The following is a 72089-nucleotide window of genomic DNA, read 5'->3' as shown; positions in this document are numbered from 1 at the left end:
AAGATTTCAAATTGAATATTTTATAATTTCTATTATATTTCAACAAAAAGCTTACCTTTTCAATTCCTGTTAGGACTAGGCCAATATTCTTTATATTTACTTGATTTATGTTCAGATACGAAGAATTTAAAATCACTGATAAAGCAGAAACCCTTTAAAGCTGACATAAGAAAATACAAATAGTCCTCTCATATATGACCTAGAAAATGACGGCAAAAAATCTTTGTTCAAACTGATCTGACGTCTTGTCAGAAAATTACAGGACTTTATTTTTAGAAAAGCACTGTTTCAAAATTTGTCCCCATACAGTTTAATATCACATAAATTAGATAGTGTCTTCTATCGGAAAGATATGTGTACGGAATATTCTCAATGTTGTTTTTCTTTTTTAATAAACATTTGCTCGCTACTTCATCGGAATGCTACGTGTTCAAATCATGAATGCAAATAAACTGAGTCGATAAAATACCCGCTAGGTGGCAATGTTCCAAAATCTTGACACGGCACAAGGCCAAGGTCGTGGGAGAGATGGCAAGATGAGGAATCCTAACTGCCCAATAGCCCTAAGTGTCGTGTAACAGCCCCTTACCAATATATGAAGATGTCTCTATATGAGGGAATTTCTCAATGTGATATAAATAAACAAACAATCGATCAATAAATGCTGCTAACGAGGCTGAGTCTAATTCGAGTGCGCATGACTTTGCGCAGCTTTTTAATTTCATGCAGTAATTTGTGAGACAGTACACCTTTGCCAAATATTTTGATTTTAAAACAAAATTAGCATTATCTGTAACCCCTACTGGTGTGAAAATGTGATTTTACGACAATAATTAGGGGAAAAACGCTGATTGGTTCTGCCGACGTCACCATTTTCTTTGTAAGCAACGAATAACGCTGAAGATTGACGCATGAGACGCTGGTATGTTCAAGACGTCCCCTGATATTATACTGAAAACTGATGACAGAACAACTAAAGAAGCATACTAATCAATTCAAATATAGCTTACTTTTTTTTTAAAAAATTAGATGAGTAAATTCATCTGCATTGACATGTAGATATACCTTAATATCGCAATTTAAGAGGTATTGGGCTTGCAAAAATAAACTTAGTAATTAATTCCTAGACCAAAGCAGATGGTATTTTTTTCATTTCACAATTTGGTGACTTTTTACAATAACTTTCGTGTACATGACTGAATAAGAAATCTATAGGGCAGAAATGCAAAAAATGCAAAAATGCAAATGGAAAAATGTGATAAATTGGCGCTTTTCCAACAAATTCCCATATGGTCCTATAGTAAAATATGACGACTTTTGAGATGGTCCGCGAAAAAATCGGGGTGGTAAACATTCGATTTTTAAATCTTAAAACAATAATTATAACAGTAAAAATTGATTATAAAAAAAATATCAAAATCCCTAGGGCAGAAATAATTAGACTCGGCCTCGTTAATTACACATTGAATTGTCGACAGATTTTTCTGTTATTTTCCGATCATAACTAGGAACAAACGACAGGATCTGATTACTTCTCCATGACATTTGACCCAACCTCTAATGTTTTTGTTGACCTATGTATTGATCAAGTAAACGGAATTTTCGTAGTCGAAGCAAATACATTAATACCTTACATAAATCGACAGTTAGGTCTACGTCATAGTTGCATCAAACCAAACTATCTCCCATTTAACTTTTAATTACTAGTAAAAGTCTATTGTGAGTCTATTTGCAAAAAGTCCATTTTTGATTCCTCGACACCAGAATATAGACTAGGAAATGTAATTATGGATATTGCAAATCATAGGCTTTTCAATACCGAACATTTTACCTAGGAAAACTTCAATATACCAACAAAGGCAATATCCTTAATCATAAAAGGGTCCAGTCTTGCATACCACCATATTTCAAGTTAAAGTTTACACCTTGTGTTTCCTATAAATATACATCGTCTATTGCTTCCAAGGGGATTCTCACTCCTCCATGGCACCTAATCCCACCTCTGATGTTTCGGAGGTCCGTGTTTCCTCTGCTCTTATTTTGAATTGTCTTATGGACTTTGAGATTGAATACTGTACTTTATCTCAATATTCTTCTTCCAAAATCAAAAGAAATGCCTTGATATCGAATATAAAAACCGTAATCCTCGATCGTTTTCATGTTCTTCCCCCTATAACTATAGTCCTGTTGGACACGTTATTACATGTGACGTAAATATAGTGAATAATTAATTTTTTAAAAGTAATAAACTTAATATAGTTTCTAAATATAGGGAACACAAAATTTTTTCAACTGACGTCGGAATTTCATTAACATTATGAATTATGTGGAAGATTACACCAGGCGATAAGCCAAATATGAAAAAGAAGAGACGTGACACTTTGACAGAATTGATTAAATGCATGAGATCTATGAAAATGGAACTCGTTAATTTACTCTCTTGGTCATCGGTCATTGGCAAAAAAGTTTGGTAATAAAACCACCATGTTCTGGCTCTACACACAAGTATTCTATGTTGACATCAAAAAGATGCTTGAGTTTCTGATTCACAATATCTATGTGGTTTTTAGAGAACATGCCTTCCAACAATCTACATTGTATTTGAAATCCCATGAGTACTAATTGTGCTTCTTGTTAAGCAGAATTTGTGCAAAATTGTATGCCTGAAAAGAAGAAAACACTAGCTTGCTGTGGCCTTCCATTCAACATTTCGATATATCGACGATGTATTGTCAATAAACAATGGTTATTTCCATTCCTATTTCGATGCAATATATCCTGGTAAGCTTGAGATAAAAATGCCACAAGGCTTGACATATCAGTTTTAAATTTGGATATTTTACTTGAAAAAAAATAAATGCTAATCTAACAAACAAGCTCTATGATAGATGTAATGATTTAATCTTTTGTATCGTTAACTTCCCTTACGAATTCAGCAATTTACCTTCCTCACTTTCATACAGACATATACCTCATTCGATACGCAAGGGAATGTTCTACGTATGAACAATTTCTACATCGAGGTTAATTATTGACAAACAAATTGATAAAACAATGCGACCAAACAATTACAAATTTTATTTCATGTATTTAGTTAGGCTTATATCGTGCTCACTTTTGTAAACTAATTTCTTATTCAATTAATTGAATCAAGTGAGTATAATTGTAGCATTTTGTAAAAGAGCTCATAGGGACTTGTATTAAATTTTATTGCAAAATCTCAAATGCTTTCGAACTTTCTCCTGGAAACAAAAATGTTACACGGAAAGAATTTATAGTCTGGACCTATTGACCTTAAGGTAAGATTCTTCTCTGGTTTCTGACAAGGGACCTATTGACCTTAAGGTAAGATTCTTCTCTGGTTTCTGACAAGGGACCTATTGACCTTAAGGTAAGATTCTTCTCTGGTTTCTGACAAGATGAAACATTCAAAGTATATTTGCTTAATGTATTATATATTTGGCTGTAAGGGATTTAAAAGACCACATTTCTCTTTCCCTGTCACAATTGTACAACTATAAATAGAAATGGTAAACTGCGCCAAAATCCATAAAGATTATTTTTTCTCTCTTAAAAAATTATCAAAAGTTTTGTTTGTATATCATTTTGTACATTTAAAAGACGTTATTATATGTGAAAATAAGAAAAAGTTAAATATAGGAAGCATATGAAATAACTAATATATCCCCCCAAAAATAAGAAAAACAGAGAAAATTTGGGTTAGCCAATTTAATTAAATCATTTATGCTAAGAGGTAAAGCCACGAACCATCATATTTAGACCTATGTTTTACACAAAAATCGAGTTTCTGTTCATGGCCGGTATTATACGTTAATTATTAGAGAAGAATATACTTTCGTAAATCATTTTATACTGGGCACTTGCGATGGTTTGAAGATGCGACGGTTTCAAAAAAACGTTCAAAAATGCCGATTTTTCAACAGAATTTCCCCAAATTAAGTGTGGCCACAGTCAAGAACATCTTTCATACCTACCACATATATAAATAATGCTGCTACGAATCTACACTCTTAATATCATCGTTGTTTATAAGTGATATATAAGTGATGCCAATATGAAATTCGACTTTACATTTAAAATTTGATGTCGCAAAGATTCACCAGTTTTATTAAACATTCGGTTAAATAACAATTGTTGTACAAAAATTACACACAATAATCAATATATAACAAAAATAGTCAGTAGTTCGTTTGAAACAATATTTGTGGAGAGGCATGATCTTCAATTTATGTTATCCGAATTCAAAACTCAAAAAGATATGTTACATTTCTATTTGTCAGTCTTTGAACATGACTTAAAAGTAATACATATTTGAGCCTGCGAGGTCGCTATCATTTTCTGTGTCTGTGGTCAATATCAATCGCCTCGAATCCTTCTAACCACATATCGACCTACAGTGATGTCAATAATTGTATGAGATAAGTGAAAGGAAGTTTTGTTCAATAAATTTGAAATCATAATAAATGATAAGAAATGAATGTAATATTTTTCCTTTGATCGATGTATCAAAGAAAAAATTTGGAAAAAAATTTTTCATCAAAGCGCTACGCGCATTGATGAAGTTTTCCGTCCAAATTTTTTCTTTCATACAACGATAAAAGGAAAAAAGTATTACATCCATTTCTTAATTCAGTCCTTCTTTCCCAAAACTCAATTATTGTTATGCAGACGATGTAGTTTGTTTCACAAATAGGGATAAGCCAAAAAAGAAACGAAAGTAGAAAAAAGGCCAGAAACGTAACGGACGGGATTTAAGAAATGAATGTAATATTTTTTTTCTTTGATCGATGTATCAAAGAAAAATTTGGACGGAAAACTTTATCAATGCGCGTAGTGCATTGATGAAAAAGTTTTCCGTTCAAATTTTTCTTTGATACATCGATCAAAGGAAAAAATGTTACATTCATTTCTTATCATTTAATTATGATTTTGAATTAATAAAATGAAAATTTCTTTCACGTTTCCGTTAAAATCACGCATCAAAAACAGTGCGCACGAATACATCACCATAACGTTAACGTATGGCATGTCAAACGTTGCAATATTCGATAATCTTGTGATGTATATTCAAAATCTTGTGATGTATGTTCGAAATCTTGTGATGTATATTCAAAATCTTGTGATGTATGTTCGAAATCTTGTGATGTATATTCAAAATCTTGTGATGTATATTCAAAATCTTGTGATGTATGTTCGAAATCTTGTGATGTATATTCAAAATCTTGTGATGTATGTTCAAAATCTTGTGATGTATATTCAATATCTTGTGATGTATATTCTTAAACTTGTGATGTATATTCTATAATCTTGTGATGTATGTTCGAAATCTTGTGATGTATATTCGAAATCTTGTGATGTATGTTTGATAATCTTGTGATGTATATTCGAAATCTTGTGATGTATGTTCAAAATCTTGTGATGTATATTCAATATCTTGTGATGTATATTCGAAATCTTGTGATGTATATTCTATAATCTTGTGATGTATGTTCGAAATCTTGTGATGTATATTCGAAATCTTGTGATGTATGTTTGATAATCTTGTGATGTATATTCGAAATCTTGTGATGTATATTCGAAATCTTGTGATGTTTGTTTGATAATCTTGTGATGTGTGTTCTACAATTCAGTGATGCGTGCAATAAAATTGCATGACGCAACAGAAAAGTAAGGACAATTTTCATTGGTTAGAAATAACGAAAGTAGCTGAAGCGTCGGGAAAACCATGCAGGTGAGAAAAAACACATCAGTCACTAATTACGAGATGCATGAGTGTTGTTCCTGGTGACATGATGGAGATATTTCGGCCTGCTAGGGAAAAAACTCAGTATTAAAACGTAGATGTATTGACAAAATTTGTAGGTACTTGTAACGATATGTCACGATGCTGCATTGTCACTGTCAGATACAGTATTTATACATGCATGCTAAAAAGTAAAATCTCGTAGTAATCAATATAGCAGAAGAATAATGAAGAGTACATACTACAAAAACTGTGCAATTTGTAGCAAGATTAATTTTTGTTTAACAGCTGTTTTTATGACATTTTATTTCGTATTATTACTACCAACCCTTACCAAACTGATATGTTTGCTGCAGGCCTGCAGCAAGTCTGCTGCAAGCTTGCAGCAAACAAAATTGTTCGCAGGAAGAAAATTTTCTTGTTCGCAGATGATTGCCGCTAGCTGCGATCTTGCGGCAAACATTGCAGCAATTGCTGCAAGCTTGCAGCAAATTCTCAGGAACCCAACATGTTTGCAGGAACATTGCAAGAAACATACACGCCAATTTAATGTTCGCAGCAAGTTCGCAGGAAACTTTTAACTATTCAAATGTTTGCAGGAAGTTCGCAAGAACAGTAAACAAGTCAAATCAGCCAATGAAACGCAGATTGTACTGGGTCAACACAAAACTGGCCATTTTGAAATGTTGGAATTGAAGTTGTACACGTTTCAGTATTTTGTTAGGAATATATATCGTTTTGAATTATTAAAAGTGTCAAACTCTGGATGTAGGTGTTCGTTCTATGAATGATATCTAATTGGTAAGAAATGATTTTGATTTATTTTGATAAAATATTTCTTAAAAGCACGTTTGAGTAACTGGTGTAAATGCTAGGTCACCCTTATCAAAATGAAATCCATTTAGATACCATTTAAAAGCCATTTCTTTTCTGACCATTTAAAGACCATTTAGAAGCCATTTTATTTTGTCAAATCTTTCAAGAATTCTCAACAGAAAGGCTGATCATTTAATAACCATTTTTCATTTTATCTCCATTCAAACTCCATTCAAAGTCCATTCAAACACCATTCAAACACCATTTTTTTGGACCCTGTAACATGCAAATTAACCATTCCAAAACCATTTATGCAAATGAGATGAAAAATGAAAAATAAATGGTTTTTGTTTTAACCATTTAATATCCATTTTAAAACATTTTCTCCATAATTGAAAAATGAAAAATGTAGGTCAGGGTCCTTAATTGATATCCATATGTAAGGAATATTAAGCACTTTAAAAATCCATCTTCTTAGTTGCAGAGTCATTCACAAAATAGATGTCACTTGTTCAATTTTTTTCACAGATTTGGTTTTTGAATTCCTGGAAATTTTTATCAATTAAAATCCCAATTTGATCTGAATTGTGGTAGTCTTGCTCCATCTTTGAAAATTTATATTTTCCCATGCTCATTTTTGTGCTCCATGATGATCCATGTCCATATGGCAATTGTATGCAAGCAGTATTCTAAAAATAAAAGGAAATGCAAGAAAATATTTACAAAAATTTATTATAATTGATGTTATAATCAACTAGTGCTAATTGTAACGGGAACCAGTTCCTTGGATGTACAAACGCTTCCCATTTCCCTTTTAACTTGCCTTATTCCCTGTAAGTGTGTGTGTGTAAATAAGACTCTCGCGATACATTTAAGACTTTACAAAGTTTTACCAGAAGTATTCAATTTAAGCATTGCACGCATGCGCATTTGAATGCATGTGCGTAATGACCATATCATCTTGTCTACACTATTGATATATTTTAATATACTAAATATTACAGCATTTAATCCAAAAATATGTTGAATCTAGTGTATTTGGAATTTTACTCATTTCACGTGCACGCACGTGCATGCATGTGCATGATGACCATTCCCTGCTGTAGGAGTCTATAATATCTATCTATGTTCTGAATCCCATCCTGTTTGGTTGAAAATCAAGGGAGTTATAGCCATTTAAAGTTTCAGCCAATTCAGTTGCAGCGCACGTGCATGCGCGTGACTTGATTAAAATTACTATATATCATATTGTAGGATATCCTAAAGCATGCCTTTGTTTTAAATTTCAAAGCATTTCGTCAAAAAACAAAAAAGATATTCAGATTTTTGTTTCAGCCAATCAGAAAGCGCACGTTCATGCACGTGCAAGTATGTTCATGATGACTATACCTTCTTCTAGGAGTCCATTATGTTTGTCTACGTTCTAAATCCCATGCTGTTTGGTTGAAAAACACGGGAGTTATAGCCATTTAAAAATTGAGCCAATCAGATTGCAGCGCACGTGCATGCGCGTGATTTGATGAAAATTCTTATATACCATATTGTAGAATATCCTTAAGCATGCCTTTGTTTTAAATTTCAAAGCATTTCGTCAAAAAACAGAGAAGATATTGAGATTTTTGTTTCAGCCAATCAGAGCAAAGCGCACGTGCATGCGCGTGATTCGTAAAAAATTTGACAGTATCACATTATCTACACTACTAATCTATCCTTATATAATGAGTTTCAAATCATTTCATCAAAAACTAGTGCTAATTGTAACGTGTGTGTTTTTTTTAACGCTCCCCAACTCCCTTTTGGTGCCATATTCTCTATATATTATATTACATATTCTATGTAATCTCTATTAAGTAAGAAATTCTTTATGGAATTTAGACTTAATCAAGGTCTTCCCAGAAAAATACAAAATACATTTAAAAATAGGCATTGCACGCGTGTTCATGTTCATGACCATATTATCTTGTCTACACTATCTAAAATTTTAATATACTTAATATCAAGGCATTTTATCCAAAAGTATTAAAAAATACACTCATTCGAGTGTATTTTTAAATTTTACTCATTTCACGTGCAGGCACGTGCAAGCACGTGCATAATGCCTACACCTTCTTGTAGGAGTCCCTTATATTTATCTATGTTCTAAATCCCATCCTGTTTGGTTGAAAAACAAGGGAGTTGTAGCCATTTGAAGTTTCAGCCAATCAGATTGCAGCACACATGCATGCGCGTGATTTCATGATTTTTTATCTTTACCATATTGAAGGATATCTAAATGAATGACCATATTTTAAAATTCCAAACATTTCGTCAAAAAACAAAGGAGATAAAGCAATATAAAGTTTCAGCCAATCAGATTGCAGCATACGTGCATGCGCGTGATTTCATGATTTTTTTCCTATATCATATTTTAGGATATCCTAATGCATGACTATGTTTTAAATTTCAAAGCATTTCGTCAAAAAACAAAGGAGATATAGCCATTTAAAGTTTCAGCCAATCAGATCGCAGCACGCGCGCATGCGCATGCTTTCATGAAAATTTTTATATATCATGCTGTAGATCTTCATAATGTAGGACTATGTTCAAAATTTCAAAAGATTATGACAAGAAACAAGAAAGATATTGCGACTTTAGTTTCAGCCAATCAGAGCGAAGCGCACGTGCATGCGCGCGAGATCTTGCTATTTTGACCATGCCATCTTGTCTATACTACTAATGTATCCTTACCTTATGAGTTTCAAAAAAATTCATCAAAAAAAAGAAAAGTAACAGCAATATCCATTATATTGGTCATTTCACTTGTTGCACGTGCGCGCTCTTGCAAGCACGTGCGCGCAAAATGACCTTCGTTCGGCAAATCTACATAACATGTCTACTAACCCTAAAAACATTTTACCTTAGTCGGATGTGTAGTTTACAAGATCACTCGCGGACAAAATTTTCCCAGGAAGAAAAATAATAAGAATAATAATAACTAGTGCTAATTGTAACGGGGACCGTTACAGATGTTCCCCAAACGCTCCCCAACTCCCTTTTGGTGCCATATTCCCTGTAAGCTTCATTTATTAACACAAACTCTATGCATTTGAAATTTTAACAATGTTTACCCAGAAATGTACCATGCTCATTCAAATTTTAGCATTGCATGTGAAGGCATATACGTAATGACCATATGATCTTGTCTACACAATCTATATATTTTAATATACTAAATATTAAAGTATTTAATCCAAAAGTATTAAAAAATTCGCTCATTCAAGTGTATTTTTGATTTTACCCATTTCACGTGCACGCACGTGCATACATGAGCATGGTGACCATACCTTCTTGTAGAAGTTCATTAAATCTATCTATGTTCTAAATCCCATCCCGTTTGGTTGAAAACCAAGGAAGTTATAACTGTTTAAAGTTTCAGCCAATCCGATTGCAGCGTACGTACACGCACATGTATGCATGTGCATGGAGACCATACCTTCTTGTAGATGTCCATTATATATATCTATTTTCCAAATCCCATCCTGTTCGGTTGAAAACCAAGGAAATTATAACTGTTTAAAGTTTCAGCCAATCAGATTGCAGCTCACGTACACGCACGTGTATGCATGTGCATGGTGACCATACCTTATTGTAGAAGTCCATTTAATTTATCTATGTTCCAAATCCCATCCTGTTTGGTTGAAAACCAAGGGAGTTATAGCTTTTTAAAGTTTCAGCCAATCAGATTGCAGCTCACGTACACGAACGTGTATGCATGTGCATGGTGATCATACCTTTTTTTAAAAGTCCATTTTATATATCTATGTTCCAAATCCCATCCTGTTTGGTTGAAAATCATGGGAGTTATAGCTATTTAAAGTTTCAGCCAATCAGATTGCAGCGCACGTGCATGCACGTGTTTTCATGATAATTTCTATATATCATGTTGTAGGATATCCTAATGCATGGCTATGTTCAAAATTTCAAAGGATCTCCTCAAAAAACAAGAAAGATATTGAGACTTTAGTTTCAGCCAATCAGAGCAAAGCGCACGTGCACGCGCGTGAGATCTTGCTATTTTGACCATGTCTTATTGTCTATATTACTAATATATCCTTACATTATGAGTTTCAAAGCATTTCATCAAAAATTTAAAAAGTTACGCCTATATCAATTAAATTGGTCATTTTACATGTTGCACGTGCGCGCTCTTGCAAGCACGTGCGCGCAAAATGACCTTTGTTCGGCAAATCTACATAACATGTCTATTGACCCTAAAAACATTTTACCTTAGTCGGATGTGTAGTTTACAAGATCACTCGAGGACAACATTTTCCCAGGAATAATAATAATAATAATAATAATAATAAGAAACAGAGTAAAAACAATATGTTCCCCAACTTCGTTTGGGGAACATAATTTTTTTTCAGAGTAAAAACAATATGTTCCCCAACTTCGTTTGGGGAACATAATAAGAATTTACAAAAGTGTCCATCAGTCTGACAAATTTTCATTAACAAGATTGGTTTATAGATTATTGCATCAGTATGATTAATGGGCACTTGATCCTTTTGCATAAATTTCTTTGGGAAACATTTTTCTGTTACTGCATGAAATTAATAAAAATTATGTACATATTTATACTTACCACTCAAAAAGAATAGGGTCCTTTCAGTGTATGGAAAACGAATGTGTCGCATAATTTTCTTCTGCTGTAACGTACGTTTAAACTTCCCAATTGGGCAAATGTTTGAAACAATTGAAAACAGTCACAAATAATCATCTTCCAAGAAATACGTTATCTATTTCTGCTTTGACCATCAATATACAGTTTTGTCAGCTTCAAAAAACACTAAAAACCTATATATTCCTTGAAGAATAGTCCATCCATCTAAACTCACTACCAGCTAGGTCAAAGTGCTCTTGTCCAATATTCAAACTTAATTCAACTGGAAAAGGCGGTCACTACAGAGCTTGGGAAGAAATCTGATATCCAGTGCCCCATTATAAAAACCTGGCACATGGCATCAATTAACCACTGATAAATCTTTCTTAATAATAAAGGCTAAGACTAACCATTTTTTTCTTGTCTCCATTTCTCAGAAAATAAATGGGAGAAAAATGGTCCAGTCAAGGAAGGTGGATCACCAAACTGGCATTTCTTTTCCATTTACTCATATAAATGGAAAGAAAATGTTGGAACTTTACCATTTAAAATAAATTTTCTAACAGAAATGGTTCTTAAATGGTTCTGAGAAAATGTTTTATGAAAACTGAAAGATAGAGAAATGTAGGAAAAATGGTTTTGAAATGAAAAATGGCTAAAAAATGCTGAATGAATGGAAATAAAATGGAAAAATGCCATTTCTTTTTGCTATGGGCAAATCTAAATCTGTTTCTTATGAATTTTAGCCCTCTTTTTGATATCACATATGTATACTTCTTAAAAGTATTAATGGACCCAAATCAGTTAAATTTTATGACATTAATTAGTAAATGTGTAATCATAAAAATGTTCATTAAAAATTATATGTAAAGTTCTTAAAGTTCTGCTCATATAAAAAGCTATCATGCACTTTGATTTTAAAAAAGTATTTAAATACTGCTACCGTTTGTTAATGTTTAATCCGAGATTCCTCTGACTCTAACCCCCGCTTTTATATTGTGACTTGTGCGCACAAGTCACAATATAAAAGCGGGGGTTAGAGTCAGAGGAATCTCGGATTAGTTAATGTTATGCACATGGTTATCTTGTACTTGCAAGTAAATGTAACATTAAAAAAAAAATAATGAAAAAATAAGTCATTTAGGCTATTTGATAATAACATGCTAAATGAACATGTTTTGCTTTTTAATTCTCCTTCACTCAGTCTTTGTATAATATACATTTATTGACTGAGTTCGAGGGCAACATGCGTTTTGTCAGACCCAAGAACCAAACAGTCTGCCTGAGGCCGTTAGGCCGAAGGCAGACAGTTTGGTTCGAGGGTCCGACAAAACGCATTTTGCCCGAGAACTCTGTCAATAAATGTTTTGTTATACCTTTCATTTTATTATATATTTTTTGACATACATGTATTTTGTACTATATTAATGTAACATTAGATCTGTCACTTTTTAAAACCAAAGAATGAAAATGAGATTAAGCTCCGCCCATTCTGTGACGTAAGTGGTCCAACATTTCTCCGAGCGGTCCAACATCTCACTCAGCGGTCCAACATCGATTTTTTATGCCCGCTCAGCAAAACATTAAAAATGTTAGACTTTTTCTGTATAGATTTGTATAGGCACAATTTTTTAAAGGTATAACAATGTATATTTTTAGATGAGCTGATCGCCAACCAGGAGATCAGAATGATCGCATCTGCTCCTGCCACTTTAAGGATGGTAAGAAGGAGGGGGACCCTGCATATTTTGCATGGAATGAAGGAAAGGCCATGGATTTCTCTGATCCTGAATGTACAAAAAGGTGAAATTATTTTTCAAAATATGACCGACATCATATTTTGGATGGTGGGTGGGTGGAGTTTAATTGAGAATATTTTACTAAAAATCTTTAAAAGGGTACATGTAATTGTATAAACAGAGTAGCTTACAACTGAATAAAAAATAATTCAAGTTTAATTATTTTACAAAGGAGGAAAAAACTCAAAAGTGAGGAGTCCCTGTCATCTTCACAGATGGACCAGTTGCAGATTCCACAAGCACCAAAATGTCAATATCAAGAAAAAGTAAAGCTCATTTAAAACATCAATGATAACAAATGACCAACACTGAAACATTTTCAATAATTTTTAATAATATATAAAGTTCTTTTAACTGTACATGATTTACAATATATTTTCAGTTGATATCAGAGCACAACTACTCAGCATCCTGCACATTTAACTGTACTCAAGAAATGCAGCGCCTCTCAACAGAAATACAACTGGAAAAGGAATTGCTTGCCCTAAAAATAGAGTCTAGTAAAAGGAAGCCAATATCAATCCACGATATTAAATACAACGAAGAGAAGGTACATTTAAAGGAATTCCAATTGTGATTTCCTATTTCCTAAAAATTTCAGTTACTGTAATAAAAACTTGTTGCCATTGAGGGATGAACATCTTAGATTGACTGTTATGTTAACATATTTTGTTATTATTTGGGAGTTTAGGTCTCTGATCAGCAGGGGCATTTTCTCTATATATTAAGAAGAAAATGGAGACTCCCTACCCACCCGATGTATTTTGTCGGACAGTTTTCTGTACATTGCAGGTAAAAATTTTATTTATTAACTTTCCAGCCTCTTATTGTAAAGTACATTTTGGGTTCAGTTTTAGCTTTTCTTTAATTTTTAAAAAAAATTATTTAAATTCTCCTTTTCTTAGAATAAAATTCAATAAGTAGCTTCTGATTGTAATAAGACTACAGACATTGAACTTTGATTTGTTATCAAAAGGATTGATTTAAACTTGTCTAAATTAATTGTAAACAAAAATAAAAGGGGGCACCTGCTATTTCTTTAAGTGTTTTTCACTGGGGGGTGGGGAAACTTTTTTGTACATACTTAAGCAATAGGAGGGATTAGATAAGAATCAATTAGTATATCAGAGTCTTAAAAAATATACTTTGCATAAGCATAAAAAAATTCTATATCAGTCTTTTTAAAACCTTTGAATATTGCTTAATTAACTATGATTTATCCAATTTTGGAGCTTTTTACCTAATTCTGGGTAGAATCCACCCTTATGAAATTATTGACTCAATTTTGACTTAATATCACTTTATTAACATCAAAGCACAAAAACAATTCATTGTACAAATATTTTATTTATTACAGTCACCAATATATCCAAATATCATCACCGGCCCAGACGTCATTCACTCCTTTGAATTGTGCTGGTAGCAGTAAGGTGTCATCATTTGAGATGGTCACAGTATCCAATACACTGAAGTCACAGGACTCTAATTTCATACATGTTCACAGGTAGGTGTATAGTCTTTGAAATTACCACAATTGACTAATTCTGGGACAGGTAAGTATGTACATGTAAGTACAGGAATGAGAGCACCAAATCCCCGGATGCACACATGGCTTTGTTTGTTATGGAACATTAAACCGAATACTGAATGGGTAGGCGTTACGCCATTGGCTGAAATCAGGTATTTAATTGTTTTCATTTTAAAGTAAAATTAATGACCTTTGAAATAAATGATGGGATGAGGGAATATTACAGAAACTATAGAAATGCCAGGGAAGATTTTAGGAGTGGGGGTTAATTTTTTATGCCGCGTGTTATTTACTGCGAATCTCTATAAGTTGAAAATAACTGCAATTTTGACTTATAAACGCCATGGGACCATATATTTTTTTCAGTATTTTTTGTTAGGGCTTAGAACAAAGTTTGAAATGATGCTAAAGATTTATCTGAAATTGTCATAGTAAAGTACTGAGAGGGCCTAAGGTTTGTATGGAGTTCTATGGGAAAATAATTAGTGGTCTTTTCCCTATACAAGATGCTGTCTGATGGCGTAGTGTAGAATGTAGCGTAGAATGTTTTCCAAGTCGGCTTAAATGCAAAGGTTTGTTTTAAAATTTATCATAATGACTTGCAAAAATTTAATGCAGTTAAATTTATTGTATTCTTGAAAGATTGACTGTAACACAATTTTTTTTACACAATTACAAATAATCAAATTAATTTTTTTCCAACTTTTTTTCAGGGTCTCTGCCAAAATCTTTTGAGGATTTTTCCTCTGCTAGAGCATCCATGGATGCAAATGAAACAACCCAGGACATCCCAACACATATGGATAATCAGGCCATGGCCTACAGTATGTACAAAAGTTGCCATACTTTTAAAGCAGTAACTTGCGTGCCTCCAAATGGTGCACTTACATTTTGCTCCATGCTGTACCCAGGTTCTACTTCTGATGTAGCTATTGTACGTCACAGCCAAGTTTTACGAAAGTTCAAAGCTGGAGACCTTATTTTGGTGGTCAAAGGTTTCACCATTCATGACCAGTTGCCCCAGGGTGTCTGCTTAATTATAAAAGCTCTTTTATCGACACGAGGCCAGTTTACCATACAAGAAGCAGCACTGTGTTACAAGATTGCTAAAGCACTTATTCATGTGGAAAGAGCCAACGAGAGGATAAAGAATTACGAGATTCTCCGTCACATACCATCTACTTACAGACCAATCTCAACAAAAATATTTCAACTCTGTTCTTGTCTTGTAAACTTGCAAGCTCCACTTTTGAAAGAAATTACTTAAAGATACATGTACTTATTATAAATTTGCATTGGCGTGTGACAGTATACACTAAACAGTGAAGATATTCATACCAAAGTGCAAGGGATAAGCAAATTTTGATTTGTTATCAATGTCAATGGTTATATTTGTTAACTTTGTAGTATGTTGTAATACATGTACTTCAGAAAATGAAAATCCCTTTTGTTTAGCATGGATTTATTACAAGAATGGTTGGCAATTCGATTCTTCATTTGACAATATAATTTGGAAGAGGGTTTACTTATAATTTTAAATTTCTAGTTTAAAGTATATTTACCTTTAAAGCACAACTCAACAAATTCATGTTTTCAACAATTTATCTATTAAGAAAGACAAAAATGTTACATTTTCACTTTGAGAATAACATCTTCAATTCATTAATAAAATGATTCTAAATTTTGATATTCTTTTTTTATGTAGTACATAGATTTTATTAATCATCATTGCTATTTAAAATAGTCTTATAAGCCAGAAGTTTTATGATGGATTCATTGGATTGTGACATATCATATCATACATTTATGAGACTTGGGAACATTCAACAAATTTAACACGATTACCCATTTTCCATTGTTAGAAAATTCTAGAGGTACAAAACTAAGTGTCAAGAAGTTCAAACCAGAACTCAGTTTTCCATCAGTGCTGGAATGAAAATGTTAATGTAGAAATCTATCAGCTTTGGAACATTTGCTGTCCATTCAATGTCTTTTACTATTCTAATCACAATGCAGTCTACTCTTGTCCACACAATTAAGTCGCAGAATGTTTTGTTACATATGTGTAGCTGGCCTTGAATTTGATGATAGTATGGGTGACTGGTTTTCAGGCACAGGGTATCTTGTTTAAGATCTAAAAAAAAATCAAAAAACACTTAAGTTGTGTTATACCAGTACATATCCCCTCCTTTTTCAATATCTTCATACCATATTGAACAGCTGCACTTGTAAATTAATACATGTTTTGAAATCATTTACTCACCAAGATTTTTAATTTCAAAGTACTGGACAATACAGATTTTTATACGCCCGTCTTAAGACGGGACGTATTATGTTATAGGCTTCGTGTCCGTCCGTCTGTCCGTCTGTCTGTCTGTTAGCTTTTCGTTTCCGGCTCATAACTTTAATACTATTAGGCCTAGGATTATCAAACTTTGTCATCTGATGCATCTTGGGTAGAAGGTGTGTCGCGCACAAAAAGTAGGTCGCTCTGACCTTTAATTAAGAAGTTATAGCTAAATATTGAAAAATCCTTTCCGGCCCATAACTAGAAAACTATAAGACTTACAATCATCAAACTTGGCCAGTTTATGCATCTTAGTTAGAAGGTGTGTCGCGACCTATTTCAAGGTCACTGTGACCTTTGATTTAAATGAAATTTTTAAAAAAAATGTGTCTTTTTACTATTCATTTACACATCCCCAAATAATGTAAGAGTATTGCACTGCCCTTATTAAAAAAGTGTTAAATCAAGAAAATACTTATTTTTTTAAAGCATATACTTGACAGCAAATATTATGTATGTTAAAGAAATCCTACCTCTCCCATGAGTGTAATTATCAAGCACTGGTCAAGACTCAAGAAGAATTTTGATAACAGAAAATTGCATGTCAAATTAGAGAGAAATTAATGAGTTTTGATTGTGAGGAGTTCGCTAATAGCTAGAGCATGGTGTTATCTATATCCCTTGAGTATTGGGCAAATGTGCAAGCCTGTTGGATTTAAAATAGCTCTTGCTGGCTAGCCTAAGTTTTAAAATGAATTTAATGAAAAGCAATGAAAACTAATTTAATATTGCATAGTAGACTAATCTTATATTATATAAAATTGTTAATTTATAAAAACTAATTTTATGGGATTGGGGTGGAATCAGCATGTCCATATGAATTTTATATTAAAACCTATCGGACATTAAATGTCAACCAAAAAAAATCTTTGAGTATTTCATATGTTTTTAAAAAAGTTATGGTAGATAGTGCAGACCCATTCATCTATTGGTATTAATGAGTAGACAAGCATCCAGTTAAAGATTAATTAATGAGTTCAGGCAAGCTGTCTTAATCACTCTGATCAAGCTGTATGATGACCTTTGGGAATTAGACAGAACTGTTGGTTAGTTTATAGCATATGTCATTTGATGGCCAGTCTTTTCTTTTCAAAATTAATTTGGTATAGATTAATTTGTTAAGACTAATTTGATATTGTTTAATATGATGGGCATTTGACAAGGTCTAACACAACCAGCATAGAAATCTATCAGTGATGTAATATTTATTATAACTAATGCCTACATCACAGGGGATGGATAAATATTTTTAGGAATGGAATAATCATGGAAGTTTAGAATCAGGGTTGATGTGATTGCAAGCTTACCAGGTAGCTGTTGAAGAAAATTGTAATTTTTGACGGGCGTATCATGCTGTGGCGCGGCACTTTATTAATGTTATTTACCTATGAAAAATCCTTCAAATTTTGTGCCCCATCTGCTACTGTTGAAGACGATGCTGTATATGGACACTTCACCTGTACAATATCAGGAATGGCGTCTTTGGCTTCTGGAGTTTGATAAAATACACTGCATGTTGGTGGTCGAACAACTAAGCCATCAGGTGAAGCTCCCAACACTCCGGATTCATGCAACCATATCCTTTCCAGAAAAAATTATAATACTACTGAATGCAAACAAACCATAATACAATTGATTTTGTAATGCAAACAAAGTCTAAGTAGAGCTTTTATAATCCTTCTACTTCAAAAAGCAAAGAAGAAGTCTCAATAAGGCATTATCTGTGGTCCCCGGTTACTCGTCAAATTTTAAACTTTCATTAAAAAACTTAAAAAGTAAATTATATTATTCTCTCATGTCTGTAGTATTTGCGTCAACGTTAAAAAATGTCAAATAATTGAACTAGACAACACGCGAAGCAGTGTTTTGAAGGTGGGGTCCTTTGATTTTCATGAATAACAAAAGAAATTTGTGACAGGTACCTACTTCTCGGCTTTCGTAAACATCGAGCGCAGATTTGTTCAAAGTCGAGATTGAAATATAATATGTATATCATATTTATACAGATTGTGTGAAAATATCTTTGTTGAACAACGTTGCGCTCTATGTGTTTTACTTAAAAGTATCATGATTTTGAATCTGTTTGGTGAGTACATTTACATAAGATTAACCCCTTGTTGACCTGCTAAGAATAGATAATATGTCACGTGATTCCATTCCGCCACAGGTGAATATATACCTCCGGAAAGTGTGTTTTCTCTCGGAAGCGACACATGTAGCTCGTATTTGAGAAGTGCAGTCACCAGTTTTTATTTATTAAAATTCAAAACAAGTATTTATAGACATCGAAGAATATCACTCATGTTAAATTTCAAATGATGAGTTTCATGGACATATTTTTATTCTCATACATGTATTTATTTATAATTGCAGTTTTCCTGGGCATTGCCAACAACACAATAATATACGAGTATAAATACACATTTAATCAATTTCTTGCGAAAAAGACTATTCAAAGCAACCTTACTCTTTTGTTGTCACGTTTTGGGGTGCATATAAACTCAGAAAAACTTCAAATGTATTAATGCAACTAAGTAGATGAATATTGAGTTCGAATTTCATTTACCGATATTGTGATATCTATTATTAAGAATCCTTATGAAGCATAATGATTATGTTTCTATTTTTCAACAACCGTTTTTGAAAAGATTAAACACATGTATATTACGCGATTTGTACAGGCTGTGTATATGTTAAACATATCAAGTGAATCGGAATATTCATTGTGGAATTTAGAGCAAAATTAAGAAATAAAAATATACATACTAGGCATGTAGTATCAGTCGGAGGGAAGACCCCTTCTTTTCAGAGATAAATCTTGAGTTCTTCACCCCCCCCCCCATCCCCCACCCCCACCCCCCTCCCCCCCCCAAAAAAAACTTTCTTAAGCATTAAGGCTGGTGCGATATGAATAAACATACATTGAAATTGTTTTATTTTTCAAATTAAAATGGGTAATAGTTTGATTCCTACTCCTACATAATCGATTTTTTTTTCAAGTTTGTAAGAGCTTACCCCCTTTTTTTTTGCTTTAACAAACTTCTGTTCAGGATTATTGCTTTTTTTTCTCAGCCCCCCCCCCCCCCTTTACAAAGAAGTGTATTTCTGTGTGTATTTACCGTGTACTGTGTAATTTATTATTCGATCGCTTTTACTTTTTAAACTGTCATATGGAAGAAAATTAATGGTGATTAATATATTTGATAGATGCATTTATAGATTCAAGATAAAAAAAAAGTGATTAAGGGATTTTCAGGCCAAAAATACCCCAAAGAACATGCAAAAAGAAGGCCCCTCGCCAACGCCAAATTAAGAAGAAAACGAATAGTGCAAGTAAAATTCAAGCTCATTGAATGATATTCTAACCCGGTCATTGTTAATTATTTCTTATCTCATGCTACCGCTAGCTAACCCTTCTTATAGTACCAGATTTAAATGTCTCCGCCCACGTGTATGTAATAGAGAAACCGTACTCTTATCGAAAGAAAATGTTCCGGAATTTGTATGTGCGATAGGTGTTGAAAATTGGCTTTTATTTCTTGATACTCAAAGTCATTAATAATGATTGTAAAAAATTTTTAATCAGAAATACTTTGTTATACACCATGAAAATAAAAATAATACCATATCCTCAAGTATTTTCTGTAAAATACGGGCGAAAAAAGGGACCAAGCTACTATACTTAAGTGGAAAACTCCTTTTCTGGAATATGTTGGTAACTGAATATTTATGCCCCGCCATGAATATGGCCGGGGCATATAGTGTTTGTCATGTCCGTCTTCCGTCCTTCCGTCCCACTTTGTGTTTAGCTCTGTTCAAAGCTAAGTTTCAAAGAAACTATCCAAGATATTTTCATCAAACTTCATATGCTGATAGATATTGATGAGAGCTATGCAACTGCATCAACATTTTTTGACCTTGACCTTTCCTTTGACCTTGACCTGACTTTTCTTAAATAGTGTTTAGCTCTGTTTTAAACATACCATTCAAGATGGTGTTATCAAACTTTACATGTTGATACAAACTTGCATAGATGATGCATCTAGAGATGAACACTATCGGACTTGCTTCGGATGCTGGATCTGACCTAAATTTTCCAGATGAGTGACCAAATTAAAGTTTTTGGAGCAGGTCCGTTCTTAAGAAACTATAAGCCCTACTTAGACCAAACTTGCTTGGATGATGCATCTAAGGATGGACACTACCAGACTTGCTTCGGATGCTGGATCTGACCTACATTTTCCAGATGAGTGACCAGGTTGATGTTTTTGGAGCAGATTTATTCCTAAGGAACTATCAGCCCTACTTAGACCAAACTTGCATGGATGATGCATCTAGGGATGGACACTACCAGACTTGCTGCGGATGCTGGATCTGACTCACATTTTCATTCCCAAGTAACTATAAGCCCTACCTAAACCAAACTTGCATGGATGATGCAGCTAGGGATGGACACTACCAGACTTGCTTCGGATGCTGGATCTGACCTATATTTTCATTCCCAAGTAACTATAAACCCTACCTGAACCAAACTTGCATGGATGATGCATCTAGGGATGGACACTACCAGACTTGCTTTGGATGCTGGACCTACATTTTTATTCCCAACTAACTATAAGCCCTGCCTGAACCGAACTGATCAAATTTTATACATGTACAAATTTCATGTTGCTTTACTAATATATCCTCGGCGGGGCATTCATGTCCTATGGACATATTTCTAGTTTTTTTTTTACAATTAGACTTCAGTAATTGATTTCTGTTTTTTTACCAGGATAAGTCCTGTTATTTGTTTTGACACATTGAATGTTAACATGTCAGAGGTTGAATGAATGTTATTTTGTGCTGTATACCTGACTGCTCTACAGCTGCATCAAAGTCCTTTTCATACTTTCTCAAAGCATCATCTTCATGAGTGATACCCCATGCAACAGCCTTGATGGACTCCAGATTGTAAGCCGACATCAGCTGTTTCTTCAGTGACAATGTCAATCTGGAGAAGAAAATATGATTTTTGGTTATTAATCTTATATTTCCTGCATCTTTATGTACAAATATCTAGTCATTACAGTCGAACCTCATTATCTCAAACTCAATGAGACCAAGAAAAATATTGGAAATATCCGTGGATTCAAGAATAATACATAAAGAGTTATCAAGAATAAAATGTCCCAGTCTTTTATAAATGGTTTGGACTTCAAAATTACTTTGACATATCCATGAAATATGAGATAATGGGTTTGAGATAACAAAGTTTGACTGTAATTTTAAAAGTCTATTTCGCAAAAATTTAATCACACGTCTTACCGCCTTTGCTTAGAACTGAGAACTGCACCAAAGTTGGAAGGTGATATGCTATATTTCCTTACAATCGACCACATTGGGTTGTTTCATTGCCAATGCAGCTCTTTTAATGGATTCAGGGATAATGCATGCTGTAACCATACCATAGGGGTATCAGAATGAACATACTCTGGTGATGTTAACAGGTCTTCAATGAGAGGTACAGGTGGACCAGGTTCACATGGCTCTGGTTCAAGAATCCAATTCAATGCTGAAAAATTTCATTACTTGTGTCATTCTCAAAAATATCATCCATAATATCCATATCACATATACCAAGTATTTATATAAGAGTCCATACATTTCATTTTAGTGAACACTGTCATGGGTTTTTGTAATGTATGCATTACATATCAAATTTACAACTCACTTGCATATATTTGTTCAGAATTGTTCCTGTATATAATTTTGCACGTGGCATTCTTAGTGTGAAAATGCCATGTAAAAATTGGTGCAAATGTACAATTAATATTTACTTAATTATTAACAAGGTTTCATAATGACAGAGTATTTAAATAATTGAAGAATGATCTGATAATTCGCAAGAATATGAAACAAAATATTTTTTTTAATGCAATTGAATAATTTATTTTTCCTTTCAAAAATGTATGCTCATGTACAAAAATGCTATCATATTTATAATATTGTCTTTCCAATTATTCAAAGGTTGTTATTAATATTTATTACATAGTATGTTCAAAAATTGGGCATTATACAAAGCCAACTATATTATACTCCTCATCTTTGTACATTTGTTCACAATTAAAATTAACCATCGGTCAGTAACAAAATAACAGTTTCATAATACTCGTAATATAAAAATCAAATCAAACTTGAATAACAACAATAGTAACACCAAAATCATAACTTCCTTCTTATATTTTACCAATAAACCTTCCAAGGTGCAAAAAACACTAGTCACTTTCATCAGAGGGTCGGTTTAAGGCACTTCAAATGTGAAGCAAATTTTTTAACAACTGATTTATTTATATTTAATGATTGATTCAAATATGAAGCAAATTTTTTAACAACTGATTTATTTATATTTAATGATTGATCATTTTTAAAAAAAAAAAAAAAAAAGTTATAGCAAGAGGCCCATGGGCCAAATCGCTCACCTGAGCACTGTGGCTAGGAAAAAGTAAAAATTGGTTTTTTATTGAAAAGTTTAAATCCAAAAGTAGTCCCTTGACCAATCATGGCTTTGCTTTTCTTGAGAAGGTTATTTTTAAAGAATTTTCCTATATATTTCTATATAAAATTTGATCATCCTTTGTAGCCCTGTCCTACCCCCGAGGACATGATTTGAACAAACTTGAATCTACACTACCTAAGGATGCTTCCATATAAATATGATCAATCAGGGTTTTGCTGTTCTTGAGAAGAAGATTTTTAAAGATTTTTCCTTTATATTTCTATGTAAAACTTTGATCTTCCATTGTGGCCCCGCCCTACCCCGGGGGTTATGATTTGAACAAACTTGAATCGACACTACCTGAGGATGCTTCCATATAAATAGGATCAATTATGGCTTTGTCATTCTTGAGAAGAAGATTTTTAAAGAATTTTCCTATATATATTTTTATGTTAAACTTTGGTCAGCCATTGTGGCTCCGCCCTCCCCCCGGTGGTCATGATTTGAACAAATTTAAATCTACACTACTTGAGGATGTTTCTCCATAAGTTTCATTTTTCCTGGCACAGTGGTTCTTGAGAACAAGATTTTTAAAACATACCATCAAATTTACATTCATTCCCAATTATCTCCCCTTGAATGAGGGTGTGGCCCTTTATTTGAACAAACTTGAATCCCCTTCACTCAAGGATGCTTTGTGGCAAGTTTGGTTGAAATTGGCCCATGGGTTCTAGAGAAGAAGTCGAAAATATGAAAAGTTTACAGACAGACAGATGGACAGACAGACAGACAAACAGCTAGATAGACAAAATGTGATCAGAAAAGAGCTAGAAATGAAACATTCCTCACCACAAAAGCCAGAAGAATATAGGGACCACCACCAGTAACATGTTTCTGGGAAGAACCAAACCAAGCAGAGATAAATATCAATAGTCCTGAATCTTCGAAGCAGGACCAAGTACGAGAATTGCTACAAACACTACTCCGGAGACTTACCTATTATCCTATGATGTAACATACTTTGTCCACTGCAGCTGGTTCCCTCATAAGCTGGTAGCGAAGACAGTTCAGGATGTCCTGTCAACTTTGTTCCTCAACTTCCTGTCTTGGACAGAAAAGCAATAAGTGGAAATCTTTAGTGTTGCCTAGTGACTTTGAATTAAAAAGAAAGTTGCAAGATTGTGAAGGGGGGGGGGGGGGGGTTCTGATGCTGTGCATTTTAATTAAATGTACGAAATCTGTATTTCACAGTTTAATGCATTCATGTATTTTGTGAATTGTCTTAGGATTCGTGTAATAATTGTTGTTGTTGTATTATTAAGCACTAAATCTATTCAACTGCATGTGTAAATGGGGAAAATGTGAATATGTAAATGATGTATAATTGCAATGTGTAAAATGTGACATTTTCTTATATGAGGGAGTCAGTGTTCATGTAATTTTTTTTTCATTAATTATTTTATTTATCTTGATAAAATTATTTCAATTAACAATATTGTTTTTCTTACCAGTCTGATGAACTCAACAAAGGTTACAGAGGTGAATGGTAGAAATATGGGTATTACAGGTGTCAAAACTCTTCATTGAAGACCAGACTGCATGCCGCACTGTAAAATCACCATTTTTGATCTTTAAAAGGGGAGGCTACTCCTGAAATCAAAGAAATTGTCATAAAAATGAGTAACCTGATTTTCTTTAGGTCTCACACAAGGAAATAATTTCACTATATGTTACTATATAGCTTTAATTAAATAAATTAATTAACTAGACTCTGATCAGCAGATAATTCATGAATGAGAAAAAAGATTAATGCTTAGACAAAATTTGAGATCAGAAAAAATATACCCCTTAAGCGGCTTTTAAGAAAGAAAATTGAGACTAAACATACCTATACCCCAAAATACACATGGGCAAACAGCCAACACACCATCGAGGAAGTTACATTGATCATGCGTACCTAAAAAAAAAGAGTTCCCTTTGATTCAGTGGCACAATTCTGCTGATATGATATTCCTAGTGCATGAGTCCAAAATTAAAACTGTAGACCTACGTAAAGTTCCTGAAAATGAAAAAAAGAAAAGAAATATTATTGTCTCTATATACATCATACATAAAACTACATTTGTTCATTTTAATTAGCTATCTCCTTGCATAAGACCTTTAAGGGTAATTTTATGCTATTTACCATGTGCACTGATTGCCATAAAACAAAAGAAAAAATACCAGCCTTACAAAGTCACTTAACCATGACCTTTGACATACCTTACTAAGAATACCCTGGACAATTTGGTTTAACTTATGACTTCTGAATTTTTAAATGCAGGTTTTGATAAATTAACCATTTAATATACTTATGAGCTCATAAAACTGTTCTTTAAAACTGTATGATAAAGAGTGTAAAAACTTTGAAACATGTTTGGAAAGTATTATCACACATGTGATATTATGGGATAAATTATCACCACAGAAAGATCAAAGAAAATCACTGCAGATATGCAACAATAATTCTTATCATTGTTTATTGTATGTCAAGTCTAGAATATGATATATCATTACAAATATTATGATTTTTAGCCGGGCACATTGCTCGTAGAGCAATGCTCAGCTATTGCGACGGTGAGCAACAGAAAATGCTGCTTCTTCACCGCCAAATTGAGTTTACGAGTAAAAGTATGGTACATGCACCAGCCGCTGTTGAGAAAACAAAATCCATTCAACACCTTAAGAAATAGTAAATTGAATATTTTTATCATAATATTACATTGTTTAATATTTTTTCCTGGCTCCTTTGACTAATATTTTACAAAGTATAATTCAACGGGTGCGAAAGGTGTTAGATGTTAGTGTAGCGAGTATGCAAGCGGATCTAACATCTAATTTGAATTAGATTGATTCTATAAATAAAGGTTGTACTATCAGGCTAACACAAATGCAGGGAACATCATTAATAACTTAATGCAAATCTCCCCGCTGAGGACACATCAGTGCAGAGACGTTTGACCTTAATCTTGCTGCATCGGTGTTTACTTACTTCTGTTTGTATATAAAGCCGGATTACCCCGACACAATACGTGATAAATATTTTTCGCTGTTAATTTCTAGCTATATTTTATTTTATTTTTAAATCTATTTAATATATTATACATGCCATTGAGATATTTTTGTGTGTATTACATATTCTCTAAACGTCTGAACGTGATTTTAAACTGTCACCACAGTCCTTGTTCATTATCCTGTAAATGAGCCCGGCTCAATACATTTACTATAAAAATAATTGGACAAATTTGTGAATGACAATATTCAATGATGCATAGCAATTAATCTTTTCCAGACATTCCCCTTCTCCTAAAAATTTGTCGTGTTATTTATTTATTTATTGCAAAGTCGTCCCTGGACTAGGGCTACGGTCAATGCAGCTGCAATGGGCCATGCAATTTCGAACCCTGCGTGGTGAGAGTTTGTCCCGAGACACAGTTAGATTATTCTAACTAGCACCAATATAGAATAAATCATACCGATTAATCAACATCACTACAATATGAGGACGTAAAAATAGGATAAAACATCCTTTAGCTGTTTAGTCCAGCAATAAGCCACTAAATTGTTTTTGATGTACCTACAAACAAATCAAATTAATGTTCTTGATTCCCACTTTTCACGTTATGACTGACTTAGTGCTCCTTGATACCAAAACAATTTTTCTATTACCTATAATTTTGACTTTAGGTTGAATTCGTCAATTTCATGCTTGCGAAGTTGTGTCAATGTGTGCATTACGACCGCTCCGGCTACTTTCGTTATTTCTAACCAATGAAAATTGTCCTTACTTTTCTGTTGCGTCATGCAATTTTATTGCACGCATCACTGAATTGTAGAACACACATCACAAGATTATCAAACAAACATCACAAGATTTCGAATATACATCACAAGATTTCGAATATACATCACAAGATTATCAAACATACATCACAAGATTTCGAATATACATCACAAGATTTCGAACATACATCACAAGATTATAGAATATACATCACAAGATTTCGAATATACATCACAAGATATTGAATATACATCACAAGATTTTGCATATGCATCACAAGATTTTGAACAAACATCACAAGATATTGAATATACATCACAAGATGGCAGATTACATGCAACACAAGATTTTGCAAATACATAACAGGATATTGAATATACATCACAAGATTATCAAACATACATCACAAGATTTCGAATATACATCACAAGATTTCGAACATACATCACAAGATTATAGAATATACATCACAAGATTTCGAATATACATCACAAGATATCGAACATACATCACAAGATTTCGAATATACATCACAAGATTATCAAACATACATCACAAGATTTCGAATATACATCACAAGATTTCGAACATACATCACAAGATTATAGAATATACATCACAAGTTTAAGAATATACATCACAAGATATTGAATATACATCACAAGATTTTGAACATACATCACAAGATTTTGAATATACATCACAAGATTTCGAACATACATCACAAGATTTTGAATATACATCACAAGATTTTGAATATACATCACAAGATTTCGAACATACATCACAAGATTTTGAATATACATCACAAGATTTTGAATATACATCACAAGATTTCGAACATACATCACAAGATTTTGAATATACATCACAAGATTATCAAATATTGCAACGTTTGACATGCCAAATGGCTCTAACCATGCTAACGAAAAACGTCCTCAATAATTGTCGTGTAGATCAAATTAATAAACAGTCTCTGAAATAATTTACAGTTTTTTACACAATATTGATAAACGTATCTGTTGTGTTATCCCTCTGTGAATATTTTCCCCGGTGAATTATCTAAGTTCGTAAATGTAAAGGGAAGCTACTCAAATATATTAACAGTTCTAGGTCACATAAATTTTGCATTTCATTTGCGCATCTTTTCATCTAAATTTCAAACCGAATATATAAATACGTATCACAACCTCTCAATGCTGTAAAACCTGAAGAGTCTGCTGTCGACAGTTCAAGATCAAAAGAATTCCGTCCTCGTTCATGCAGTGTCGTTTTTCTCGATCATTCGTTTCCCACGAGTTCACAGATTTAAATTTACGGTTTTCCACGTTTTGGTAGCATAATAAAACATTTTTTTTCAGAGTTCTGTTTCATGCCAAAAATCTTAAAGTCAAACATTGAAGAAAAGTATGCCGATTAAACGAGTTCATCCCTTCTTTCCCATAACTGTATTGTTGTTATGCAGACGATGTGATGTGTTTAGCAAAAGGGGATAATTCACAGAAGAAACGAAAGTAGAAAATAAGTCAGGAACGTAACGGACAGGTTTCAAAATTCAGGAAAATATTTATTAAAGAAAAAGTACTTAATTATTCCTTCAAAAAGTAGTCTGGAAGCGAGAAATATATATGTAAAGACAGCCAAAGTAGTTCCGGCTGCTTAGTGCAAGCGAACTCTAGATTTTATTGATGCAGTTATCAAAAGAATTTTTTATCCAATCAGAATCAAGTATTAAATAGAAATTAAATGATTTCGTAATTCTTTTACAATTTATCAGAAGAAGTGCCGTGAAACGTCTTTGACTATGAATCTCGAATGAATTTCCAGTATGCATAGCAATGTACATTACCCTAGAGCGTGTACCGATGGGATAACACTTATTGATAAAAACGTGTAAAGGTACGTCGGCAAAAATTAAATCCTTCCATATGTACAGCAAATCCGAGGGATATATTGTAACGAAACCGAGGGTATCGTGTGATATTTAACTCGTGGGCCGCTATTGGTCTTCTAGTCACTTGGTCAAGGTTTGATGGTTCCGTTGGTCACAGTTTATATAATCGTTAATGACCAACTTTTGGTCACTTAAGTTTGTTAATGTTATGACCAACTTTTGGTCACTTCTTTTGGTAGACGTAGTGACCAACTTTTGGTCACTTAAAATAATGTTTTTTAGGAATAACACTTATTAAAAATTTATAACTTTTATTAGTACAATCAAATGGTTCACTTATTTACACACAGAATGGTACACTGTAACTTGGTTGGTACAACGTTATTCAGTTAACAAAAAGGTGACCAACTGATGGTTAATCCAGGACGTTCCTAAAAACTTGGTTCCCTTTGTGGTTTCGTATACATAGACTTGGCACCGTCTTATAACCGAAGTATACGCAGTCGATCTCCAAAGTGACTTAGGTCACTTTACCCATACCAGGGAAGGGTGTGTGCTCCGAGTCGCTCCCCACAGCCGACTGAAGTCTAAACCCAAAACAGCTGGTTTATATAGAAAAAGTTGTTATGATGGCGTAACAGACTATCAGATACCTATGACGTCACAATCCATACAATCAATAAGCGGGTTTTGACCTACTAAATGAATAACGTTGTACCCATATAAAACATACAAAATACATCATTATGTTATTAAATAATACAAGTTAAATAAATAAGGTCTTTAAATCAATTATTGTTCATTTACGTTATCAATATCGTTAACTTTTCATTGAAAATTATTTAAGGAATTTATAAACATCGGGTTCAAGTTCCATATATTCCAAACTTGTAAACAAGAGTTTACCCGAATTTCACAGGTACAATTCTTGAAACGGAACAATATGGATAAATGTAATTTTAACCCAAATGTCCATAAAATTACGCATGAAAGGCAACAAATACATGTATAAACACATGATAACGTTACTTAATCACGGCCCTTGTGTTTTGAATCATTATACAAGTATTAAAACAGCCTATTGTTGCATATACTGTAATTTCAAGCCCCCCCCCCCAAAAAAAATAAAAAAAAATGACAACTTAATATTCACTGTTTCATGACTTCACGGATTAAAAAAAATACTTTGGATACAGCTTATATTTACACCCTGAATAATTCCCCCCTAGTTGCATTTTATCTAACAGGACAATATTACATTATTTAGACACTTGAAACTAGCTAGCAATTTATCTCATGATTCAAAACATCTTGACATTCCTGTGATAAAATTTCCCCAAATTTTTGGTTAGTGTTTATTTTAGCGGATTTCCCCCCAATAATGTACATATAATTACCTTCAGTTAAATAATGTTAACGCCATATCGTTACAATAATACATGTGTATATATAACGTCAAAAATCATGACGTTGTACATGTAGATTTCACTTGAAAACAATACCATTTTCAAACGACTATGAAAAGAAAACTAGAATTCGAAAAGATATCATTAAAAATAAATTGTGTTATATCTAATAAAGTCTTACCTAACACAGAATAAAATATCATATATATTGGTGAAATGGCATATATAACAAGCATTCTGAGAGTATTGCATAAGCAATACATGTCCCCTACCGGGTTCCCCCTTTTTCTCAGGATGTCATTTTATAACATGCAAAAGTTATGTCCAAGGTAAAGCTGCATGATTTTTATTTTGTGAATGCATTAAACCTATTAAAATAATCCACATTAAAACGAAAATTCAACTCATTTTTCCAACGTCTTTTCTCGCTTCATATTTATGTCGACCATCGGAAGTTAGCGCAGCACGAACCCGATCTTCATTAAACAAATGTGAAAAATTCAAAATGCCATAATTCTGTCAAAAATTAATGAAGCTATGCAAAATTCAAACTTGATCTGTAACTCATCAAGATAAAATGGCATACCAAAATTCGGCTCAATATCTACAAGCGTTTAGAAAAAAAGTGCGGAAAACCCTGAAAAATTGAAAAAGCCGTAATTCCGTTAAAAATCATTGAATCGCAACGATATTCAAACTTGATCTGTAACTCATAAAGATACACCCACTTACCAAAATTCAGCACAATATCTGCCAGCGTTTAGAAAAAAAGTGCGGAAAACCAAGTGGGACAGACGGGGACAGACAGACGGACAGACAGACAGACGGACGGATGCAGAGGAAACCTATAGTCCCCATCGGTTTCACCGGTAGGGGACTAAAAAAGATATTACTATATCGTGTCTATAGCACTCTTTGGTAATATCATGCTATAGACCCGATAAAGTAATATCTTTTTATGCAAAAACAAGCTTTAAACTTTTGAAATAGAAATAGGCATCATATGATTGGCAGCAGTACTGTTTTATTCTTAATGTCAAGGAAAAGATAATGACTTTGACCTGACATTGCCTGTAAATTGAAACGGTCAAATTTAATCAAACTGCGTATATTAACACTTACTTTTATTGTCTTCTTGATTCTGTGAAAATTCATTAATTTTAAATACAAGAAATAAGAGAAGAATCCTACCTTAAAAGCAAGGAGGAGTTTTTTTAGGCGATAGGAAGTTTGAGATAGGAACGTGTGAAAAAGAAAATAAAGCTGCTTGGTGCTATTTCTAATTCTAACATAAATTTTCATTTACACATACAGTTTAGTATTAAATTGCATCGGATGCTCACTCCTAATGATCTTATCAGTAGCTTATAAACAAACTACTGAAAAAAAACCCTTAAAGTCCCCTCTTTCAAAACTATGCAGGCGCAATTTTTTTTTCAAATCTTTAACTAGTATGCAAAGTCCATTGCTTCTATAAAGAAAAACTGGTTAAGCACGAAAATCTTATCTTCTTTGTATTGTTTGAAGATTTGTTGAGATTGATCGCTGTTTTTTATCTTTACTTTTTTTTTTATTCTTAACTATTTTTCATTGAATATTATCTCTACTTCTGAGACTAATTTGTCTCAGTACACGCCTTATCAAATAACTAAAATACATTAGACAATAATTTCCCCCAATCCATTCAAAAATATTGGTAAATATAAGTGAACATGAACTTCAAATGCTGTGACATACAACACAAAGCAATAAAGTGCATGAACAAGATGAAGGACACAAGCAACATACATGTACATATTCTTAACAATGTACTTATCCACTGAGAATTTTTCAAGATGTGTGCTTAATTCCATCACACGTTCTTTGAAAAAAAAATAAATGTACACTTCAAGAAAAATCAAATGATGAGAGTATTCATAGTATTTTTAAAAAAAAAATTACAAAAAAGTTCCAGCAGGTATTTTTCCAAAATTCGAGTCAGAAAAAGTTAACAGTATTACCAGACAACATTACATTACACAAAGGGCCCTCAATTATTTCTACTTTGAATGATTCTTGAAATATGAAAATAGAGTTCAAAATTACGTTGCAGATATCATTATGTACGATGGCAATATAAACCCTTGAAAAAAGAAAACTTACAACTATTTTCTCAGAATGGAGTTTGGTACACAGTAATTTATAAGTCTTCATGTATCATTAAAATCAACGGAACACTCACACATTACAAATGTTTCAATGGTGAGAGTAATTACATTCCAATAATTCTTGATCAATGGCAATAACACGATCGTTTGCTGACACCTCCCTTAGTATGGGATGTTCCTGTATCGATGTCAATTTACTGGAGCACAGGTGAAGGGCCTTTAAGGACCTGGAGTATAAAAAAGTATGAAAGAGAACCAGTAAGTTTTCATAGTGACAGTGTGAAACATAGTTTCATAGCTCTGTCATCTGATAACTTACAGTGAAATATCATTTCATTTCTATATTCAAGTTCTCTAATGTTGATATCAATATGATACTGGAGTTTCTGATTGACATCACATGCATAAATGAAATAATCATAAAAAAGTAAGAATTTCCAACACATTTTGGCTTTTTGCTGTGATTGCGTCCCTTTATTAGCCGACCAATTTGGATATAAATATAAAAAGCATATGAATTATTTTGAAAAATAAAAATAAAATAAAACATATGCCTGAAAAGATTGATTTTACATTGTTTTAATGTTCCTCTCGAGAATTTCTCACTCATATGGAAATGCCACCACTTGTCGACGGTGAGATGCAAATTTTGTCCATTACTCGGCACTTAAGGCCATTGAGCAGTGAGGCATCTTCAACGCGATTCTAGAGCAAACACTATATCCACTGCACCACGCAGGCAACTCTGCCTGGGAACAAAATACTTTCTATGACTTTTGAAAAAAAAAATGTTGACATTGTTTCAAGCAGCAATTCTTGTTTCGCATTCTTTTTTGGACTCGATATATCCCAATGAAATCAAAACGAATTACCCTATTTCTATAATTCCACTATCATCTATATTTCATGTTTACGTCTACTAACGAAATGACAAGCAGGCTCTGAATACAATTATTTTTTTGTGGCAAACAAAATAAATGTGTCGTTACAGGCATGCATATCGCGATAAATGTTATAATATGACGTAGTTTGCAAATGATACAACCAATATCTTATTCACAAATTAAATGGATGTTCAATACCAGTTGTTATTTTTATTACAAAAATAACTATGGATTATTCCGTCATCCTGGTAGATAATGTTTAACGGGCGCCAGAGGATGTCTACTCTTCCGAGGCACCTGACCTTTCTCTGGTGTCTCAATAGCTATTACTTTTGATCTATTCACGACTTTTTCCTTATCTGGTTTATGAGTTTTATCAATGCTCGTTATCGTCACCTTTCACGTTGTACATGTATTAGGGAAATTTGATTTTAACATAAAAAAAATAAATATACTTGCATGGAAGTTTAGAAAAATAATATCCCTTGACACTTTTTTGTAAGCATTTTATAGACAAACATGGAACGACAACAGCATATTAAACATTTCTTAAGTGATTACATTAATAATCTAGGCACTAGAGCACACACAATGCAAAATTAGCGAGAAGAACTTGTAAATCTCGGGTCAAATTAAATGTAAGTAGATGCAAAATGTAGAATTTCCTCACTGCAAAACAGATCTCTATAGATAAAGTAGTTTATTAATTCAAACAACCGAGGAAGGCTACTGTCAAATAAACTGATGATATAAGAATATCAAGAATCTCGTTAAAAGTCAATGTTTTGAAAATGCTATGATCGAAACAGTGACCCTGTTTTCAAATATCAATATACATGTATCACAAAGTCAAATGTTGTTTTTCAAACAAATTGTAAATAAGCTATTATTTTTATACTGAAGTGTCTATGAATTTTTCAGTTTGTCTGAACATGACAACAACAGGCGCGACTGTTTCAAAGGGTTTGCTCACTACTCAAGTTCACCTGATCCCAGTTCTATTTTTATTTCTATATTCAGAGATCCATGTTTGATTAATTTGTATTTCTTCATGGAATATAAGTTTGTTTACTGTTTATTATTTGTTAATTGATCGACAGAGTCTTAGAAATGTGCGATTTCAAGAGGATTATAGAATTTCATGGAATCGCAAAACCAGCTTTAATGTTAAGAAAAAAAAAATAGATAGAATATTTAGTGTTTTTTTCAAATCCATAATTATTGCTGATAGAATAAAAATCAGACAATACACAGAGACGAATAATGTATTAAAACAGGATGCGTGTGTGAAACACTGGTGCCTTCATATGGCAATTTATCGAATGCAAATCAAACCCCAAAGTCAAGAAATGAAAAAAAATGTTGTTACCCAAAGAAAGGAATAGTCTCAATGAATGTGAAATACAAAGCCAAAGCACTAACGGTTCAAAAGTTTAATATTTTAGTTAAATGTGAGTCACAATCAAAGATTGATGTCAAATGGTCAAATTAAAGCTATATTGGAGATCTTCTTGTCTTAAGAAATATGCATGTAAAATATTTAAATGCACTAACTTTTCAAAAGTTATATAGTATTTAGAATATACAGTTTAAGAGGAATTCCAAGGTGAAGGTCAAAAGGCCAAAATTGTTCATATCCAAAGGAAGCATCTGTAAAATATGAAGGTCCTAGTTCTAAATCTTAAAAAGTTATTCAAAAGTAAACTTTTTCAAAAGTAGGTTCAATTATGAAGTGGTAAAGGTCAATTTTTTTCACTCATGTAAAGGTCTTGTTAAAAGGAAATAAATACTTGAAAGACAAAATCTCTAGCACCAGCTATTCAAAATTTACCGCAAAGGTTAAAGTTTAGTAATTTTTTGCATAGGTGGGTCAAACTCCCATATCAAGAGGTCAAATATGTTGTTACCCAATTCAACAAATCTTGTCACAAGGAATACACAGGTGAAATATGGAAGCCATAGCTTTATCTTATGAGATTAAAGTTTTAGCGGACAAACAGCTAGACAGACAGGGCAAAAACCTTATATCCTTAACCTTTGTTTATGAAGCCTTAAAAGGATTTTTATGGACAGACAGAGTCTGGCACATCTGTTTCATACTTGGATAATGGTAATCTAACAATTAAGCTACATGATACACGTGATGAATTTAACTTTTCTACCGTCAACTTCCCTTACTTTATGCAGCAATTTACCTTCAGCACCTGTATACGGAGTAAATATATATATATATATATATATATATATATATATATATATATATATATATATATATATATATATATATATATATATATATGATAAAAAAAATTATAATAAACAGTTAAACATGGTATACATAAGTAGAGTCTTACCACGGTTTGATATGCTTTCTTTAATCTCGTTTCCCTCTCTTTCCTTGCTTGCCTTTTCTGTTTGTTGCTGACTATTGATTTTAATATTAGACATTGCTTTTGAAAGATCCTGGAACTTTTCAGAAAATTTTTCAACAATTTCTTCCATTCCCCACAATATGTTTTCCAAAGACTTCTGATTTTGCTTTTGATCCTCTTTAATCTCCCGTAAGGCTTCCATAATTTGGTTCATCATTTTAATTTTTTTGTCATTTTTCTCATCTGGTATATAGTTCCAAGGTCTTTCACTGTCTCTTTTGAATTCCTCTAAATACATCTTAATATCTTCCATTGCGGTTAATTCTAAATCTTTTTCAGTTTTACCTGAATTACTTTCGAGTTTCAACATGTAACTAAGGATAACCCCAAGGAATAAAAAGAATATAGCTAAGAAAACAAACATATATATGTGCATGAAAGAATAGGAGCTCCAAGGAGAGGCACGCTTTTCAGTTGTGGTTTCATCATCCTTTGTGCTTTCTTTGGACAATTGTAGTGAACATATCTGCAAAATGAAATGCATCAAATAATTATTTTATCAATTTATTAGGAGAATGTTCCGGAGGCTTAATAATTAAATTTCATGTAATTTTATTTAAAACCAAAGAGAACAGACAACATTCAATACCCTAGAATTTGTTACTTTGTGGTAGAATTAAAAGTAGGAACAATATGCATTTTTACTACTTCAAGAAGATCAAAATGTATATTTTGCTGACGAAATAATGTTAATACATTTACGACAGCTATTCATTATTTAATGAGTCTAAATGTATTTCTTTAAATGCTATACTTCATTGAATTGGAACGTCACCTAAAATAGTCATTGTCTTTCATGATTATTTATTTGTTACTTAATCACAGTCTATTCATTAAGCGAATTTTCAAAGAGAACATCTTGTTAGGACCCATCCTGTGGACACTGTTAACATGAAAACAGAAGGAAAGTCATGAAAGGAGATTTTGAATATCAGGTCATATTTCAAATTTCCTTTTCTTATGAATATTACAGGAAAATAATTTTTTTTTCGAAAAACTCATTTCATAATATGGAATCTTTGTTGCATTTATCAAAACCATTTATCGATGAATAAAACGTTTAAAACTCGGCAAGGGTTCAGTTAAGAATAAAATAGCCAAGAAGGCCTAGATCACTGGCTGGTCAATGAGAAATCACTTGCAGTTAGGAAAACCGTTTTGTACAGAGAAGTTAGAGTGACCGCCAATCAGATTGCCTAGAAGCTGAACTTTTCAACGGGTAGCTTTTTATTTAAAGATTTTAAAAGAATTGTGATAAAACAACGTTCTGGAAAACAGAACAGTATCTGCGAGTTGAATCCCGCACATGTGCAAAAAAGATTGATTGTATATTGTTTTACGTCCATCTCCAGAATTTTTCACTCATATGGAGACGTCATCGTATGTCGGTGAAGGGCACCAAATTTAGACCTATTCTCGGCACTCAGGGCCTTTGAGCGGTGAGGTTTCTTTATCGTGCCAGCGCCAATCGTGACACGGGACCTACGTTTTTAAGGTCATATCCGAAAGACCTGTGACATTCACTTCTGATGCCGAGAGTTCGGCAAAGGAACAGTAGCCACCTATTTTTACGTCTTAGGTTTGACGCGGCGTCAGGAACGAGAATCGAACCCGGGCCTCCCGATCACGAAGCGAACGCTCTACCACTAGGCTAAAAAGAAAGCGACTGCAAATTTCTCTAAAACTTTTGAAATTTAATGGGAAATGTAATGAAAGACTCCTGTATAAAATTGTTACACGGGATAAAAGCTGTCTACAATACGCCAGTTTCGAGATTGTAACTCTCCTGCGATAGAGGCGCAAAAAGTATCCATTTCAGCATGGAGGTGGGACAGTTTGTTTATGTATACAAACGTGCATAAATCAATGAACGATGTTAATGGCTTTTAAAATTATTTACTGTTATAGAAAGATAAAAATGTTAAATAGTGATGCATTTTATAATTCTATCAAGTTCAGCTGTAAATATTTACAAATCTACTTTCAATTTTAGGGTACTTGAAAACGTAATAAATGTAAAAACTAAAAGATTTTCTTGATTGTACGTCAAACATTCTCTCAAAAGTTAGTGGGTTTTTTGAAGTTATAATAAGGGGAAAAAAATCAAAGTGTCATTAAGATTGTCGACATGTAATGATCAGTTTCATGTTCACTGTATTTATTAGAGGTCCATATATCTTTTCTCTAGTCTGAATAGTCTCACATCCACTAAATTTCTTTTTGTTTCGAGTTTTTAATTTAAAAAATGACACCTATACTTAAATTTGATAATTCTCGAGTTGAACAGTGCATCCTTACAATTATATAGTTACGATAAACCAGTCTATAGATGATGCAATATACCTTTTGGTTTACGCGGCAACCAAACACCCATCCTCAACGAAAGAGCGCACCAAGGGAGATAATCTCGAAACTTGCGTATTATATGAACCCGAAAGAAAACTGGAAAACAAAATATGGTCCTGTTAAACAAATTGAACAACCTACCATTGCTTAACACAACAAGACAGTAAGGAAGGTTTTGTATGCAATCTTCTATTCATTCCAGTCGCCCGCGTGGCGCAGTGGTTAGAGCATCTGCTCTAGAGTCGCGAAGTAAGGAGTTGATCCATTCGTCGCGGGTTCAAATCCCACTGTGGGACATGGAGACCGGTCCTTTGGATGAAACCGTATCAATGTCGCAGTATATACTGACACGAAAAAGACCCCTCCCTGCTCAATGGCCCTGAGTGCCGAGTATAAAACAAAAATTTGCAGCTCTTTACTGGCAAGTTTTAGCGTCTCAATAAGTGAAAAAATCACGAGAGGGACGTTAAACAATATACAATCATTTATTTAATTAATCAATATAATTATTCCAACGGGATAGTTTCTCAAATTCCAATAAAAAAAAGGCAGAAATGTTGATATGTGGTTAACGTGAAAAAGGTACTGTCTTAGGTAAAAAAAATACTACTGTACAAAAAACATGTTTATTATGCCCCCCGTTATTGATGATTCGGGAAATATAGTTTTTGCCCTGTCTGTTAAGCTGCTTTTGTGTTTGTCTGCAAAACTTTAATATTGCCCAAAACTTTTGATTGGTTGGAGTTACAGTATCAACCAGACCCAACCTGACACCTGAGCAGTTCCCAGAAAAACAATTCCTGGACTGCTGTGGGACTGCTTTCTGGGTCTGCTTTGTTCACTCATGTGTGAAAAAAGGTTCTGAGTGACATGATGTACATGCTTTTTAAAATTCAATTTTTATAACACATTTAAATTCAACAATGTAAATTTTTTAACATTCAATGAAAAAAACTGCTCAAAAATCTACAAAGAAGCAATATTTATGAGGGACTATTTCTTTTGGTGGAAGGATATTTAGCAGAAAATTCTGCAAATCTGCACATTTATAAAATTTAATGTAATGGAAATTTAGACTCACATACTTATACTCGGAGAATATTTTCCGTTTTGATATTGCTAAAAATAGCTAATATAGGTCTTAATTTATATTTTTAGACTAAGTTTTACACCTTCCCTCAACAAACTTTTCCAAAAAATGAAAATATGTTAAAGAAGTCAAGGTCAAATCTACACCATTTTTTGCCTGAAAATCACATATTTTGACGAATATTTCAAAATTAACATCACTGACCCCACCTTTTTCTTTCATTATTTTAAACTACTCGATACTTGTGACGGATCAGCACTCAAGTCGTAAAAAGTTTGATATAAGAAAATTTTTTATTGCCTATTAAATTTTTTGATACCCCAAATATGTTATTTTTTAGTGCAAAAATGTCACACAATAATTTATGCGCAATAATTTGCAAGATTCGTTTAATGATAAATATTATTCAAACTATTTTACGTAAAATAAGATTATATATATTGCCATGCTTACATCTGATCAAATATAATAAGGGTTAAAGTAATTAACCAAAGAGATGAAATTTAAGTGCAAAAAGGTCAACTTAAATGTACCGTAGATCAGTAGGATGAACACTGACCCCCTATTTTCTTTGCGATTTTGAGTTACACTTTATGAGTACTTATCCAAAATATACTTCTCAATTATTATTATTATTATTATTATTAATCTACTTTTATATAGCGCCCTATATAATTATGGAATTACCCTAAAGCGCTTTACACGTAGAAAACAATTACAATATAAAACAAAGGAAGGACGGGTACAATATAAAAAAGGTAAAATCATAGGGCAATTTTTTTTCTTTTTTCTTTTCCTTTTTTATAAAATAAAACCAACTGGATGCTCCATTGTGACTAGAGCCTTATAAACTAAAGGCGAGTCTAAAAAGATGTGTTTTTAGATTTCTTTTAAAAACTTCAAGTGACTGTTCTTTCCTAAGATCCAGCGGGAGGCAGTTCCACAGGGTGGCTGAAGATACATCAAACCTTCTATCTCCATACATCTTACTTCGAGTGCGTGGTTTAACAAGGCTCAGTGAATCCCCAGACCGCAGTGAACGTTGTGGGCGATAGACCTGAACAATTTCCTGGATGTATTTCGGGGCTAGCTTCTGTAAGGCCTTGAAAGTGTACAACAGAATTTTATATTGTGCACGGTATGCCACAGGTAGCCAGTGAAGAGTTATTAGAATTGGTGTTATATATTCATGTTTTCTCAAACGTGTCACCAGTCTGGCTGCAGTGTTCTGAACTTTCTGCAACTTTTGCAAGGATGTGGCATTGAGGCCAAAAAATAGTGCATTGCCATAATCAAGTCTAGATGTCACTAAAGATCTAACAAGTGTCCTGCAAGCATCCTCTGTTATGAGTGATCTTATTCTACCGATGTTACGAAGATGGAAATAACAGGATCTTGTAACCGAATTGATTTGACAGTCCATGCTTAATTTGCTGTCGAAAAATACCCCGAGATTTTTAACACAGGAAGCATTACTGATGACTGATCCACCAAAAGCGAGTTTACGTCCTGTAAATTCATTTGCCATACGTTTCGGTGTAAAGATGATGAGTTCAGTCTTATCCTGGTTTAACTTAAGGATGTTGTTTTGCATCCAGTCTTGTATATCAGACAGACACCGTTCAAGTCTATTCGCAATGTCGTCCCAACTGTCCTTCGGGTTAATAATCAGGTAAACCTGTGTGTCATCAGCATAACAATGGTAATACATGTTATGTCTCCGGCAAATTTCTCCGATGGGTTTGGAGAACATACAATATAGACGAGGTCCTAAAACAGACCCTTGTGGTACACCAAACTGGAATAAGAACTCTCTCGAGAATGTCGAACCTACAGCAATTTGTTGACTTTGACCAGATAAATAAGACTTTATCCATGAAAGCGCCGATCCTGTGATACCAAACGCATATTCGATGCGACTGATTAGTATATCATGATCAATCACATCGAATGCAGCCGAGAGATCTAGCATTACGAGAGCAACGCATGAATTCTTATCCAGTGCAGAGGTAATATCATGGTGCACCCGTAGCAGGGCAGTTTCTGTAGAGTGACTACTTCGGTAGGCCGACTGCACGTTATCATGAAGCTGGTAAGCGTTTAGGTGTTTTTCGAGTCGAGATGCCACCGCTTTTTCTAATACTTTAGATAAAAAAGGCAAATTTGAAACAGGTCTGTAATTTTTGAATTCATCTTTGTCAAGTCCTTGGCGTTTAATCAATGGACGTACTATGGCCTTTTTGAAATCCAATGGTACTGACGCTTCTGAGAAGGATTTGTTGATAATTTCAGTGATGATTGGCAAAAGTCTCTCCAAACATTGTTTCAAAACATTTGTGGGTATTGGATCTAACTCGCAAGACTTCGTTGGTGCATCGCCGATAATGTCACATACCTCAGCAATCGACACTGGTTCAAACGCTTCCAGAGGAATGCCATCAAACTTGATGTCAGCTCGAAGGACAACTTCCATAGTAGGAGACTTGGTCAAGGAGCAAAGGTTATCTCTGATTTTCTGAATTTTACCGATAAAAAATTCACCAAATTTGGATGCGAGATCGAATTCGCTGTCATGCTCTGGCAGTACTGATAAATTTGTGTTTCCCATGAGATTGTTGGTAAGTTTAAAAAGCTGTTTCGAGTCGCTGCCTATTTCCTGAATTTTGTTTATATAAAACTGACTTTTACAGTGTTGTATGAGTTTTGTAACCTGCATACATTTCTGATTGAAAATGTCCTTGTGGACTGCTAGGTTTGTTCGTCTCATAGTTCGTTCAGCCCTCCGGCGATCTCTCTTAGCAGAATAAAGATCATCCGTAAACCAAGGAGTATTCGGTCGTATAACAATCTCCTTTGATTTCAGAGGGGCATGAACATCAATGGTAGCAGTAAGAACTCTATTGTAGTGAATGATAAGCTTTTCAACAGATGCTTCCTTGTAAGTCACGTTTGAAAAATCAAGATCGTTTCTGAAATTGTCCATGTTGATGTCATGAATTTTCCGAAAGGTTACCGTTCTTCTCTCTCTCGGAGCTTTGGACAGACGCAGTAAAGTGCGAATTGCGAGGTGGTCACCACTTCTGTTTCCATTGTTGTCACATATACCAGGATCTGCTACAAATGGCGTTGCCTGTAATATAGAACTATCTTCTCTGGTAATCAACACATCTAACGTATGACCAAGACGATGTGTTGCATCGGAAATATGCTGCTTTAATCCATGTTCTGTTAGCAACTCTGTAAATGTTCTAGCATCTTTGTCATTGGGATCATCAAGATGGAAATTTAGATCACCTGTGATAAGTAACTCACCAGGGATCAACACGAGACTGTCCAGATAGTTGGTCCATTCTTCAAAGAAAACAGAATTCTTGAATTTATTTGATTTAGATGGTGGTGGGCGATATATAACAGCGATGCGAATAAAGTTGTTTTTGACTCCAACAGAGCACTCTAGATGTTCAAAATGAGTGTATTTGGCATCTTTGTTCGCAGGTTTCACACTAACCTGTTTTTCGTGAATAATCGCCAGGCCTCCACCCCTTCGATCTACCCTTGGTTTATTTATGAAATTATATCCGTTTGGTATTAGTTCAGACAAAATGGCGTTATCTGTGTCTGATCCTAGCCATGTTTCAGTCAGCACCATGAGATCGATGTTATTTGACTGAATGTAATCATTTATGGATACTGATTTATTTCTTGAAGATCTACAATTGAGAGTACATAGTGAAAGAGTTCCTGACGAGTTGGCTATTGGAGCTCTACTTGTTTCAATTTTCAAAAGATTCGAACCATCTCGACAGCTTGTATTGTCAATTCTCTTTGTCCTGTGATGAATCAATGTTGGAATAGGGAAGGTCTCACATGTTTCATTTGGAACTTTTGCGATAGAACAGGAATTGTTGAGAGTATCATTGAAGATGTACACTAAATTATTTCTATTAACCCCAAGTTGATGTTCCACATAGCTCAGCCGCCCAACACAGACAGTGTGGATACGTCTTATGAACCTGCGTCCACCCTTCGTGCCCCTTCTAAGTCGAAAATGTTTGGCACGACCCGACACACCAACAGTGTTTGGCCTTACAAAACACATCGTGCAGAAACTATATTAATTGAGTACGAAAAAACGTGGAGTGACTTGTCAACACAATCCAACCAAATAGAGAGATAGTTCGTACAGGGAATCGTACTGAAGTCAAAGTATATTTAGCTCAGTAGGAACATTTGTGGAGCGACTTGACAACCCAATCTGAGCAAAAAGAAAGATAGCTCGTACCGGTAAAATCCCAATAGAGTCAAAATAGAAAAGTTGAGTAAAACAATTTATGGAACGACTTGGCAACACAATTCAAACAACGAGTAAAATAGGTCGTACCTATAAAAAGCAATACAGTCACGGTTCAGTGAACTTAAAATTAAAAACTTTAAACTATAATTTCACTTAAAAACGGAAATTTAGAGAACAAAGGATTCAACCTTTTGATTAAGCGACGTGTTATATAAAAGCTCAACAAATCTTAAAACTAGAACCTTAGTAACAAAAGAGCAATCAAGTTATATAGTCAGAGGTGGAGCTGCCATGTCATAGCGCTAACACACTCAGATATTCTCAAAAAATCCTTGATATAACAAATTTCAGGAGTGACTTACCTTAATTATAACTTTTTTTCTGAATACATAATTTTGAAGCCAAAATGGTTTGAATAGATAAAGTTCATTGTTGTAAAATGTACAGGAAGGAAACACAGATACATACAGTTATTGCAAGTGTTCGTTGGTTATGATTTGGTGGTGGGTAAGTATGGAAATTGATTGGTGTTTTCTTTCATACACCAAAGCCAACAAAAATTACCACTCTGCATGGTAATTAGTAATTTCATATTAAAACCCATGATGGATGTACAGTTAGTTTAGATTATCAACAGTAATTTTTCTGTAACGCTGTAAAATTAACTTTTTTATAAAGTACAGGAGCTTTTGGAGACAATTGTTAACCTCTAACATTGATTTATTTTATTTTCTTTTTCAAAATTATACATACGTAGTTACTTTTAAACCTATAGAATTAAGCTATATTTTGATAAAGAAAAATAACTTACAGTCTCGGACAAATCGTCTTCAGGTAGTGTTTCCAAATTTGCACCTACTGTTGGCTCTTTGTCTTTCTTAAATATATTCTTGTCCTCTTCCTTTCTTCCGGCTATGGTAACCAAGTACCATTATTAAAAAACAATCTCTTCTAAATTCTGACGAATATCATAGATCATTTTAATTAACTGTTTACATCATTATGATTAGCTTAGGAGCTTCTCTTTACAAACCCTGTCTGACGAGTTCTAGTACAAATTTTCCTTCAAACAGCAATCCGCTTTCCTCGTTGAAGACTCTGTAGTTTATCTTTGGGTGTCCTCTCCGTTCTGAATTTATAGAAAATTTTGTAAAAGTGTAAAAAAAAAAGTTATTATCTAATGTATATAACTAATATACGTGTTAATGTTTCAAAGACATAATCATTAATTTACAAGATGTTCTTCAGTTATGCATTGCAGCGTTAGAGCTACAAAATACATCAATCGAATGTTAAAAATGAGAGTTAATCATTTTAAAGTAAATTTAAAATGTTTTACTTACGAGCACTCATCGTTTCAACATTCCTTGGCCGTAGAAGATTTTTAGATATGCTTTCGCCACATGAATTTTCCAAAGCTGAGAGAAAAAGTTTTATTGCCTCTGGTCCTCTATGTAAAATCAATTTGACAAACTGCAAAGTTTCTATTCTACAACTTTTACTGCTCTTGTGTATAAAATCCAGTGCTTCCGGTGTTATTACCCCAGCACTCAACAGAGGTGTCTGGAATGAGGGAATACTCACTATATCCAGTAACTCCGGTAAAGTGTCCAAAATATTTCCTTTGACTTGTTCGATTTCTAAATAAAAAAAAGAATCTTTAAACGACCAATTAAATCCCGGGCTTTTTAACAAAGGCAGCTCCTTATATATAAAAGGAACTCGTAAATATACCTAGTTTGTCAATGGTCGTTTGAAAATAATTTTGATAAATATGAACATACTTAATTTTGTATCAAACTTCGGACTTCACAGGATTTGATCACGTGACCGACCCACTTCAATTCCCATTTAAGTTTATAAACATGTTATTTCTTTCTTAAATATTATACACAAAAAAAAGAAACCACTTACTTTGACCTTAAAACCGACATTTACATACATCCACAAGAAGGCATTATCAATTGACAATTAAAGTTATGCTCTCAATTGTTCCCACAAAACAACTTCTGTCTTAATGTTTGGCTTAATAACAAACTTTCATAAGTCCATTTTTATATTTAATGACAAAATTCTTTAATGAAATCATATTGCCAATATATCGAAATTACAAAATCGTATTGCGATACGATATATTTTGTCATTGTATTGCAATATATTGAAATATCGATATTAGCGCCCAGCCCTTATATTGAGGGTTTCATTAACGTTGAACGATGACGTCACGGCTGTATCAAAACAAAATATGAGAATGTGGTGACGACACAGCTTGTATTCAAATATCTGTGGCTGAGAGGCAAATATAAGTTTAAAAAATGTTTGATAGTTTATTTTAAAAAAGGGACATATACATTAATTAGGTCTACTGATTTTAAAGCAGTTTTTATTTTTACTGAAGACAAGGATCCGTGTCCTTATGTAAGCCAGAGCTTCCTTTGATATTCTTGACAACATCAAAGAATGCAAATATAAGTAATGAACAACGATTAATCACTGAACATGACATTATGAATAGCAATAGCTCTGCTTGCATATTTTCCATAATTGCTATACATAACACAATGTTCACTGAATAACTTGTTTATTTCTTAAATAACAATTGTAAGACTTTTATTAATATTTACACACTGAATTAATTGATAACAAGGCGTATGCGACCGATCGGAAAGCGGATGCATACTCATCCTTGGCACCTGCTTCAACCTCTGATGTTTTAGAGGCCTAAGTCTGCATTGTTCCTGATGTGTAATGTTTCCATGCACTTTCAGCTTGACTGTGGATAATAATTTTTTACACTTGCATGCACGTGTACAAACACACCCACACACACACACACCCTCACATACACACACCCTCACACACATACAGAGTTATTTTATCCATTTTCTTAATTCTATTCCATTTACAGAATTGTCTGTTTTATGAAGGGGATGTAAATTGGCTATTACTTTCTGCTACTTACAGATAAAATTTCACATTTTGAGCAATTAGAAAAATTTAAGTATTTTTACACGGTATAAAAATCATTTAAAACGTAAAATAAAATATTTCAGATAAAAATGTTAAAAAGGAACGTATTCTTATGATTTTATTTCATTACCAATATCCTGATATTTCGATGTATCTGGAAACAGCTGGTCGTATATATATTGGTTTTTCTCTTTCAGCTTTTCTAGAACAAATTTAATTTTCTCCTCGGACTGATTCTTAAGATACTCTAAGAAGGTTTCAGCTTCTATCGTTCTCAAGCCCGGCTGGTTGAACTTATCAAAACACGACCCAAAGATTTCGGCAACAGCTTGATCCATCAGTAAACATCGTGGCTCTAGTTCCTCCAAAAGGAAACTGTGACATCTCTCCAAACGCGATCTAAACGTAGTCTCTAATTTTGGACGATCAATGGATTGCAAAACACCAAAAGTTGGATCTGGAATACAAAGAATACATTTTTATGTCTGTTTAGCCATTCCGAAAGGTATCTGTTATAAATCTCTTTAATGAGTATAGTTATTAAATTACCTGCTGGTTCTTTCACTTCTCTGATCTCAACTTTAATGTTGTACTTTTCGTTTGTCAAAAATGGTCGTACATCCTTAGATTTAAATAACTGTGCCAAAAATTTAGAAAAATCCTCATTTTCTATGAACTGTTTTAACTTCGTCATGGCATACGTAGACTCCGCTTGCAGAACAATTGTAATAGATCCTTTCGTTATGTTTTCAAAAGTAGAATGTGTATTTTGAGCAAAGAATTCTTCCAGGTTAGGGATTTCATTAATCACTTTCTCAAATATCTCTTCATTACCATCCACATCGGAGATTATCGCTTTGAGTTTACCTATTTTTTCCATTATAGGGGCTAAAAAGAAAATTTGAATCGGCATGATGTCAGAAGATTTTTATTATGTTTTTATAATTTGGTTTCTTGTAACATTATCATTTCTTTGTTTGCAATTAAAATCCATTCTAAGCAAAGCTGATAATCAAAAATACTTTAGTTTTATTTTAAAATCACAGCATTGCTTTAAAAATTTATTTTGTTGGCGTCTTTGGTTAAAGTATAATGACGTTATTAATTTCATTTTTTTTTTATCTAAGAACATGTTATTTGTGAATAAATTAAATAATAAATAATACCTTTCAAGTAAATATGCAGTTCACCACCTACAAATTCAAATCTTAATTCTTCCTCGTTTCCTGAAAATAGAAAAAATTTTGCTAAAATAACAAATTCCTAAACCGATATGAATTTATTATTACGAAGTGATATATGAAAAATTTTATAGATTCAAGAAAATATTATGGCTATGTTTTTGGGTCAATTAGATTAATTTTTAATGCTTTTTTTATTGAGAGCTCGAGCCAAGTTTAGGCCGAGGTTATTTTCTTTTTTCCATGAAATGGAGAATGAAAAAAAAAACTGTTCTCAATCAAGTGATGCCTAGATTTTTTTTCTTTTATGCATACAGTGATGATATCATATAAGGTCTAACAGATGTATGACCAAATTTAATATTTACAGTTATTTGCCAATCCGAATTTCCTATATATATTTTTTACTCGAAATATTAGCTCATTTGCTTTGTATTTTTGTGTGTTATTTCGTACATTGTTAAGAAGTCATATAAAGATGAAAAATTGTTTAAAACACGTTTTGAGGTTTAACCAAGCAAAAAACCCGCACTTTTTACTGTTCTTTGTAGTTTAGTTTGAAAATTATATTTATATGATATACATTGTATTTAAAAACATCTTATTACAGTTACATCAAACAATTTTGATTTTTATATATTTTAAGGAAAAAGATCTAAATTCATTTTCTGTAGTAATTTTGAGGAGCAGAAACGGAAAATATCTTCATATTTAACCCTTCCCTCAAAAATTCATTAAATTGGACAACAAAGAGAAAAAAAAACAAGTGGTAATGTAAGCAGTGAGCTCCCATAGTATCCATGTTTTGCTTTAGTAAAACTAAAATATGTGTTGGATCAACAAGTAAAATATATAAGGCGCCATATTAGTATTTACTGGCAAAAAGTGATATTACCTATTTGTCAAATAGGAAGACAAATAGCACTGCCCGACGCCCGGGACTACAAGTTTTGGGTGACGGGCAAGTAATTTGATAACAGGTGCCTGTCCGCGGACAAGTTGTTTTCCAATTAACAAAAAAAAAATAAATAATGTACAATACTCAAACATATTTTATGTTATTGCTTTTAAAGTATCATGAATCACAGCAAAGTACCTGTTTTCACTGATGTTGACTACTGCATCGGCTGTACATACGTACATCGGATAGTCGGAACTCCTCTTGAATTTACACATTAACGTGTTGTGAAAATATGCATATGTCGTAAAACATGGACTTACTGATGTCGTCAAAAATGTGGTATGGGAATTGAGACATTTATTGTCAAAATGCATGTGCTAAATTCATACTGTGAATACAGATGCTAGTGGTATTAAAATTGTTGTTATTGCTGTTCCCTGGCAATCGCACAACATACAGTAGTGTTTTGTTCACAGACTCGTTTTGTTTGTAGGTTTTATGAGATTGACCAGTGTCCGATATCTTCACTTTTTTCCATTTAATAAATACAGTTTTACTTTTTTTAAAAAGTGTACATGTAGTCATGTATTTTATTGCAGAATTTTGAGGAAAAATACTCCTTAAAATTAATCATTTTCATCTAAATTTCGTGATTTTAGGTGTCTCACTCAAAAATAAATTAATATCAATGCTTCAGTTCTATGTATTTTAAGAAAAACGGTGGGACAAGCAGATTTTTTGGTAGGACAAGTAGTTTTACGATGGTAACCTGTCCGAGGGCAAGTACTGAAAAAATCTATTTGTCTACCCCTAGGTGATATCACCTATTCGAAATCGTGATATCACCTATTCATTTTCAATACGCAAACCTGTACTTTGTTATTAAATGTATATTTTATCTATCTATCTATATTTATTTAATATGAAACTAAATATCTACGTATAATTGTGAAAATGAAATATCAGCAATGATAAATAATCAGGTTTTTTTTAATTCCATTTTTTGATTTTGTAAACTTTTGCATATTGAACATTGAAAAATTGTACCGATCCAGGGAGCTCCTGGCACCCCATGAGAGGTTTTAACTAAGGGCTTCTCAGGAAGTCTTGCCTCAAAATTTGTTGTATGTAAGAATATCAGCGGTCTCGTCTGAAGTCATCATTTCGTAAATTCTATGGTCGATACAATGACCTTGTCAGCAAATACAATTTATTATTGAATGAAATGCTGACTGATGTTTTTCATGCCAATTGTTAGTCCATTATTTATACACTGATTTGACCACGGATGTTTTCCGTTATATCCTGATTATGACAACGAGCACACGGCGGGTGTGACCGGTCAGCAGGGGATGCTCACTCCTCCATGGCACCTGATCCCACCTCTGGTGTTTCGGGGGTCCGTGTTTGCTCTGCTCTTATTTTGTATATTTGTTTAATGGACGTTGAGATTGAATACTGTTCGTTATTTCCATATCCTTCTTGGATATAATTGTAAGTGAATATCTCCATTGTATTGCCTTAAAAATGACAGTTGAATGGCAGAAATTTTGCGGCAACTCATGAGACAAATAATGTGAATATAAAAAATGAATTTAACTTTTGAGGATTCATGAGACATATGAACTACAACGCTTTACGCCGGTGTACCATCTGGCATATTTATCATGGAGCGCTAACGCGATTCATGAAATATGCCGGGGTGAAGCGTCGCAGTTCATAACTAGGAGACTTATTGTTCACAGAACAATAAGAGGTCTTTCCACCTTCTTTGAATTTCAATTTTGTTTTATATATGACTCCTTAAAATAAGATTCCATGAAGAAGAAACCAAAATTGTCTTAAAGGATAGAAAAAAATGAAAATAAAAAAAAATTGAATGAATTTGACCTTGAGAAAACATTCAAGGTCAAAGGTCACGATGCAATTGACCCCATGCTTCTATGACTTATAGTTTTTAAGTTATATTGTTTAATAATAAGTACAAAGTCGTTAAAGGGCAATAACTCATATAAGAGGTCATCAGATCCGTTTGCACTTATACAGTGTAGTTATGCCTCAAGATCCTAAAGACATTAGTGAAGGTTTGGTGTCTCTACAGTCTACAGTTTCGGAGGAGTAGCAATTACAAGGTTTTTGCACAAGGGGCAATAACTTTTAAAAGGGTTAATCTTAGGGAACAAAAATAAAATATTTAAAATAGTTTTAAGAGTACTTATTTATGATGCTAAGATATTAAGTATATGTTTAAAAACAAAAGAGATATAAAAAAACACAATTTCTCAAATTTCGAATGACCTTGACCTTTGACCTTTGCATTAATTTTATGATCAAAGGTCAATGAATCTTATGCAGTTGGTCCCATGTCTCTATCACTTATCGTTTTGAAAATTTTTAATTATTTCTAAAATTAAGAAAGATTCAGGGGCAATAACTCATAGAAGGAGTCACCGAATACTTTCGCAATGAATAGATTCCAGAGTCCTCTCAATTAGTCGAAGACTTTAGTGAAGGTTTCATATTTCTACGGTTTACAGTTTTGAAGTAGTAGCAATAACAAGGTTTTTCGTACAAAGGGCGATAACTTTTAATAGGGTCAATCTTAAGGAATACGAATTAAATCTTTAAAATAGTTTTAAGAGTACATATTAATGATGCTAAGACAGTTTGTATATGTTAAAAGACAAAAAAGATATAAAAGAGCTTAATTTCTCAAATTTGGAATGACCTTGACCTTTGACCATTGCATGAATTTCATGATCAAAGGTCAATAAATCTTATGCAGTTGGTCCCATGTCTCTATCACTTCTCGTTTTGAAAATTTTTAATTATTTCTAAAATTAAAAAAGTTTCAGGGGCAATAACTCATTGAAGGGGTCACCGAATACTTTCCCAATGAATAGATTCCAGAGTCCTCTCAATTAGTCAAAGACTTTAGTGAATGTTTCATACCTCTACGGTTTACGGTTTTGGAGGAGTAGCAATAACAAGCATTTCTTGCGAAAGGGGCAATAACTTCAAAAGGGGTCATAGTTCATACGCGTTTGGTCAAATTTGTTCCTAACTTTTAATGACCTTTACGATGAACAAAAAGTCTTTTCGATAAATCTCGAAACAAAAAATCAGCGGAAGAAAAATAAGAAGAAGAACTAGGAGACTTATTGTTCACAGAACAATAAGAGGTCTTTCCACCTTTTGAATTTCAATTTCATTTACTATTTGTCTATTAAAAATTAAATTTCATAAAAAAGAAACCAGGAATGGCTTAAAAAAAGAAAAAAATATGAATTTTTTTTTTTTTTAAGTGACCTTGACCTTTGACCTTTAAGTCATATTCAAAGTCAAAGGTCAAGGGTCACATTGTAATTAACCCCATGTCTCTATGACTTATAGTTTTAAAGTTATAATGTTTAATAGTAAGCACAAAAGCATTTAAGGGCAGTAACTCATTCAAGGAGTCACCAGATCCTTTTGCAATTGAACATAAAAGTTTTGCCTAAAATCCCATAGGACATTAAAGAAGTTTTCATGTCTTTGCGGTTTACGGTTTTGGAGCAATAGCAATAAAAATGTTTTTCGTACAATGGGCAATAATTTTTTATAGGGTCAATCTTAAGAGACGAGAATGAAATCTAAGACACAGTTTTAAAAGTACATATTAATGATGCATAGACATTAAGCATATGTTGAAAGACAAAAGAGATATAAAAAGAGCTAAATTTCTCAGTTTTGGAATGACCTTGACCTTTGACCTTTACATGAATTTTAAGCTCAAAGGTCAATGAATCTTATGCACTTGAGCTCATGTCTCTATACCTTCTCGTTTTGAAAATTTTTAATTATTTCTAAAATTCAGAGACTTTCAAGGGCAATAACTCATTGAAGGAGTAACCAAATACTTTCACAATGAATAGATTCCAGAACCCTCTCAATTAGTCGAAGACTTTAGTAAAGGTTTCATATTTGTACGGTTTATGGTTTCGAAGTAGTAGCGATAACAAGGTTTACCGCACAAAGGGCGATAACTTTTAATAGGGTCAATCTTACGGAATACGAATTGAATCTTTTAAATAGTTATAAGAGTACATATTAATGATGCTCAGACAGTTTGTATATGTTAAGATACAAAAAAGATATAAAAAGAGCTTAATTTCTCAATTTTGGAATGACCTTGACCTTTGACCTTTACATGAATTTTAAGCTCAAAGCTCAATGAATCTTATGCAGTTGGTTTCATGTCTCTACACTTTCTCGTTTTGAAAATTTTTAATCATTTGTAAAATTCAAAGACTTTCAGGGGCAATAACTCATTGAAGAAGTCACCGAATACTTTCGCAATGAATAAATTCCAGAATCCTTTCAATTAGTCGAAGACTTTAGTGAAGGTTTCATATTTGTACTGTTTATGGTTTTAAAGTAGTAGCGATAACAAGGTTTTCCGCACAAAGGGCGATAACTTTTAATAGGGTCAATCTTACGGAATAGGAATTGAATCTTTAAAATAGTTTTAAGAGTACATATTAATGATTCTAAGACAGTTTGTATATGTTAAGATACAAAAAAGATATAAAAAGAGCTTAATTTCTCAAATTTGGAATGACCTTGACTTTTGACCTTTGCATGAATTTCGTGCTCAAAGGTCAATGAATCTTATGCAGTTGGTCCCATGTCTCTATCACTTCTCGTTTTGAAAATTTTTAATTATTTCTAAAATTAAAAAAATTTCAGGGTCAATAACTCATTGAAGGGGTCACCGAATACTTTTGCAATGAATAGATTCCAGAGTCCTCTCAATTAGACGAAGACTTTCGTGAAGGTTTCATACTTCTACGGTTTACGGTTTTGGAGGAGTAGCAATAACAAGCATTTCTTGCGAAAGGGGCAATAACTTCGAAAGCGGTCATAGTTCATACGCGTTGGGTCAAATTTGTTCCTAACTTTTAATGACCTTTACGATGAACAAAAAGTCTTTTCGATAAATGTCGAAACAAAAAATCAGCGGAAGAAAAATAAGAAGAAGAAGAATAATAAGAAACAGAAGAAAATCAATAGGTCTTTCCACAGAAAGGTGGAAAGACCTAACTAGGAGACTTATTGTTCACAGAACAATAAGAGGTCTTTCCACCTTCTTTGAACTCTTTTTTTATATCTGACTCCTTAAAATTAAATTCCATGAAAAAGAAACCAAAACTCTCTAAAATCTTGAAAAAATGAAAATTAAAAAAAAAAAAGAATGACCTTGACCTTTGACCTTGAAAAATATTCAAGGTCAAAGGTCAAGGGTCACAATGCAATGGACCCCATGCTTCTACCACTTATAGTTTTCAAGTTATAAGGTTTAATTGTAAGTACAAAGAAGTTAAAGGGCAATAACTCATATAAGGGGTCATCAGATTCTTTTGCACTTATACAATGAAGTAAGGTCTGAAGACCCTTAAGACATTAGTGAAGGTTTGGTGTCTGTAGGGTCTACAGTTTCGGAGGAGTAGCGATAACAAGGTTTTTCGCACAAGGGGCAATAACTTTTAAAAGGTTTAATCTTAGGGCACAAGAATGAAATCCTTGAAACAGATTTAAGAGTACATATCACTGATGTATAGACATTAAGTATATGTTGAAAGACAAAAGAGATACAAAAAGAGCTAATTTTCTCATTTTTGGAATGACCTTGACCTTTGACCTTTACATGAATTTTAAGGTCAAAGGTCAATAAATCTTATGCAGTTGGTCCCATGTCTCTACGACTTGTCGTTTTAAAAATTTTTAACTATTTGTAAAATTCAAAAAAGTTTCAGGGGCAATAACTGATTGAAGGGGTCACCGAATACTTTCGCACTGAATAGATGAAGAGTCCTCTCAATTAGTCAAAGACTTTACTAAAGGTTTCAGATCTCTACGGCTTATGGTTTCGGAGAAGTAGCGATAACAAGCATTTTTTGGGAAAGGGGCAATAACTTCGAAAGCGGTCAAGGTTCATTTACGCAGGGTCAACTGCAATAATCTTTTTTGGAGTACATTCTTATGGACTATAAATCTCTTCGATATATCTTGAAACTCAAAATCACACGGCGGAAAAAAAAGAAGAATAACTAGGAGACTTATTGTTCACAGAACAATAAGAGGTCTTTCCAGCTTTTTAAGTGTTTCCGTGTCATTCGGGTTGAAAAAACGAAGAAAAACGCAAAAAAAATAAAAAAAAAAATAAAAAAAAAAAAAAAAATAAGGTGCTCCAGCAGGATTCGATCCCTGGACCCTCTGATTAGCAGGCGAGCGCTCTAACCACTACGCCACGGGTTCCGTTGAAATTGTGTTGTATTATTGTCGAGTTAAAGTTAACGGAATTTCCTTGATTCATTGACCAGTCAAAGAGTTCCAGTTGAGACACTTCTGAAAGCTCCTGGGAGTATATGTGAGTTTGAATGAGATTGTTTTCGAGTTAAAATGTAAGGGATAGGGTCCGATTACAATTATGATATTGGTATTAACGGGGATACATGCATTTGAGGTTGCGTAGCAATTTATGTATTTGAAAAAGGCCGCGTTCGTTTTGACAGATATGGTCAATTCATAGGTAAGATTTTATAATCATTTCTATTTGAATTGAATTCATAGTTACCAGCATAAATTAAACTTGAAACATGCATCTCAAAAAAAAAAAAAAAAAAAAAAAAAAACGGTGTCATTGAGAGCGTGGAAATTTATTTGACAGGAAAAATCGCAATTTTCGAGATTCATTCCAACAATATTAAATCTAAATAAAATTGAAATAAATTCCACATACTAAAGAAAGCAAGAATATTTGGTATCGAAATATCGTATTAGAGCAGGAGAATCGAGTGATATTAACAACAATCTAAGAAATGGCCAATACTAGCTTTAATTGATTTTTATACTCAGCAAGAATTAAATTTCAGACAGAAAAAAAATGTAGATTTGTCCGATATTTACTAAAATTTAATTGTACTTAAGAGACTCACCGTAAAACTCTCAGGGCACTTTCTTTGAGGTGTCTTCTACATGCTAAACTGAATTTTATCTTGATCTGTGATGTCTTTTGAGTTGTAGAAAAATTTTCTATGCCGCTATTGATTTTTTTTTTTTTTAGAGAAATGGGGGGGGTTGTATTATATAAGTGTTTGTTGACGTGACAGTTATAAATACCTCCACATAATAAAGCTTGATTGTGACCTTTGGGTCAAAGGTCAAGGTCATTTACCAAGGTCAAAGGTCAAGGTCATCCAAAAAAAAGCACTTAGCCTTATAAACTTGAGTTTTACACTTGAAGCTGAATCTAGGTAAAGATAATGAATATATCTTTTTAAACTTTTGAGAAAAGGTCAATGGTCAAGGTCAAATATCAAGGTCAAAGGTCAAGGTCATTTTAACCAAAAGCCCGTAAATAAGCAATTTTGATGCTTTCCCAATGACTTTGACCTTGACCTAATATTCAAGGTCAAAGGTCAAAAGATCTCATGCAGTTGGGCCCATGTCTTTACGACTTGTCGTTAAGAAGTTTTTAGTTCTTTGTAAACATCATAAACTGCCAGGGGCAATAACTGCATAAAATGTTTACGAATTCTTTCGCACTAATAGGATGAGAAGTGTACTAAATTAGTCGCAGACATTGTTGAAGGTTTTGTACCTCTACGGTTTACGGTTTCGGAGGAGTAGCGATAACAAGGGTTTACACTGAAAGGGGCACTAACTTTTAGAGGGTTCAATCTTAGGGGACAAGCATGGAATCTCTGAAATGGTTTTAAGAGTACATACTAAAGATGCAAAGAAGTTTAGAATTTGGTAAAGAACAGAAGAGCTATAAAAAATGCTGAATTTTACCTATTTTGAATGACCTTGACCTTTGACCTTGACCTAGATTTTAAGGTCAAAGGTCAAGAAATCTTTTGCAGTTGGCCCCATGTCTCTACGCCTTGTCGTTTTAGAAAAATTCTTGATATTTGTAAACATCGCAAACATTCAGGGGCAATAATTCATTATAGGAGTTTATGAATCCTTTCGCAATGTTTGATTGGAGAGTCTACTAAATCAGTCGTAAACATTAATAAAGGTTTGGAATCTCTGTGGTTTATGGTTTCGGAGGAGTAGCGATAACAAGCTTTTATTGCGAAAGGGGTCGTAACTCCGAAAGGGGTCAAAGTTCATATACGCAGGGTCAACTGCAAAAATCTTTTACGGAGTACATTTTTATCGACTGAAAATCTTTTTGATAAATCTTGAAACAAAAAATCACACGGCGGAAAAATAATAAAGAAAAAGGAAAAAAAGAAACAGAAGAATATCAATAGGTCTTTCCAGAGAAAGCTGGAAAGACCTAATAAGAAACAGAAGAATACCAATAGGTCTTTCCACGGAAAGGTGGAAAGACCTAATAACTAGGAGACTTATTGTTCACAGAACAATAAGAGGTCTTTCCACATTTTAAATTTCAATTTCATTTAATATGTATCTGTTTAAAATTAAATTTCATAAAAAAGAAACCAGAAATGGCTTAAAAGAAAAAAAAAATAAAAATAAATTTTTTTTTTAGGTAACCTTGACCTTTGACCTTCAAGTCATATTCAAGGTCAAAGGTCAAGGGTCACATTGTAATTAACCCAATGTCTCTATAACTTATAGTTTTAAAGTTATAAGGTTTAATAGTAAGCACAAAAGCATTTAAGGGCAGTAACTCACTCAAGGAGTCACCAGATCCTTTTGCACTTGAACATAAAAGTTTTGCCTCAAGTCCATAGAGAAGGTTTCATGTCTTTGCAGTTTACGGTTTTGGAGCTATATCAATAAAAATGTTTTTTGTACAAGGGGCAATAATTTTGAATAGGTTCAATATTAGGGGACGAGAATGAAATCTATGACACAGTTTTAAAAGTACATATTAATGTTGCATAGACTTTAAGCATATGTTGAAAGACAAAAGAGATATAAAGAGAGCTAAATTTCTCAGTTTTGGAATGACCTTGACCTTTGACCTTTACATGAATTTTAAGCTCAAAGGTCAATAAATCTTATGCAGTTGGTCCCATGTCTCTATCACTTCTCGTTTTGAAAATTTTTAATTATTTCTAAAATTCAAAAAGATTCAGGGGCAATAACTCATTGAAGAAGTCAACAAAGACTTTTGCAATGAATAGATTCCAGAATCCTCTCAATTAGTCGAAGACTTTAGTGAAGGTTTCATATTTGTACGGTTTATGGTTTCGCAGTAGTAGCCATAACAAGGTTTTCTGCACAAAGGGCGATAACTTTTTATAGAGACAATCTTACGGAATACAAATTGAATCTTTAAAATAGTTTTAAGAGTACATATTAATGATGCTAAGCCAGTTTGTATATGTTAAGAGACAAAAAAGATATAAAAAGAGCTCAATTTCTCAATTTTGGAATGACCTTGACCTTTGACCTTTACATGAATTTTAAGCTCAAAGCTCAATGAATCTTATGCAGTTGGTCCCATGTCTCTATCACTTCTCGTTTTGAAAATTTTTAATAATTTCCAAAAATCAAAAAGTTTCAGGGGCAATAACTCATTGAAGAAGTCACCGAAGGCTTTCGCAATGAATAGATTCCAGAATCCTCTCAATTAGTCGAAGAATTTAGTGAAGGTTTCATATTTGTACTGTTTATGGTTTCGCAGTAGTAGCGATAACAAGGTTTTCCGCACAAAGGGAGATAACTTTTTATAGAGTCAATCTTACGGAATACAAATTGAATCTTTAAAATAGTTTTTAGAGTACATATTAATGATGCTAAGACAGTTTGTATATGTTAAGAGACAAAAAAGATATAAAAAGAGCTTAATTTCTCAATTTTGGAATGACCTTGACCTTTGACCTTTACATGAATTTTAAGCTCAAAACTCAATGAATCTTATGCAGTTGGTCCTATGTCTCTATCACTTTTCGTTTTGAAAAATTTTAATTATTTGTACAATTCAAAAAGTTTCAGGGGCAATAACTCATTGAAGAAGTCACCGAATACTTTCGCAATGAATAGATTGAAGAGTCCTCTCAATGAGTCGAAGACTTTAGTGAAGGTTTCATATTTCTACGGTTTATGGTTTCGAAGGAGTAGCGATAACAAGCATTTCTTGCGAAAGGGGCAATAACTTCAAAAGCGGTCAAAGTTCAAACATGGGGGGTCATTTTTCGGAATAACTTTTAATATCCAATATCATAAACTATAAAGTTTTTCGATAAGTCTAACGGTTTCAAAACATCTCCAGAAATAAAATAATAATAAACAGAAGCATTTCAAGAGGTCTTTCCACAGAAAGGTGGAAAGACCTAATAAGAAACAGAAGAAAATCAATAGGTCTTTCGACAGAAAGGTGGAAAGACCTAATAATGATTCACCAAAAATTAAACTAGCTTCTTAAATATACGTAGAATGCATGTTGTTCATTTTTATCAAAGAATACCTCCGTAAGATTTCATCAGCTTTGTTTTCCCCTAAAGAAAAAGAAAAGCTACAGAACGATTTCTCACCTAGTTTCTCCCTCAAGGCAGTCTTGTCAATGTCATTCAAAAGACGGCTTGTAAGATCGTTCAGTTCATGCATTTTCAGAATGGAAAGCAATTTAAGGTATGACCCTGGTAATTGATTGCTTACGCTGTCGAGAAGAAAATTGGCCACCTTGGATTTCTTTATCTCTGCCGATACTTCTTCATGGTCATCCACAGATAGAACATCTTCCTCTAAGAAATCGTCAACAATGCTGTCACTTCTATCCGATATCCTCGACATAATTTCGTTCATAAGCTCATGCCTGTTTCTTCTCAAAACTTCGTTCAAACATGTGGAGCTTGGAACTTAAAATGAAAAAAAAGACTTAATTAGATTTAAAGATCGATGTAGCCAGGTTTAGGTTTTACTTCAAAACATTTAATATCGTATTTAATGTACTTGATGTTCCTCTTTTAGAAAATGAGGCCCAAACTCTGAGTAGATAAATTTATTTTCATTTAATTCTATTAGAATTTAAACATCTAATAACAAATTCAACATGCTATTTAAGAAATAAGGTATCGTTTTTTAAGTTTTATTTGTAAGAAAATACGGAATGGTCACGGAAGATATTATCCATTTAAGACCTCAGGACATATGTAAAATTTACCATGTACATCCCCCCTCCAAATCAAAAAAAAAAAAATAGAAAAGAAATCTAATACTTACACTTTTTGCAAATGGTTGCCCTAAAATGCGTTTAAAACATTCCATTGTTTTAAACTAAATAAGCGTATTAGTTAAATTGACTCAAGACAAACTAGTTCAAACATGTTGCATCAATTTAATCAACACTGTGTAAAAGTATTATATAAATTTTGCATGTTATTATGTGAAACATTGAAATTTTTCACCCCAAGAAAACCATTGTCAACCAAGGCGCATCCATGATACTGAATGTTTTGTACAAATACGTATAACAGTGAACCGTGCGCGCATAAATACTGCGCAGTCACTATTTTTTGTTACATGGTCAATACAATGACCATGTCAGCAAATACAGTTTATCACTGAGTCAAATGCTGACTGACATACCAATTGTTAGTCAATTTTTTATACACTTAATTGACGACGGATTTTTTCCGTTATTTCCTGATCATGACAAGGAACACACGTTGGGTGTGACCGGTAGGCAGGGAATGCTCGCTCCTCCATGGCACCTGATCCCACCTCTGATGTTTCGGAGGTTCGTGTTTGCTCTGCTTTTATTTTGTATTGTTTATGAACTTTGAGACTGTATACTGTTCGTTGTCTCTATATCTTTCTTTGAATATCACCCGTCGTCAAGCACTGTTGACTGTTGCTAAACTGGAGAGCGTGGCTTCATTATTCAGCGGGTAATACTATTATTACATTAAAAAAAAATGTTTTTCGACCAAACATATAACAAAATATTTTATTATACTTTCATGTTAAATACTTCAATCTGATTGGTTAAGACGCAGTTAACAATACGTTCTATTACCCTCAGCCGTAGCAACACACGTGGCAATGGGTAACACAACGGTATTGCTACATGGGTGGAAACTATGCGCCTACGGTTCACCGTGGAATTCTCAAAACGTTAGTTGCGCCTTTGAAAGAACCGGAATAAACTTGACGTCAATAAAAGCTTGTCTCCGAAGTAGCTTACTTGAAAACAAAAAACGACAGACGAAACATGCTTGAGAGTACAGAAATAACGAACCTTTAGATAATAAAGGACTCTTAGAGTATCAAATTAACAATAAAGAGGTATATAAATCTTTTTCGAAGTACCGGGGAGTTTGAAAGCTTTCTAAACGTGAACGTAAAGACGATCGACGATTTTTACTCAAGCCCTAGAGGGGCTTGAGTTATCTAAAACGATGCTAGGTCATCGATTTACTCAGTTTAAAAACACGAAATTATATTATATTTGTAGATAAACATATTTCTAGAAACAAAAATGAAGCTTATGTTGAAAACGTCTGTATATTCAAAAATATTAAGTGTTAAAAGTCGGATTCTATTCTACAGCGTATGAACAATGAGTGAAGCGTCGCAGCTGCAACAGTTTCTATACAGAGATTTCGCGCTTTCATTTGCGTAGGAATCTCAGGTACTTTTTACAGTCGCCGACAAAGCATCCTTGGACGAGTCCACTGGTTACTCTGAAAGGTGACGCAGGTTACCCCATTTCTAATTGTCCTTCTCTTAACAAATTTTCGAAACGCTTATTCTCGCAGTGTTGGTCTGATTTCAATATAATTTGGCATAACTTCACAAGTAGACTACACTAAGATACATTATTATAGATCTGTCAAAGTTTTACAATGCGTAGCAAAAAAATGTATGGCTGTACCCCCAAACTGAAATTGCCTATAACGGGCCTGAAAATGATGTGCACTTTGAGTGACAGTAAAATAATAGCGCAAAATTAATGTTAATTTCTCCCTCATACGTTTTTTTTATTTTAAAAAATCGTACTTTCTTCAGCTTTGGTAACGGAACCTAAATAACTTCTTTTGGATTCGAACGGAATATGTACTGTACATGCCGCACAGTTAGATGTACCCGTATACCGGTAATTACGTGGCTTTTTGGAGCCCTGAGACCCCCCCCTCCACTTTGAAAAACTTTTCTTCCGACTTGCAACAAGCTATTTAGATTGATGTTTATAAAATGTTTTTATGTACGTCATTAAGCAAAATTAAAAAAGCGTATAGTTTGAAGTATATGAAATGTCTACATAAAAAATATTTTATTAATTCAAGAAACGTCTAGTATACTCTATAAAATATTCCTGAAAGTGAGTAACGTAAATTCATCGTATAGTACGATAAATTATATTTATTCTAATTAACTTCATTATATAAATTTTGTTTCATGTACATGTATATAATTCAATAGAAGATTGAACTCAATAGCCCACATTATACCATTTTAGGATATTAATGACTTTTCTTAGTTGATTTTCATTTTCTACAGCTTGAGTATCTCTGACTTTTTGTCAGTATATACTTGTTTTTTTGCTGACAACCTAAATCAAGAAGACATTCAGTATAATAAAATAAATGATGCCTGTTTTGGAGGGTAACAGTTAAAATTGGCACCCTCGGAAAACCATTGTCATCCTCCGCTGTCGCATCAATTGACAATGGTTTTCCGAGGGGTGCCAATTTCAACTGTTACCCTCCAAAATAGGCACCATTTATATAATGTTAGGTGAACATAATATTCTCAAATGAAGAGAATTAATCATACTAGTACTCCCCGTCGAGGCCTCATCTACAGAGGTTTGTGAGTAAACGAACTCTGGGGGAAAATTGGAGAATTAATGTTTATTTTGAACAAAAATCGAAGAGAACTTCGCGGAATATCATTAGTGAAAAGGTCACAAGTTAAAAACACAGTGATTGAAAACAGAGAAATCGAGACGAATGTTTGGTGCTCACTGAAGAACTAGCATCAAAAGCTGAATGATTTATATTTATAACTTCGGAGAAATGTTTTGAAATGCTAACTTTCCTTGTGAAACTAAAACAAATCCACCTTTCACTGATCGTGAAAATCTAAGCATTGTTGAACAAAATGGAATGAATAATTGCATTGACGAAGGAGAACTGGTGAACGTGGGGCAGAAAAAAATAAGTAGATGTACGTTTAAGGTCTTCAGGAAAAATAACTGCTCTATGGTTTGTAACTATTGTTTTCGTCATGGATAAACTATAATTTGTTGTTTTACATTTCTTGTCACAAACAATATCTAACGATGCTCCAAAACCTGAGGGTGTCGGTTGATTCAATTTGATTGCATACAGGTTTGAAGCTATTCTTGTGACAGTTCCCTGCTTGAGCAACCCTTCAATCCGCCATTCTTTTTGAAGTTGATTTGAGTATGGATTTGCAATGACATTTCCTCAATTTTTCAGAAAGGATCTCAGAAGTGACAGTTGGAAATTGAGAAAAATCTTGAATGATCTCATGTCAATCTATAAATTGTAAAGCAAAAATATTCAAAACATTGATTTTGATTATATTGATTTCATTTTAAAGATATATTTTCATATGCACTCGTCTGTTGCTTAGTTTGTATGTTTATTATTTACATAGAATATTGATTTTAAAATTAAAATGCATTTTAAATAGTTAATAGTATTTCTTTATATTTGTTAGATACAAAATTTATTATATTTTTGAATCACCCATTTAAATGCAGTGGTTGCAGCGTCTTCTCTAAAGTCACGAAGTAAAGAGCTGATCCTTACGTTCTGGGTTCGAATCTTCTGCGGGACGTGGAGACCTCTCCTTCTGAGGAGACCTTGGTCCATTGTCGCAGTAGGTGTTGACACAAAAAAGAACCCTAACTGCTCAATGGTCCTGAGTGCCAAGCATAGGTGTTACTATTCCACAAAAAATTAGAAGATAAGAAATAAGTATTAAAAATAACCTCAACATATCTTGACCTAAAGCATGGCTGAAAATAAAAAAAATACAATCTCATCAGCTCCCCTTTCATGAATATATATCTTGCTTCAAATACTTATAGCAAGACTATGGTTTCAAAGGGCAATAACTGACACTTACTCCAAATTCATAAAGGATAAATCCTACCTTCTGTATTTTGAGTCTTTGAGTGATCCAGTTTGATGACATCTAAAATTAAAAAAAAGATCATTTAAAAATATCCCTGAAGGGAAAGAAAATTGACCGTAAAAAACATGATTTCATACAAAAAGGTAAGTATTAGCTGATGTTTTACCATGAATGCTTTGCAAATTGAAATACAATCAAAAACGTGAAGAATCACTCACAAGAAGGATATGAAGAAAACGAACATTATTTCGAAGACATTGATAAACATATAATTATAGATTATATTGGATGTGAAATGTAAACGAACAGTCAGTAAAATCCACCTGTGACGTCATTATTTTGTTTGAGCGCTCCATTATTTATAAGGAATGGAGAGTTGCAAATTACATTGAAAACGGAATTTATGTTCTTTTCTCCTTTCCGTGCCTCTACCAAGGAAAGAACTTAGAAAATTTTAGAGAAGAGTTTAAGAAAACTGTAATGATTAGTTTCACATTAAGAAAATTAGCACCCACGAAGAGAATCGAACCCGGTAAACTGTACCTTCACCATGGCAGTCCGATGCTCATTTCACTGAGCTATCGAGGCTGTTGAGAAACGTGTGTTCAGATTAACTTCAGTACAGTCTTTTTAGTTTTTCTTTCTATATTATATATAAATAATACTACTAATATATAAAAACTATTTACAATGTATCATATAAATATTCTTTATTATGTATTAACAAACAATAAAAGCAAGCATTCAAAAAGGCGGATTTTACGCGGGTTAAAATACTTGTAGCGCTCCATTCCTTAAAAGTAATGGGCCTCGGCCCCTTCGGGGCCTCGGTCCATTACTTTTAAGGAATGGAGCGCTACTCGTACATTAACCCTTACATAAATCCCAGCTGTTACTTCAATTAACAAAACAACGACTTTATAATCCAGTCTATGTTTATATATAAAAGTGAAGATAACGAAGGGAAATTGAACAATCAACTCTATGTTACCTTCCGAGTGAAGATTATAAGGATTTAATTGTTCAACATTGTTCTAAAAAATAGTACGAGAAATTCCAAATTGTAACAATGAAACATATGGAGATAACGAACAGTATTCAAGATAAAAGTCCATAAAACAAAATAGGAGCAGACCAAACACGGACCTCCAAAACATCAGAACTGGGATCAGGTGCCATGGAGGAGTGAGTATCCCCTGGCGACCGGTCACCCCCGCCGTGTGCTTGTCTCTTTGTCGGGAAATTACGGAAAAATCCGTCGTCAATTCAGTGTATAAATAATGGGCTAACAATAAGTATGAAAAGCGTCAGTCAGCATTTGTGTCAATGATAAACTGTATTTGCTGACAAGGTCATTGTATTGAACATAGAATTTACGAAATGATGACTTTAAAGGGGACATCTGAGATTTTTGTTTCAGCAACTTGCTTGTCATTAATTTATTTCGTTTTAGAAATTGTTCATATCTATAGCATGCTCTTGCGTATCGAATCAATTGAGATATATATACTCCGTATGCAGGTGATGAAGGTATATTGCTGCTTAAGTAACAGAGTAAGGGAAGTTGACGATAGACAAATTAAAGTAATCACATTTATCATATAGCTTGGTTTTTTAGTTTACCATTAACGTCTTTTTTAAGTAAAATATCCAAGTATGAAACAGATGTGTCATAGTCTGTGGTATCATTAATCTCAGGCTCACCAGGATATAAAAGCAGTTTACACTTTCTCTAAAGAAAAACAACATATGTTTACCTTTAATGGAAAAATCAGTCAATTTGACCAAAAATATATTTTTTACACCTTTTCATGGGGAAAATCATCGTCCAGTAATTGCTTCTTTACATCTATATGTATGTAATAATATATATCTTGTGAAGTCTGAAAAGAAATGGACTATATTCAAAGCAGGAAAAGAAATGGACTATATTAAAAACAGGTAATTTGATTTAATCTTAATTACTGTGCTGACTAATCTGCCTATTTTTTTTTTTTAAAAATCGTGCAAAATATGCGATGCTACAAAAAATTTCAGTTCAGTGAAGAAATAACATTTTAAAATTCATTCAAAAATCAATGTCTTAATCGTTTATAATTCCTAGTGATGCCAAGGAATCATAGAAAATGTAAATCCAACGACTTCTCCAGTGCAAATATTTTTTGTTATTCTTAATTTTATCCTTTACAAAAGTTTCTAAGAGTTTTTTTTGAAAAACCACATAAGTACCTAATATCTAATATATCATTGTCAGGTTGCTGTTATTTTAAGATGAAAATGGCTTTAACTGGCATATCTAATAGCTCTTTATCCAGTGGTGGCGTCCCCATATGAACGAAAAAATTCTCGAGACGAAAGTTTAACAATAAACAAACAAAGCTGTTAAAACTATAACATATAACACATAAAAAACATATAAAAATATGGTATGCCTTTGTGCTGGAGATTGCATTGTTATCCTGTAGCATATACATTTGCCTTTTTTACAAAGATATATGGATTCCGACATTGTTTAAATTACATTGACTTAATTTGTTTATAATTCTTATTTAAAGTAATATTCAGAGGTCCTGTACCTTCTAAGAGTTTCACTCCCCATTGAGTAGTCTATTTCTTTTTGTTGAGATGGATGGTCTAGAGTCCTCAAATCTCCTCAGACATTGACTTGAATCCTAGGAGGCCCCTCCATACCCGACATCTTAAGCTCCTTCCCGACCTCTATGGCTGGGGCCATAGAGGGGATAGGATAAAGCCATCATATTTATGTCAAAAAGGTACATCACCGGGTCGTCATTATAGAGGTCAAAATTGCTAAATTCAGCCTTAATGATTTTATGTTATGATTTGGGGGAGGCAGACGGGTACATACATTGCATATGAATAAAGAGATATTTTGCAAATCAAAAATAATTTTTTTAAACAGAATTCATTTTGTGAACGATTTTTTTAATCCGGTCTTGTGTTTCAACACTTCTATTTGATTTCTGTATGTTTTGTTAACGTACGTAGTAAAAGAAGTGACCAATTAGTCAGTTGGTCAATGTAATCATTAGCGTGTGACCTCTTGACCAAAAACGACTGACTCAAATGAAACACATAGAGATAACTAACAATTTTAAGTAAGGAAAACATTTGCAAGTGTAAGTATATCCTTAAAAGGTAAATTTGAAAAGATAAAAAAGTAATAAGAAAATTAGTTAATACAACAATGAAGGATGATCTTACCGTTTTCAACAGTGTTAACATTTTCATTTGCGGTTGTTTCAGAACGTGGAAGAGAAAGAAAACAATGAAATCTTTTCTCTTTGGAATAGCGTTTTATCATTGTTGTTAATTCTGTTAAATGACCTGGATGTCGTAGCAATTTACGTAAAACAAAGTCGCATTTTTTTGCTCGAGGTAGTTTTTTTCCAATGAGACGCGAATCCTCTTCTTCTGTCAAAATCTTGTGCTGTACTAGATAGTCTACTAAGTTATCTGGTTCCATTTGTTTTTTCAGAAATTTATAGTTCCTCCTTATGTAATGTGTTGACAAGATAACCTCTTTTCCTGAACCACCACTTTCCTCTCCACTGTGGAATACCAATTCACTTTCCATACTGGGAAAGGTTGTTAGCTGAAGACAAAAAACAGATTTTGTTTTATTGTTTTTTACTGATGGTCAACCAACTAATCAATGAAGGATATGGAAATAACGAACAGTATTTAATCTCAACGTCCATTAAACAATATAAAAAAAAAAAGCATAGCAAACACGGACCTCCGAAACATCAGAGGTGGGATCAGGTGCCATGAAAGAGTGAGCATCCCTAAATAAATCAGCAAAAACAAAGTCCATCATTTAATAAAAATAAACAAAAGGTACCGCTTGATTCACCGAAAAGTTTACAATTGATGACATAAAAAGTCTAAATAAGGTAAAGAAGACAATCTGTGAATGACTGTGATCCATCTAAAAAAAATATACAAAACAAAAAAACAAGCCTTTGAAACAGCCAAACCATTGGCTCCAATAAGTTTCATAAGTGCTTACTCCTTCTGAGGATAGAAAGAATTCTCTGTTATCCAGACATAACTTGGTATTATCAGTCATAAAAATACATTCCTCAAACAAATCTAAAAGGTGAAAATGGCGAACAGTGGTCGATCCCAAGACAAATCTATAAGCAATGCAAATTTGTGAAGAATGCAAAAAACACATACCCCGAAAACACAAGGATCTGGTACCCAGAAGGAGTAAGCATCCCCTGTGGACCGATCACATCCACCGTAAACCCTTTAAAGAGATCAAAGATACACGGAATAATCAAATCAGTGTTAAAACAATGGAATTATTTATCAAGTATGAAAACAAGTCATTCTAAATATGATATGATGACAGTTTAAAGGATCACTTCATTTTAAATATATATCTGACCTATAGAACCGGGCTTGGTTTTATTCTCCATTAAAAGCTTGTCAATTTCCGTTCCGATTAATGACATTAGGCTGAATACATTTAACATTTTTTTTCTAAATCGTTATTTCAGTGAGTAGATGTAGAAGATACCCTTTCATTGACCTTCTGAATTTGTTATCTCCAAATGTATACTTGAAATTTGTCTTTACTACTCATTGTGCATAATGGTAATGTTTACTGTCTCTGTAATTCTATATTTGTGTCTAGGCTATTTATCTATGGATATAATAAAACATGTCATTAAGGTGTGCAAATTTTATGGGCCTAAATGAAATCTAAGTGAGTACAGTTACTGATATATGTAGCCAAAACCAATGTGATTAAATTCTAAGGAATATATACAATTGACATTCATCGCTGCTCAATGCTGCCAAAAATACCTGTATAGAGTAACACAGAGTGAGTTATTCTTGTCCTCGGAGAAAGTGTGCTTATACTGATATTTGTTCCGCCTGAATGCCAACTGAACATTTGATTGTTACGATTTGACATCTCTTTAGTTTTTCTTGTATCGAGAATGGACATACATAAGGGATAGATAATTGAAGGAAAATACACAAGTCTATTTGAAAAAAACAATGAAAATAGTCTTTGAAAAGGTGAAATTTAAAACTTTAAAAGTGTGGTGCCAGATGGATTCGAACCCGCCATTTTAAAAAGAATCAATTCACGGTGTATAAATTCATGCATATATCATATGAGCTAGACCTTCTATAAAAATATTTAGTAAAAATTTGAAGCAGATTTTGGAAATCAGGTTTCTATATTTTTTTTGTAGGGTTTTCGTGAACTTCGACCATAGGGCAGGGGTGCCCTAAAAAATCCTATCTTAAATCATTCCTTACATCATATCCCATCAAAATATCACAATTCTATTTAAAGGTAGGCCTGATCTGAAGGACTTCTCGGCCAAATTTCATGCAAAAATCAATGCTTAGCGGACAAAATTGTGTTTAGCCAACTGTGGAGGTTTATTGTAAAGTTGGGAATAATAAACTTTAGGTATAAAATACAAATAAATAAAAAAAGATATATATACGGTAAAAAAACAACAAATAAAGATTAATATTGAAATGTCACTTTTTCCGGGGAATTGTACTCTCCTATAGGTCAATTCTTTTGTCAAAGCGAATACTTCCTTAGGAAAATAGATTTCAAAACAAAGACCTTGCAAAAGGTATGAACCATGCCAAGGGTTTAATAAAAGAATGAAAGATTATCTTTGTTAACAAGCTTGAGAAGAGATAGGACTTCCATATCTGACATGTTCATTACCTTTGACAAGATTTGACACAATATGTCATAAAAATGACATCCCACCCACAAAGACACCGAAAGCGAGTGACAGGAAGGATATGGAAATAACGAACAGTATTCAATCTCAAATATACAAAATAAGAGCAGAGAAAACACGGACCCCCGAAACATCAGAGGTGGGATCAGGTGCGATGGAGGAGTGAGCATCCCCTGCCGACCGGTCACACCCGCCGTTTGCTCGTTGTCATAATCAGGATATAACGGAAAAAATCCGTGGTCAATTCAGTGTATAAATAATGGAATAACAATTGGTATAAAAAACGTCAGTCAGCATTTCATTCAATGATAAATTGTATTTGCTGACAAGGTCATTGTATCGACCATAGAATTTACGAAATGATGACAACAATTCTTTAATTTTTCCACTTTTTTGCAATGTGACAAGTAAAATCGACACATATATGAAAAAAAACTATACTGGCTAAAGATGTCAAAGGCTATCTAACAATGAAATCAAGATCGATGTTGTCGTTATCCCATAAAAGGTCTTGCCACAAAAATACATAAGTGAAGTGTAAATGCCCTGGTTGATACTATTCAAAAGATGTGGCCAAAGTAAAAGTTTAGAATTTTTGGGTTAAAGTGAGTCAAACTCCAAGGGAAAGGTCAAATTTGGTGGTACCCAAAGAAAGTTCTTGTCACAAAAAATACACATGTGAAATATAAATGTCATAGCTCTACTAAATCAAAAGTTATAGGCAATGTTAAAGTTTTTGCGGACAAACAGAGAGACAGACAGGGAGACAGACAGACAGAAGACAGACAGAAGACAGACGGACGGACACGACGAAAACTATATACCCCTGAAACGTCGTTTACGGGGGCATTATAAAAGAATGGGGGTGTACAAGGCAAAGACAATCCCCTACTCTAAAAAACAAGACATTTCTCAATATTCTAAAAGTAGTATTTTTTTATAAAATTTTATGGTTTATATCATATTTTACATCAAATTCTGTATACCATTGTTTTTACAATTAAATAAAAAATTATTTTTCACTCATGTCTTTAAGACATTTGAAAACAACAAAAAAAAAAAGCTTCAGGTATGGTATAATTCGAACTTTCTCTATAGCGCAGGTTTGGTCCAAGACCAACCGCTCAAACGACTACGAGACGAAGCATGTGCATTATTGTCGTCTTTCAGTGTGATTTAAATGGACGGGTTTGTTGAAGCTTAATTTTTTTCAGAAAAGTTCGATTTCAAAAAGTAACACCTATTTTTAGGAAATGTGACAAAGCTGACCCGAATAATTATCGTCCTTTTTCTATTCTACCAACTATATCTAAATTGATAGAAAAACATGTAGCTAAGCTAATACAAAATTTCACTAATGAATTTGATCTACTTACACATTCCCAGTCGGGGTTTAGGGAACTCCATTCCTGTCAAACTTCACTTACAAAACTAACAGAAAGTTGGCTTACTGCAATGGATCATGGTGAATTAATCGGTATAACATTTATAGATTTTAGTAAAGCATTTGATTTAGTGAATCATGATATTCTTCTAGAGAAATTAACCCATTACAAATTTGACCAAACAGCTATAAAGTGGTTTAAATCATATCTTTACGATAGGACCCAGTGTGTTAAATTTGGATCATGTGTCTCCAACATTCTACCCGTCACAGCAGGAGTGCCACAAGGGTCAATTTTGGGCCCACTTTTATCTTTATTGTACATAAATGACCTTCCATTACATGTAAACAATTCAAATATTGATATGTTTGCTTATGATGTAACTCTGTATTCTAATAATAATAATGCAAGATGTTTAGAAAATACACTTAATTCAGATTTGGGAGATTGAGAAATGGTGTGCTCAAAATCAAATGGTTTTAAATGTAGATAAAACAAAATGTATGTTTAAGGGGACACAGCAAAGAAAATCAAAATTAGATAATCCAAATTTGGATGCCTCAGACAAAACAATTGAAATGGTTGAAACTGTAAAAAAATTCTTTGTGTACATATTAATGATAAGTTACAGTACGCAAATCATATTGATTCGGTTTGTAAAACGATAAATTATGTTATTTACTCTTCGAAGGATTAAGTAATTTCTCCCTCTACATACCAGAAAACTATATTACAATGCTTATATTTTACCATCTATTAACTATTGTTTGACTATCTGGGTTAATGCCACCAAGCAGGACATGGACAGACTATTTAAATTACAGAAAAGGGCAGCAAGCATAATTCTTGACGCAAGTCCAGATTCTTCTTCTAAACCACTGTTTGAGAAACTTGGATGGTTTACAGTTTATGAGCTAGTTGATCTGTACAAATACATATTATTATACAAAATTTTCAGTGGAATGACTCCCCAATATCTTTGTAATCTATTTGAATTTCATTCTTCTACTTCTTATAATCTTCGATCTGAAAGTAATCATGATCTAAGATTGCCGAAATTTCGTACAAACTTATTCAAGACCTCTTTTTAGTATTCAGGTGTACATCTATGGAATAAACTTCCCCAACACATTA

At 33.3% G+C, this 72089-nt stretch overlaps 2 protein-coding genes and 1 long non-coding RNA gene across 10 annotated transcripts; 1 reads left to right on the top strand and 2 right to left on the bottom strand.

Moving 5' to 3' along the window:
- The first annotated feature begins 5345 nt into the window (after nt 1-5345).
- Nucleotides 5346-16234, top strand: LOC134252080 (uncharacterized). 3 transcript variants are annotated; one of them, XM_062734520.1, is made up of 7 exons: nt 5346-5752; nt 12882-13025; nt 13194-13287; nt 13404-13571; nt 13713-13813; nt 14379-14525; nt 15263-16234. In XM_062734520.1, exons 2-7 carry the CDS (start codon nt 12994-12996, stop codon nt 15282-15284), a joined length of 564 nt encoding a protein of 187 aa, XP_062590504.1. In that variant the 5' UTR covers nt 5346-5752; nt 12882-12993; the 3' UTR covers nt 15285-16234. The 3 variants fall into 3 exon arrangements, with proteins under 3 accessions (XP_062590504.1, XP_062590503.1, XP_062590502.1); XM_062734519.1 differs by lacking the exon at nt 5346-5752 and adding an exon at nt 5798-5883; XM_062734518.1 differs by lacking the exon at nt 5346-5752 and having other exon boundaries at nt 12294-13025.
- On the bottom strand, nt 16134-27427 carry LOC134252081 (uncharacterized). 6 transcript variants are annotated; one of them, XR_009988893.1, is made up of 9 exons: nt 27083-27420; nt 25425-25433; nt 25263-25331; nt 24883-25024; nt 24371-24475; nt 22204-22450; nt 21750-21889; nt 18282-18477; nt 16134-16683 (listed from the first exon to the last, which is right to left on the bottom strand). It is a non-coding gene; the product is annotated as an uncharacterized LOC134252081 (long non-coding RNA). The 6 variants fall into 6 exon arrangements; XR_009988890.1 differs by having other exon boundaries at nt 24371-24526; nt 25263-25433; nt 27083-27427; XR_009988891.1 differs by having other exon boundaries at nt 24371-24479; nt 25263-25433; nt 27083-27426.
- Nucleotides 27428-35968: 8541 nt separating this feature from the next.
- Nucleotides 35969-67415, bottom strand: LOC134252083 (uncharacterized). The gene is made up of 10 exons (XM_062734521.1): nt 67043-67415; nt 59242-59565; nt 47827-47886; nt 47210-47548; nt 46791-47117; nt 45034-45330; nt 44724-44819; nt 44502-44602; nt 36246-36426; nt 35969-35991 (listed from the first exon to the last, which is right to left on the bottom strand). The coding sequence occupies exons 1-10, from the start codon at nt 67413-67415 to the stop codon at nt 35969-35971; spliced, it is 2121 nt and encodes a 706-aa protein (XP_062590505.1).
- Between the last annotated feature and the right edge of the window lie 4674 nt (nt 67416-72089).

Source organism: Saccostrea cucullata, unplaced genomic scaffold (assembly GCF_032062105.1).
Source record: "Saccostrea cucullata isolate Sc308-1 unplaced genomic scaffold, CSIRO_AGI_Scuc_v1 ctg1647, whole genome shotgun sequence".
Lineage (NCBI taxonomy): Eukaryota > Metazoa > Mollusca > Bivalvia > Ostreida > Ostreidae > Saccostrea > Saccostrea cuccullata.
This window is presented reverse-complemented; position numbering and strand designations above follow the sequence as displayed.

What these genes read in the sequence shown, in the direction of transcription:
- LOC134252083 (XM_062734521.1), bottom strand. Translation starts at nt 67,415, where the DNA reads ATGGAAAGTGAATTGGTATTCCACAGTGGAGAGGAAAGTGGTGGTTCA. An exon ending in AAGACGATTTGTCCGAGACT is followed by an intron (nt 36,427 to 44,501) that starts GTAAGTTATTTT and finishes TTCATTTTGCAG; the next exon opens with ATATGTTCACTACAATTGTC. An exon ending in GAAACTCGAAAGTAATTCAG is followed by an intron (nt 35,992 to 36,245) that starts GTAAAACTGAAA and finishes GAAAAGTTCCAG; the next exon opens with GATCTTTCAAAAGCAATGTC.
- LOC134252080 (XM_062734520.1), top strand. Translation starts at nt 12,994, where the DNA reads ATGGATTTCTCTGATCCTGAATGTACAAAAAG. An exon ending in GATCCTGAATGTACAAAAAG is followed by an intron (nt 13,026 to 13,193) that starts GTGAAATTATTT and finishes TATTTTACAAAG; the next exon opens with GAGGAAAAAACTCAAAAGTG. An exon ending in TTAAATACAACGAAGAGAAG is followed by an intron (nt 13,572 to 13,712) that starts GTACATTTAAAG and finishes TTGGGAGTTTAG; the next exon opens with GTCTCTGATCAGCAGGGGCA.